This window comes from Amblyraja radiata, chromosome 4, assembly GCF_010909765.2.
Source record: "Amblyraja radiata isolate CabotCenter1 chromosome 4, sAmbRad1.1.pri, whole genome shotgun sequence".
Lineage (NCBI taxonomy): Eukaryota > Metazoa > Chordata > Chondrichthyes > Rajiformes > Rajidae > Amblyraja > Amblyraja radiata.
Window position 1 is genome coordinate 109,033,683 of NC_045959.1, and position 72,089 is coordinate 109,105,771.

Below are 72,089 nucleotides of genomic sequence, written 5' to 3' on the forward strand. Positions count from 1 at the left end.
GGATTTGGAGCGTCGCGCAGCCAGGGGTAGAGTTGCCGGGGTCGGAGCTCCAACCGGCGCCGCCCGCGGCCGGACGCCCGCAGCCCCCAGCTCCGCGATGTTTGGAGTCGGCGACCACAGCGCTCCGGAGCTTACTGCTCGGCGACCCGGTAAGGCATTGCCCGCTACCCGCCTCTCCGACCAGGTAGGGGACTAATAATTAAAGTTTCCTCCTTCACCCTCCCCCCACCACATAAGAACCCTCCAAACTAACTGACTAACATTTAAGCAATGATTTACAATGATTCTCCGGGGAGGAGGCAGCCGCTCCAGACTTTTCAAGCCGCCCGCGCTACCTACCTAATCTACGCTAAAAATCTTCCATTCGGAAATCCGAAAAATTCCGAAATCCGAGAAGTGTCTGGTCCCAAGGCTTTCGGATAAAAGGTTGTGCACCTGTACAATGTTAATGGAGACATTTAGCAAGCGCTTAACAGTGACACCCCCACTGTCCCGCGGAAAGCGAGGACTTTAATAGATTTTTTTCACCGAATTTCAAAATCTGGATTACAAAACATGGGGGGGATAGTCCACCACCTCTGAAAACATAGGAGGGACATGTCCCCCATGTACCCCCCCCCCCCCCTCCCCGGGATTTCAGTCCTTAATAAGAGAGAACAGTCATATTGGTTCGTGACCGCCGAGGATGATGATTGTCTGTAGGAATGAGCTTCTCAAACAAATGTAAACTGACAGGAAGTCCTGGCGAATTTGTTTGTACAAACACAACCTTATCTTCTGGGACCCAGCTGTATGACCTTGTCACACAAATTTGCAAATCATTGCATAGACAGCAAAGTGATTGTGTTGTGGCTGGCTCTGTCCTCAATGGGGATTTGAATGTGTAAACATGTGCTTGAGAAGAATAATTAACAAACTATTGGAATGTAGACAATCTCAAACCTTAGAGAAAGGTCAAGGGCAGCACAAGGAACTGTAGATGCTGTTTTACCAAATAAAAAAGACACAAAGTGCTGGAGTCACTCAATGGTTCAGGCAGTATCTCTGGTGCGCATGGCCAGGTAACGTTTTGGATCAGGACCCTTCTTTAGAGGCACCTTTGTTATGCTAATGGTTAGACATCAAGCATAGCCATATAAAACAATTCATGGTCTTCTTGAAATTCAGTTTAGTTTTAATTTAGATATTCAGTTGGGATACAGGCCCTTCGGCCCACCGAGTCCAAACTGACCAACAATCACCCGTACACTTCTTCTATATTGGAGCAGTTTTGCATCCTGCACACAAGGGCAATTTACAGAAGCTAATTAATCGACAAACGTGCACATGTTTGGAACGTGGGAGAAAACCGGAGCACCCGGAGAAACCCCAGGTGGTCATAGGGAGAATGTAAAAACTCCGCCCTAGTTACAGATGATAAAAAAAACAATATGGTACTATCAACATGGAAGGTTAAGGCAATCGATTTGATATGGTTATGATTTCTTGGATTGTAAAATAAGGAAACCTCAGGGCGGCGCGACTCTTGTCAGCAGCGGCCTCTGCAGTTCGTCTGTCTTTTTATTGTTTTCTGTCTTGTTCTATGTAGTTTTTATTGTTTTTTTTGTCGGGGCATGTGTGTGGGGGTGGGATGGGGTGGGGTGGGGGAACTTTAAGGTCTTTCCCCTGCACGGGAGACCCGACCTTTTCTTTGTCGGGTCTCCGTTGTCGTGGGGCTGCAACGTGGAGCGGCCTCCAACAGGAATGACCTGGGGCTCCAGTCGCGGAGCTGCGGATCTACTCACCATCACGGAGCTGGCCGAGTCCGGAGCGGGTGTAGCTGTGGTGGCGAGCTGCTGTGACCCGACACCCGAAGTTTCGGAAGCTCCTACCGCAGGTCTGTGGACAGTAATACCGGGAGCCCGCGGGTCCATGGTGGGAGACCGCTTTTCGGGGCTTCCGCAACGGCGACTTCTCCCGCCCGAGTTGCGGGGTTGAAGAGGGGCCTACATCACCTGGAGCGGGGCCTACATCACCGCCCCGCACGGCTTGGAATGGCCGCGGGACTTTGTGAGCACCCGCCGGGGCTCCAACACCAAGAGCCCGCCGGGGCTCCAACACCAAGATTCGGTGCGTGGCCTTGCATCACCCGGCGTGGCTTTAATGGCTGCGGGACATTTAACATCGCCCGCCGGGGGCTTTGACTCTGTCTTTGACTCTGACATGGGGGGGAGAGGGGAGTGCAGGGGAGAGATATGTTTAAGTTTTGCCTTCCATCACAGTGAGGAGGACTCACTGTGATGGATGTTTATGTGAATTGAATTGTGTTGGTGTGTGTCTTGGTTCTTTTTTTTGTATGGCTGCAGAAACCAAATTTCGTTTGAACCTCATGTGAGGTTCAAATGACAATAAAAGGTATTGTATTGTATTGTAAAACTTTGATAACTTAAAAAGAGCAACCGGCAGAACAATTTACACATCCTGTGCACACTCATCTAGAGTTAAGCAGAAAATTAAAAAGTAGTTTACAAAGGAAGTGCAGAGTGATTTGACCACCCATGGGGACAGTACAAATTATATGAAAAATTGCTGAGCGGCACGGTGGAGCAGTGGTAATGTTGCTGCCTGACAGCACCTGAGACCCAGGTTAGATACTGACTATGGGTGCTGTCTATATGAAGTTTGTACATTCTCCCTGTGACCTCTGTGGGTTTTCTCCGGGTGCTCCAGTTTCCTTCCACACTCCAACGACGTAATTGGCTTGAGAAAATTATAAATTGGCCCTATTCCGGGGAGGATAGTGTTAATGTGCGTGGATTGCTGGTCGGCAGGGACTCGGTGGGCCGAAGGGCCTGTTTGCACGCTGTATCTCTAAACCCCAAACTGGACTCTAAACTCTAAACTCAGCGGGTCAGACAGCATTCCTGGAGAACATGGACTGACAGGTGATGTATCGGGTCGGGACCCTTCTTCAAACTGATTGTACTGGTGGAGAGCAAGAAAGCATCCAGAGTTTCTGCCTGACACGCTGGGATACTCCAACACTTTGAGTCTTTTTGGTTGCTGCTTTATAAGACTTTGGTTTGACCGCATTTGGAGTATTGTAGATAGACACAAAGTGCTGGAGTAACTCAACGGGTCAGGCAGCAACTGTGGAGAAAAAAGGATGGGTGATGTTTCGGGTCTGACTCTTCTTCGATTCCGGACCACTCATTACAGGAAGGATGCAGAAGCTTTGGAGAGGGTGCAGCAGAGGTTTACCAGACGCTGCTGCTTTAATTGGGGGGGTATTAGCTACATGACTAATTTGGACTGTTGGATTGTTTTCTCTAGTTCAAGTTCACATTTATTGCCACATGCACCAGTTAAGGTACAGTGGAATTTGATTTACCGTGCAGCCATACAAACAAAAGAGCACAATACATAATAAAATATAACATGAATGTAAATTGGAAAGTGGTGAAATCATTGGACAAAGTCAGCATGGATTTACAAAAGGTAAATCATGTCTGACGAATCTTATAGAATTTTTCGAGGATGTAACTAGTAGCGTGGATAGGGGAGAACCAGTGGATGTGGTGTATCTGGACTTCCAGAAGGCTTTCGACAAGGTCCCACATAAGAGATTAGTATACAAACTTAAAGCACACGGCATTGGGGGTTCAGTATTGATGTGGAGAGAGAACTGGCTGGCAAACAGGAAGCAAAGAGTAGGAGTAAACGGGTCCTTTTCACAATGGCAGGCAGTGACTAGTGGGGTACCGCAAGGCTCAGTGCTGGGACCCCAGCTATTTACAATATATATTAATGATCTGGATGAGGGAATTGAAGGCAATATCTCCAAGTTTGCGGATGACACTAAGCTGGGGGGCAGTGTTAGCTGTGAGGAGGATGCTAGGAGACTGCAAGGTGACTTGGATAGGCTGGGTGAGTGGGCAAATGTTTGGCAGATGCAGTATAATGTGGATAAATGTGAGGTTATCCATTTTGGTGGCAAAAACAGGAAAGCAGACTATTATCTAAATGGTGGCCGACTAGGAAAAGGGGAGATGCAGCGAGACCTGGGTGTCATGGTACACCAGTCATTGAAAGTAGGCATGCGGGTGCAGCAGGCAGTGAAGAAAGCGAATGGTATGTTAGCTTTCATAGCAAAAGGATTTGAGTAGAGGAGCAGGGAGGTTCTACTGCAGTTGTACAAGGTCTTGGTGAGACCACACCTGGAGTATTGCGTACAGTTTTGGTCTCCAAATCTGAGGAAGGACATTATTGCCATAGAGGGAGTGCAGAGAAGGTTCACCAGACTGATTCCTGGGATGTCAGGACTGTCTTATGAAGAAAGACTGGATAGACTTGGTTTATACTCTCTAGAATTTAGGAGATTGAGAGGGGATCTTATAGAAACTTATAAAATTCTTAAGGGGTTGGACAGGCTAGATGCAGGAAGATTGCTCCCGATGTTGGGGAAGTCCAGGACAAGGGGTCACAGCTTAAGGATAAGGGGGAAATCCTTTAAAACCGAGATGAGAATAACTTTTTTCACACAGAGAGTGGTGAATCTCTGGAACTCTCTGCCACAGAGGGTAGTTGAGGCCAGTTCATTGGCTATATTTAAGAGGGAGTTAGATGTGGCCCTTGTGGCTAAGGGGATCAGAGGGTATGGAGAGAAGGCAGGTACGGGATACTGAGTTGGATGATCAGCCATGATCATATTGAATGGCGGTGCAGGCTCGAAGGGCCGAATGGCCTACTCCTGCACCTAATTTCTATGTTTCTATGTTTCTATGAACATCCGCCACAGTGGAATCAACTATGGTGGAAGACAATAACGTTCAGTCAGTCCTCCTCCTTTGTTCATCCATAGTCGGGGCCATGACCCCTCCGCAGTTGCCGCTACGGACGGCCCGATATACAGGCCCTCTCGTCGGGATGCTCGCAACTCGCGACTTTGAGGTCCAGAATCTGCCGCTTCCTACCGGAGACTGCGGCTTCAGGATGTTATAGGCCACAGGCTGGCGGTCGGAGCTCTTCTCCGGCGATCCCCGGCAAGGGATCCCAGGCTCCGCGATGGAAAGTTCACGCCGCGCCCGCGGCTAGAGGCTCTGCAGACTCTCTTGCTTCAGGATGTTGTAGTCTGCCGGCCAGCGATCGGAGCACTTCTTCTGGCGACCCCCTGGCAAGGGATCGCCCGGCTCAGCGATGGAAAGTCCGCGCTGCGCCCGCTGATGAAGCTCCAGGCCCGACTCTGGGAGAGGTCGCAACAACCCAAGCTGTTAGGCTGCGAGGGAGGGGAAAAAATGCGACTAGGAGTAAAGTCGCATTCCACCGAGGCAAGTGACTAAAAAACAGTTTCCCCCAATTCCCGCCCCCACCCCACCCCCACACTAAAACACACTAAAACACACTTTTACACATACTAAAAACAAAAAAAATGGAAAGGACGAACAGCTGCTGGTGAGGTTGCTGTCTCGCGGCACCATGAGGTCCCGTGGCTCTCTAAACTAAACTAAAAAGATGAGTAGTTTTTGGTGTGGTTGTTTTACACTACACAGGTTGTTGCTTTCCATGATCTAGCACCACTGACGCGGGGGCACAGCGGTAGAGTTGCTGCCTTACATTGCCAGAGGCCCGAGTTCACTCCTGACTCTAGGTGTTGTCAGTACGAGTGCGCTGGTTTCCTCCCACATGCCAAAGACATTTGTAGGTTAATTGGTTTCGATAACATTGTAAATTGTCCCCAGAGTGTTGGATTGGGATAGTGGCGGGGATCGCTGGTTGGTGCGGATTCGGTGGGAAGAAGGGCCTGTTTCCGCACTGCATCGTTAAACTAAACTACCATAAAGCACATTTCATTTTTGAAATATTTCACAGTGATACTTAGCTGTAAATCATAATTAGTTTCCCAGTGTTGTGATTTTAGAGATACAGCACATGCTGCTTTTCTTCCTCAGGCGAAATCTTTACAGGGTGTGGTTGCATTAGTGTTGGCAGCTTGCCAAAACCTCCCTGGACCTAATCAGCATTTCCTGCAATGCCATGCGACAATAAATGCATTAGAACCACTTTCCTAATCATTTATTAGTTTGCATTGCGGGGAACGTAAGTTGACAATTAGACCACATCCTGTTCACATTTGTTTAAGAAGGAACTGCAGGGAACTATTAACGTTACTATTAACCTTACCACAGGATATTAATAAAAGGTTTGCTCAATTTTATCAAAACTTATATACATCTAAAACTAAAATAGAAGACAATAAAATTATGGATTTTTTTGATAATTGTAATCTGCCAAATTTGGATATCTTAAAACAAGAGGGATTAGGAGCCCAGATCAGAAGTGAAGAAATGTGAAACAATAAAAGTACTGAAAAATGGGAAAACGCCAGGACCAGATGGTTTTAATAATGAATTTTATAAAGGCTTTCAGGAGTTAATGGTCCCACGGTTACTTAAATTATATACGTATGCCTTTACCGAAAATAAATTACCAGAAACACTAGCAGAATCTACAATTACGCTAATACCTCAAAAAGATAAAGATTTAGAAGAGCCGGGCTCATATAGAGCCATATCTTAGAAACATAGAAAATAGAAAATAGGTGCAGGAGTAGGCCATTCGGCCCTTCAAGCCTGCACCACCATTCAATATGATCATGCCTGATCATCCAACTCAGTATCCTGTACCTGCCTAAATACAGTATCCTGTACCTGCCTAAATACAGTATCCTGTACCTGCCTAAATCACTCCTAAATACAGATCAGAAAATTTTAGCAAAGACTTTAGCAAGAAGATTGAGTAAATATATTAATAAATTTATAAATCCGGACCAAACGGGGTTTATACCTAAAAGACAATCTTCTAACAATCTGAGACGCCTTTTTAATATAATGTATTCATACAAAACGGAAAAGGAAGATTTATCAGTTATATCTTTGGATGCAGAGAAAGCATTTGATCAGGTAGAATGGCAGTACAAAGTACTCCAAAAATTTAATATGGGAGATAATTTTATTAGATGGGTAAAATTACTATATGATAAACCAATGACAAGAATATTAACTAATAAGATGTTATCTCCAAAATTTCAATTATCAAGGGGCAATAGGCAGGGTTGTGTTTTATCACCCTTGCTATTTGCCCTTATGATAGAGCCGCTTACTGAAAAGATAAGAAAGCATCCGAATATTCAGGGATATAATACTAATGACTCCAGTAATAAAATTTCACTATATGCGAATGATATACTTTTATATATTACAAATTCACAAACGAGTATCCCAAATTTATTAAATTTAATAAAGGAATTTGGCTCTTTTTCTGGTTATAGAATAAACTGGAATAAAAGTGAAATTATGTCACTAAAACCCCAGAAAGCGAATCATCTATTAAAATTTCCATTTAAAATTGCAACGGAAAAATTTAAGTATTTGGGTATTCAAGTTACTAGAAGATATAAATCATTATTTAATGCTAATTTTATACCATTATTAAATAAATTGAATGCTCTGATTATATTTTGGAGAACGCTCCCACTATCATTAATTGGCAGAATGCTATAAAAATGATAGTTTTACCACAAATAATATATCTATTCCAATCTATACCAATATATATACCAAAACATTTTATTTTAAAATTACTCGAATATTACCAATTTTATTTGGGATTATAAAGCACACAGAATTAAAATAAACCACTTGTGTAAACCCAAAGAGGTAGGGGGACTTGCACTGCCTAATTTTTTATATTATTATTGGGTAGTGCACATTAAGAATATAATTTATTGGTTGGATAGGTCTGCTCAACAGTTGGAATGGATAAGAATTGGAGAAAGAGGTTGCTATCCTTATGATTTAGGAGCGATCCTCTTCCCCCCAATAAAATTGAACAATATATTATATGAGAAGAATCCAATTATACATAATATAATACGAATTTGGAAACAAATAAAATTAACTTTAAAATTAAGAAACCTATCAGTGCTAACACCAATAGTGAATAACCCAGTATTTAAAACATGGTATGGATAAAACATATAGACAATGGGAAAGAGTGGGAATTAAAAAGATAGGTGACTTGTATGAAATGGGAAATTTATTATCATTTCAACAACTAAAATCAAAATTTAATTTGAATAACAACCAATATTTTAAATATTTACAGGTATGTGATTTTATGAAGAAATATATACCAAGATTTCAAAGTATAATTTTAGATCCATTGGAAGAAGCAATGAACATCAAGGTGGAGTCACAAAAATTAATATCATACCTATATAACAGTATTTTAAACAGAGAATTACCATCAACAGAGGCAATTAGAGAAGACTGGGAAAAATAATTAATGACAAAAATCTCAAAAGAAACATGGGAAAGTATTTGATATATATACATAAATGTTCGATTAATGCTAGACACAATTTAATTCAATTTAAAATATTACATAGATTATATTATTCAAAAACTAGGTTGAATAAATTTTATCCAAATATCTCTCCCATCTGTGATAAATGCCTTTCTCAAAATGCCAATATTATGTTCACTATCCCCACTATTATATTGTTCACTATCCCCACTATTATTTGCTCTTGCAATCGAACCCTTAGCAGAAAGCGTTAGAACCCATACAGGAATATACGGATATAACACTAGAGACACAAGGAATAAAATTTCCTTATATGCAGATGATGTACTAATATATTACAAAGTTAGAAACTAGTATTCCAAATCTATTACATTTAATAACTCAATTTGGTCAGTTTTCAGGATATAGAATTAATTGGAATAAAAGTGAAATCATGCCAATAACAAAACTCAATCTACATACATTACAACAATCCCCTTTTAAAATAGTTAAAGATAAATTTAAATACTTAGGAATCTATGTAACTAAGACATATACCTCTTTATTGAAACTACATTTTCCACCCTTACTGAATAAACTACACAAGAATATTCAATACTGGAAAAAACTTCCCATTTCAATGCTTGGTAGAATTAATGCTATAAAAATGATCTTCTTACTGCAACTACTGTACCTATTTCAATTAATCCCGATATATATCCCAAAAACTTTTTTCAAAAAAGTCGACTCCATTGTTAAAAGTTTTATCTGGGATTATAAGAATCATAGAATAAGTAAAAAACATTTATGTAAGTCAAAGATAAATGGAGGTTTGGCTTTGCCAAATTTCTTGTTTTATTTCTGGGCAGTCCATATTAAAAACATGAATTTCTGGCTGGAAGAAATGGATCAACAACCAGATTGGTTAAGGATGGAAAAGGAAGACTGTTTACCTTTTGAAATTGGACCGATCATATTTGCTACCACAAAACTGCACAAAAAAAAACTATAAGGAGAACCCCATAATACATAGTGGAATACGAATTTGGAAACAATTTAAAAAAGTTTTAAAATTGAATAATATACCACTATGCCTTCCCATTGTAAATAATCCTTTATTCAAGCCATCCTTTTTGGATAGAGGTTTCACACAATGGAGAAATTATGGAATTAAAAAGATTGGACATCTTTATGGGAAAGGCACCTTTCTTTCATTTCAGGAGTTACAACAGAATCATGGACTGCACTCAAATAATTTCTTCAGATATCTACAAATTAGAGATTATGTTAAATCTAACACACAAATCTACAGGACTAGGGAACCAGAAATCCTTGATGAATGTTTGAACAAGCATCCTAACATTTGAAAAATTAATAGCTTATATTTATAACACCCTCCTAAACAACGAGGTACCACCGACGGAACCATATAGACACACATGGGAAAATGAATTAGGTCATCCTATAACGAAAGATTTGTGGGACGAAAGTTTACAACATATACATCAATGTTCGTTAAATGCCAGACATGCTTTAATACAATTTAAAGTCTCACATAGATTACACTACTCTAAAATAAAACTAAATAGAATCTTCCCACAAATCTCTCCTATTTGTGATAAATGTCTACATCTAGATGCTAATTTAACACATACGTTTGCAAATTGTATAAAAATTAAAGATTTCTGGACTGATATTTTTGAAATCATTTCAGAAGTTATTAATACAAAACTGGATCCAAACTCAAAATTAATAATACTTGGAATATCAGAGCAAAGTTTAACACTCACAACAAGCCAAAGAAATTTCCTCGACTACAGTATAATAACCGGGAAAAAATTAATATTAAAATTTTGGAAAGGCCCTACGACCCCCACAATTAAAATGTGGATTATGGAAATGTCGGAGACCCTATATCTAGAAAGAATTAGACTTGTCTTAATGGACAAACAAGAACTTTTTGATAAAATATGGGCTCCATTCATTAATTATCTGACGGGATAGATTGGCCCAGCACGAAAACCCAACTGAAACTTGAGCTCAGGATTAGATGAAAAGTCATACTTTATAATCTACGAACCTATCTCCAATGACGTATTATAAGTAATCCATTCCACCTTTTTTGTTTTTTTGATATTTGTAACTCTTTATTCTCTCTTTCTCTCTTTATCTATATAAAAAAAACACTAGAAGCAGAAGTAATCGACAATTGAAAATTTTAATAATGTATGACTGATGTATATGAAAAGTTTTTTTACTATAATATGTAACTATACTTTATAATATGTCTACATCTAATAAAAATATTATTAAAAAAAAAAAAAATGCTAATATTACACACTCTTTTGTTTCTTGTACAAAACTTCATAAATTTTAGTGTAATATATTTGATATATTCACAAATCTATTTAAGATAAAAATGGAACCTAATACTGAAATGATTATATTTGGATTAAGAGGAGACGGGAACAAATTAAATAAACACCAAAACTCATTCTTTAATTATGGGTTAATAATAGCAAAAAAACTCATACTTAAATTTTGGAAAAATGCTAATACACCAACATTTAAAATGTGGATCAGTAATATGCTGGACACAGCACATTTGGAAGAAATGAGACTCCTCCTAATAGACAAACAAGACCAATTCTTAATGAGTTCAAGAAGGAACTGCAGATGCTGGAAAATCGAAGGTCTGAAGAAGGGTTTCGGCCCGAAACGTTGCCTATTTCCTTCGCTCCATAGCTGCTGCTGCACTCGCTGAGTTTCTCCAGCTTTTTTGTGTACCTCCAATTCTTAATGAGTTGGTCCCCATTTATAGATTTCTTGGAGTCATGCCTGAAACTTTTAATTTTCACGATACTGTAGCAGTATCTGCTACAGTATCGTGAAAATTAAAAGTTTCAGGCATGGGTGAAAGACGACATAGAATATAAAAAATCATCTCCTCGTGGCGATTGAATAAACTCCCTCCTGCTTTCCCTCCTCACTTATTTCATTTCCTCACTATTTCCTTTTTCTGCCTTTCACTCACGCACACTAGTCTATCCTTCACTATTTACTACCTCTTTTTCCTTTTTCTCTTCCTACTTTTCTCTTTAAAAAAAAAAGGAAGCTATACAGAGAATGTAATATGTTAACATAATTTTGGGAACCTGTAAAAAGGTACCACTCTATTGTACTTACTTCTCATAAATAAAATAAAAAATATAAAAATAAAAAAAAAGAAGGAACTGCAGATGCTGGAAAATTGAAGGCACACAAAAATGCTGGAGAAACTCAGCGGGTGCAGCAGTGTCTGAAGAAGGGTTTCGGCCTGAAACGTTGCCTATTTCCTTCGCTCCATAGATGCTGCTGCACCCGCTGAGTTTCTCCAACATTTTTGTGTACCTCCTGTTCACATTTACCTGATCGCCTATTGTACTACTTGATAAATTATTAATTCTATGCACCCAAACTAATACGTAAACTTCCCCTCCCATTCCCACACTGACCTTTCTTTCCTGGGCCCCCTCCATTGTCTGAGTGAAGCCAAATGCAAATTGGAGGAACAGCATCTCATATTTCGCTTGAGCAGCTTACAACCCTGCAAATTAATTTTTAATATCTCTAACTTCAACCCCTCGTTCCCCACCCCTCCCCCACACTAGTCATCGTACTAGTTTAACTGTGGTCCAGTTGAGTTCCTATGTTTACTCATTATCACCTATCCCACAGCCAACAATGGCCTGTTGTATACCCCACATTCCCTTGATTATTGTTGCTTTTTGCATTTCTTCCATTCATTTCTCCTAAGTGCCGTCTATATCTCTCTTCCCCTTTTCCCCTGACTCTCAGTCTGAAGAAGGGTCTCAACCTGAAACATCGTCCATTCCTTTTCTCCAGAGATGCTGCCTGGCCCGCCAAGTTACTCCATCGTTTTGTGTCTATCTTAGGATGTTCGCTGAGTTGGACTTGCTCTCTCTTCACCTAATTTTATTCCTTATTGAGGCCAAAGAGAAACAAAATTGGATTAAATACAAAATACAATCTGGTCAGATTCTCACTGGGTGGATCAGATTCAAATTGCCCATCTAATTAGGACCACCAGTGCAGTGGGTGAGAACATCCCATCATTGATGAGGACAAGTAAAATAATCTAGGCTAGTAGCATTTCTGCAGCATGTCAGGCAGCATCTGTGGAGAGAATGGACAGGCGACATTTCAGTTCGGAGACTTCTTCAGACCGATCAGTGCAAACAAAGAACTGCAGGTGCTGGTTTCCACCAAAAATAAACACAAAGTGCTGGAATCTCAGCTGGTCAGTTGCATCTCTGGAGTCAAAGGATAGGTGGCATTTCAGGTTGGGACCCTTCTTCAGAATCTTGTAAAATTCTTCCCTCTGTGTAGGGTAGTTTTAGCGTAGTCGGCGCAGACTAAGTGGGTTGAAGGACCCGTTTCCGCAATGTATCTCTAAAGTCTAAAGTAACCACCATAATAAACAAGAAAAAAGAAGTTATATATAGCCCCAAAGTCAATATAGTTCGGAGCTTATTTGGAGGTGTGATTAGCAGCCTGATGGTTGCAGAGAAGAAGCTATTCCTAAACCTGGACATTACAGTTTTCAGGCTCCTCCTGCACCTTCTTCCCGATGGCAGGAATTAAATACAAATGTGGGCAGGGTGGTGTGGGTCTCTGATGCCACATGTACTGAGGTACAGTGAAATGCACGCTGTCCATCAACATACCATACATGATCATATCATACATGATACAGATTGCCATTGAAGGCAGCCATAGAATCCCACCAGGTAATCCCATGATCAATATAAGGCTCTGATCTTCATGGAAAGAGGGTGGTTTTGCTGACTGTACTGAGTTACCAGAAGTGGCCGCCTCTTGTACCTTGTACCTTGTACCTTATACCTTCCGAAGAGTCCACCAGGAAGACTATACTGGAAGTTGGTCATTTTTTACATTTACCAAGCCAATTAACCTATAAACCTGTACGTCTTTGGTGTGTGGGAGGAAATCGAAGATCTCGGAGAAAACCCACGCAGATCACGGGGAGAACGTACAAACTACATACAGACAGCACCCGTAGTCGGGATCGAACCCTGGTCTCTGGCGCTGCATTTTGCTGTAAGGCTGCAACTCTACTGCTGTGCCTCTACTGCCTCTCATTATCCTTTGAAACCATGAGATGCCCACACCCTTCACTGACCCATCACCTTGGATTCAGGCTTTACAATTGATGCCCACTATTTGAAGTAGTGGCTCCCATTAAGAAGCAACGACTTATGATCAAAAATAGGGCAGCACAGGGGCGCAGCTGGCGCACAGCATCAGACACCCGAATGCAATGCTGACCTCGGGTGCAGTCCATGTGGAGTTTGCATGATCTCCCTGTGACCGCTTGGGTTTCCTCCAGTTCTCCGCACATGCCAAAGACCTGCGGGTTGGTAATAATAATAATAATGGATGGGATTTATATAGCGCCTTTCTAATACTCAAGGCGCTTTACATCGCATTATTCATTCACTCCTCAGCCACACTCGGTGGTGGTAAGCTACTTCTGTAGCCACAGCTACCCTGGGGCAGACTGACGGAAGCGTGGCTGCCAATCTGCGCCTACGGCCCCTCCGACCACCACCAATCACTCACACACATTCACACACAGGCAAAGGTGGGTGAAGTGTCTTGCCCAAGGACACAACGACAGTATGCACTCCAAGCGGGATTTGAACCGGCTACCTTCCGGTTGCCAGCCGAACACATAGCCCATTGTGCCATCTGTCGTCCCGTTAGGTTAGGTTAGTTGGTTAGGTTAGTTGGCCTTGGGGAATTGTCCCTTGTGTGTCGGTGAACCGTACGATCTGGAAGGAACTGGAAGTTATATAGAAAGAATAAAGTTGGAGTAGAGTAGTGCAGGATAAGTGTAAATGAGTGAATGATGGACCTGCTGGATTCAGTGGGCAAAAGGGCCCATTTCCATGCTTGTATTTCACTGACTTCAATGCTCAGAAATCATACATAAGGTTAGACTGGAGACCCTTTTCAAACTGGAAAGGGTACAGAGAAGATTTACGAGGATATTGCCAGGACTAGAGGGTGTGAGTTATAGGGAGAGGTTGAGTAGGATGGGGCTCTATTCCTTGGAGCGCAGTAGGATGAGGGGTTATCTTCTGGAGGTGTATAAAATCATGAGAGGAAAAGATCAGGTGGATGTACAGAGTCTCTTACCCAGATTAGGTGAATTGAGGAACAGAGGACATAGGTTTAAGGTGAAGGGGAAAAGATTTAATAGGAATCTGAGGGCTAACCTTTTCACACAAAGGGCGGTGGCTGTATGGAACAAGCTGGCAGATGAGGTAGTTGAGGCTGGGACTATTCCAACTTTTATGAAACAGTTAGAAGAAGGTACATGGATAGGACAGGTTTGGAGGTACGCAGGCAAGTGGGACTTGTGTAGCTGGGACATGTTGGGCGGTGTGAGCAAGTTGGGCTGTAGGGCTTGTTTCCATGCGGTATCACTCTACGACTATGACTTTTAAATCGCTGTGCTAAAGTTTTAGGAATTCCATGGGTGCAGTTCCTTCAGTGTTTTGAGTACAAGAGAAACTTGTGTTGCCTGAAGACAACTTTTATTGCATAATTCTACTTTGAACCATTGACATCTATTGCCATTTTAAGGTTTTTTAATTGGTCTTTAAAACCTTGCACTACAGAATAATTTTACAAGCAATTTTACATAGTCTATTGTCTATTGTCAAAATTTGTGTTACTGATGTAATGTTTTAAAGTACTTCATAAGTCTCAATGGATTATTTGCTATCACGTGTACCAAGGTACAGTGAGATTCTTTTTTTGTACACAGATCAGTGAGATTATTGAGATATATAAGCACAATACTCAGATTAGCACATAATGCAATAATAATAATAATAATGGATGGGATTTATATAACGCCTTTCTAATACTCAAGGCGCTTTACATCGCATTATTCATTCACTCCTCAGTCACACTCGGTGGTGGTAAGCTACTTCTGTAGCCACAGCTGCCCTGGGGCAGACTGACGGAAGCGTGGCTGCCAATCTGCGCCTTCGGCCCCTCCGACCACCACCAATCACTCACACACATTCACACACATTCACACACAGGCAAAGGTGGGTGAAGTGCCTTGCCCAAGGACACAACAACAGTATGCACTCCAAGCGGGATTCGAACCGGCTACCTTCCGGTCGCCAGCCGAACACTTAGCCCATTGCGCCAATAGTCACCAGATTTTGGCACCATCTTCACAAACCCGGGCCTTCAAGGCCTGTTGCAGCCGTCGCCTCCACCTGGTCGTTCCACAAACCGTCGTCCTTCTCCACGCCCGCCCCCCTCTTCAAACTTCATGACCCCGGGGCGCCTCCTGCAGCCGACCTTGATGGTAGCGTAAAATAAAACAACTCCCTTGTCCAGAGTCCGCCGCTGCCGACGACTGCCTCCACCTCCTCTCTTCATCCTGGTCTTCGGGGGCGAGAAGGGGCTGGGCTCGGAGGCATTACTTCCCTCCCTGGGTGAGCCATGCCTGTTGTCAGCGTAAACTGCGGCTCGCCGGGACCCACAACCATGCTGCCAACTATCAACATTTGGGGTGGCACAGTGGTGTAGCGGTAGAACTACTGCCTTACAGCGCCAGAGACCCAGGTTTGATCCTGATGTGCTTGTCTGTATGGAGTCTGTAAGTTCTCCACGTGACCTGTGTGGTTTTCTCCAATATCTTCGGATTCAATGGACAATAGACAATAGACATTATGGTGCAGGAGTAGGCCATTCGGCCCTTCGAGCCAGCACCGCCATTCAATGTGATCATGGCTGATCATCCCCAATCAGTACCCCGTTCCTGCCTTCTCCCCATATCCCCTGACTCCGCTATCTTTAAGAGCCCTCTCTCTTGAAAGCATCCAGAGAACCTGCCTCCACCGCCCTCTGAGGCAGAAAATTCCACAGACTCACAACTCTCTGTGAGAAAAACCGTTTCCTCGTCTCCGTTCTAAATGGCTTACCCCTTATTCTTAAACTGTGGCCCCTGGTTCTGTACTCCCCCAACATCGGGACCATGTTTCCTGCCTCTAGCGTGTCCAAGCCCTTAACAAGCCCTTAGGTTCCCCCCACACTACAAAGACGTACAGGTTTGTAGGTTAATTGGCTTGGTAAAAATTGTCCCTAGTGTATGTAGGGTAGTGTTAACATGAGGGGTTCACTGGTTGGTGTGGACTCGATGGGCCGAAGGGAGTGTTTAAGCGCTGTATCTCTAAAACTAAAACAAAACATTTCTTGCCAATTTAAAATTCTTATTATAGGTCTTTAAAACTATGCACTACAAAATAATTTGTTCACATTTCACTTAGGCAGCATACAACTCAGTGGTATGATGATTGATTCATCTAATTTCAAGTAACTCCTGCATTCCCTCCCCTCTTCTCTCTCTTCGCCACCCCCCTCTCCCCACACCTAATCATTCTCCCAGTTCCACTGTTTGCATTCTTGTATCCCTCTCGTTAGCACATCTTCCCCAGCCAACAATGGGCCATTATGGAGTCCATCCTTCCTGAGGTCATCTGTTGCCGGCCCTGATTTGTTCTGGCCTTTGCTCACCTCTAGTTTCCACCCCTCTCCCCCAACCTCTATCTTTCAGTCTGAAGAAGGGTTCTGACCCGAAAGGTCATCTATTCCTTTTCTCCAGAGACGCTGCCAGAGATACTCCAGCATTTTGTGTCCATCTTCAGTATAAACCAGCATCTGCAGTTCCTTCCTACACAGGTTAATTTATTTGGGAATGTCTTTAGCATTCCTTGTGTTGTGTGAACTCAGAGTACCTTGTAATCTGTTGGCGAGTCTGCGCCAAGTACTCACATCAGACAGTTCCTTAAGACAGAACAAATAAGTAACAATCAGAAAAGGACACAAGGTGCTTGAATAACTCAGCAGATTCGGCAGCATCTCCGGAGAACGTGGATAAATGATGTTTTGGGTTGGGACCCTACTGTTGGACACAGTGTATGCATATGTAATACACATAATAAATAAAGGAGAACGAATGGAGATAGTATTAATGGAGTATCAAAAGACATTTGATAAGGTACCACAAAAGTAGTTTTATATAGAACGTAAGGATGCTCTTCATAGACTATAGCTCTGCATTCAATACGGTCATCCCCACCAAGCTCGCCACCAAACTCCACCAGCTAGGCCTCAGCTCGCCGATACGCGACTGGATCCTGAATATTCAGACGGAGCGACCGCAGGCAGTGAGACTGGGCCCGCACCTGTCCTCCACTATCACCCTGAGCTCCGGCACACCACAGGGTTGTGTACTAAGCCCCATGCTCTACTCCCTCTTCACCCACGACTGTGTTCCTGCATTCGACACCAACACCATCGTGAAGTTTGCAGACGACACAACAGTGATTGGGCTGATCACCAACGGTGATGAAACAAAATGCAGAGCGGAGGTGCAGAACCTGGCAGACTGATGCTCACATAACAACTTGTCACTAAACACCTCCAAGACCAAGGAGCTGATTATTGACTTCAGGAGGTCCCATAATGGAGAATACGCCCAATTTCCATCTACGGTGAAAGTGTGGAGAGAGTGTCCAGCTTTAAGTTTCTGGGCACTCACATTTCAGAGGACCTCACATGGTCCACCAACACCGCTGCGCTGGTCAAGAAGGCACAGCAACGACTGTTCTTCCTGACATTAAAAAGGACTGGTCTTCCCCAACAGCTGCTGACAACGTTCTACCGCTGCACCACAGAGAGCATACTATCGTATGGCATCTCTGTGTGGTATCTCAGCTGCACGGAGGCGGAGAGGAGAGCTCTTCAGCGTGTCGTCCACAGAGCGCAGAGGATTATTGGGACACAGCTACCAGCCTTGGAGGGCATCTACCACACACGGTGCCTCAGGAAGGCCGTCAGCACCCATAAAGACTCCTCGCACCCTTGTAATGGACTGTTCGAACTACTTCCCTCCGGCAGACGTTACAAGGCCTTCTACGCCCGAACCTCCAGACTCAGAAACAGCTTCATTCCCAGAGCTATAGCGGCTCTGAACTGGCCCTGCTGAGTGCCCCCCACCCCCCTGGACTGTCTCCCTCAGATGGTCACGTCGCACAGTTTATTTATTTATTTATTTTTTGACATCGGTTAGAAGCTGCATACCAAATCCCGTTGCACTGATGTGCAATGACAATAAAAGATATTATTATTAATAAGGACTCGTGATGTTTGTGATAGCAAAGGTAGTAGCTTAGTTAAATCTCAGCAAGCAGAAATATGAATGTCTGGTTGTGTCTGGTTAGGCAGGTTATTAGCACCCTTGGCAAGGCCACTAGCTTAATCAAGGACACTCCTCACACCAGTTACTCCCTTATCTCTCCTCTCCCATCAGGTAAGAGGTACAGAAGTGTGAAAATGCACACCTCCAGATTCAGGGACACTTACTTCCCAGCTGTTATCAGGCAACTGAACCATCCTATCACCAAGTAGAGAATGGTCCTGACCTCTATCCACCTTATCGGAGACCCTCGCACTATCTTTGATCAGACTTTACTGAACTCTGTCTGTGAATGGCTTGATTGTAATCATGTATTGTTTTTCTGTTGACTGGTAAGCACGCAACAAAAGCTTTTCACTGTACCTCGGTACACGTGACAATAAATGAATCTAAACTAAACTATATTACGCAAATGTTATTTCCTTTACCCTGTACCTGTACACTGTGGATGGCTTGATTGTAATCATGTATTGTCTTTCCAAAGACAGGATAGCATGCAACAAAAAAGCTTTTCACTGTACCTCGGTACACGTGACAATAATAAACTAAACTAAACCAAGTTCTGTGGTTATTTGTTTCTACAGTTAAAAATCAGACCTTTTTCTCACAGATTTTGTTTGTTTAATGAAGATCTGTGCCAGCCAGAAAAACACAACAAAACTAAACTAAACAGATGGTAAAGGTTCACCAGTTATTTTGTACTGTTAGTTGATCAGACACAGACAGGAGTTGCATGCTGCAATTAAATTTAATAGCTGGGGTAGAAAATGATCCTTGATCATCATTCTGAATCAGTCTCCAGTAACCACCACTGGACAGGTCCACGTTGATGCCTCGTAATAGACACAAGGTGCTGGAGAAACTCAGCGGGTCAGGCAGCATCGCTGGAGAACATGGATGGGTGACGTTTCGGGTCGGGACCTTTCTTCAGACATCCCCCAGTCTGAACAAGGGTCCCGACCTGATACGTCTCCTATCCATGTTCTCCGGAGATGCTGCCTGACCCGTTGACGTAACTCCAGTGTTTTGTGTCTATCTTTGGTATAAAGCAGTATCTGGAGTTGTTTTTTTTGACATTGATGCCACATGACCTCAACATTTGGCATTGGAATGAGACGCTTGGGATTAAGTATACCACTGACACTCAATGTCAACTCGTGCAGGAATAATAACCTTTGGCAAGGTATTGTGTAGCACTTGGTGTCCAGTGATTTTTAGTTAAATAATGCAACAATTCCAAGAGAGAAAGTTGGGAGGAAATGATCAAGGATTAAGGAATGGCATAATATGGCCAGAATAAAGAAGCTCAGAAATTACAGCTGACACTGAGGGTAGGGACATAGAAACATAGAAACATAGAAAATAGGTGCAGGAGTAGGCCATTCGGCCCTTCGAGCCTGCACTGCCATTCAATATGATCATGGCTGATCGTCCAACTCAATATCCTGTACCTGCCTTCTCTCCATACCCCCTGATCCCTTTAGCCACAAGGGCCACATCTAACTCCCTCATAAATATAGCCAATGAACTGGCCTCAACTACCTTCTGTGGCAGAGAATTCCACAGATTCACCACTGTGTAAAAAATGTTTTTCTCATCTCGGTCCTAAAAGACTTCCCCCTTATCCTTAAACTGCGACCGCTTGTTCTGGACTTCCCCAACATCGGGAACAATCTTCCTGCATCTAGCCTGTCCAACCCCTTAAGAATTTTGTAAGTTTCTATAAGGTCCCCCTTCAATCTTCTAAATTCTAGCGAATTCTTATTGTCGTTACTCCCCTTTCGTACAATAACTCTTATTCAGAACTAGATTGTATTCTCTCCAGCACACCTTATTTGTTAAGCCAGGAGCCAGTACAAGCCGAGTCTATCCAGTCTTTCTTCATATGAAAGTCCTGCCATCCCAGGAATCAGTCTGGTGAACCTTCTCTGTACTCCCTCTATGGCAAGAATGTCCTTCCTCAGATTAGGAGACCAAAACTGTACGCAATACTCCAGGTGTGGTCTCACCAAGACCCTGTACAACTGCAGTAGAACCTCCCTGCTCTTATACTCAAATCCTTTTGCTATGAATGCTAACATGCCATTCGCATTCTTCACTGCCTGCTGCACCTGCATGCCTACTTTCAATGACTGGTGTACCATGACACCCAGGTCTCATTGCATCTACCCTTTTCCTAATCGGCCACCATTCAGATAATAGTCTACTTTCCTGTTTTTGCCACCAAAGTGGATAACCTCACATTTATCCACATTATGCTGCATCTGCCATGCATTTGCCCACTCACTCAACCTATCCAGGTCACCTTGCAGCCTCCTAGCATCCTCCTCACAGCTAACACTGCCCCCAGCTTCGTGTCATCCGCAAACTTGGCGATGTTGCATCCAATTCCCTCATCCAGATCATTAATATATATTGTAAATAGCTGGGGTCCCAGCACTGAGCCTTGCGGTACCCCACTAGTCACTGCCTGCCATTCTGAAAAGGACCCGTTTACTCCTACTCTTTGCTTCCTGTCTGCCAGCCAGTTCTCTATCCACATCAATACTGAACCCCCAATACCGTGTGCTTTAAGATTGCATACTAATCTCTTATATGGGACCTTGTCGAAAGCCTTCTGAAAGTCCAGATATAACCCATGCACGGGTTCTCCCTTATCCACTCTACTAGTTACATCCTCGAAAAATTCTATAAGATTCGTCAGACATGATTTACCTTTCGTAAATCCATGCTGACTTTGTCCAATGATTTCACCACTTTCCAAATGTGCTGCTATCCCATCTTTAATAACTGACTAGCAGTTTCCCCACTACCGACGTTAGACTAACTGGTCTGTAATTCCCTGTTTTCACTCTCCCTCCCTTTTTAAAAAGTGGGGTTACATTAGCTACCCTCCAATCCTCAGGAACTACTCCAGAATCTAAAGAGTTTTGAAAAATTATCACTAATGCATCCACTATTTCTGGGGCTACTTCCTTAAGTACTCTGGGATGCAACTTATCTGCCCCTGGGGATTTATCGGCCTTTAATCCATTCAATTTACCTAACACCACTTCCCGACTAACCGGGATTTCACTCAGTTCCTCCATCTCATTTGACCCCCGGTCCCCTGCTATTTCCGGCAGTTTATTTATGTCTTTCTTAGTGAAGACAGAACCAAAGTAGTTATTCAATTGGTCTGCCATGTCCTTGTTCCCCATGATCAATTTACCTGTTTCTGACTGCAAGGGACCTACATTTGCTTTAACTAATCTTTTTCTCTTCACATATCTATAAAAACCTTTGGAGTCAGTTTTTATGTTCCCTGCCAGTTTTCTTTCATAATCTATTTTCCCTTTCCTAATTAAGCCCTTTATCCTCCTCTGCTGGACTCTGAATTTCTCCCAGTCCCCTGGTAGGCTGCTTTTTCTGGCTAATTTGTATGCTTCATCTTTTGTTTTGATACTATCCCTGATTTCCATTGTTATCCATGGATGCACTACCTTCCCTGATTTATTATTTTGCCAAACTGGGATGAACAATTGTTGTAGTTCATCCATGCAATCTTTAACTGCCTTCCATTGCATCTTCACTGTCAACTTTTTAAGAATCAATTACCAGTCTATCTTGGCCAATTCATGTCTCATACCCTCAAAGTTACCTTTCTTTAAGTTCAGGACCCTTGTTTCTGAATTAACAATGTCACTCTCCATCCTAATGAAGAACTCAACCATATTATGGTCACTCTTGCCCAAGGGGCCACGCACAACAAGACTGCTAACTAACCCTTCCTCATTACTCAATACCCAGTCTAGAATAGCCTGCTCTCTCGTTGGTTCCTCTACATGTTGGTTTAGAAAACTATCCCGCATACATTCCAAGAAATCCTCTTCCTCAGCACCCCTGCCAATTTGATTCACCCAATCTATATGTAGATTGAAGTCACCCATTATAATTGTTTTACCTTTGTTGCACGCATTTCTAATTTCCTGTTTGTTGCCATCCCCAACTTCACTACTACTGTTAGGTGGCCTGTACACAACTCCCACTAGCGTTTTCTACCCCTTAGTGTTTCGCAGCTCTATCCATATCGAATCCACATCCTCCAAGCTAATGTCCTTCCTTTCTATTGCGTTAATCTCCTCTCTAACCAGCAACGCTACCCCACCTCCTTTTCCTTTCTGTCTATCCCTCCTGAATATTGAATATCCCTGGATGTTCAGCTCCCAGCCTTGGTCACCCTGGAGCCATGTCTCCGTGATCCCAACTATATCATATTCATTAATAACCATCTGCACATTCAACTCATCCACCTTATTACGAATGCTCCTTGAATTGAGACACAAAGCCTTCAGGCTTGTTTTTACAACACTCTTACCCCTTATACAATTATGTTGAAAGGTGGCCCTTTTTAATTTTTGCCCTGGATTTGTCTGCCTGCCACTTTTACTTTTCACCTTGCTACCTATTGCTTCTACCCTAATTTTACACCCCTCTGTCTCTCTGCTCATGCACCCATCCCCCTGCCACGTTAGTTTAAATCCTCCCCGACAGCACTAGCAAACACTCCCCCAAGGACATTGGTTCCATTCCTGCCCAGGTGCAGACCATCCTGTTTGTACTGGTCCCACCTCCCCCAGAACTGGTTCCAATGCCCTAGAAATTTGAATCCCTCCCCCTTGCACCATTTTTCAAGCCACGTATTCATCTGCAATATCCTCCTATTTCTACTCTGACTAGCACGTGGCACTGGTAGTAATCCAGAGATTATTACCTTTGAGGTCCTACTTTTAAGTTTATCTCCTAGCTCCCTAAATTCACCTTGTAGGACCTCATCCCGTTTTTTACCTATATCGTTGGTGCCAATGTGCACCACGACAACTGGCTGTTCACCCTCCCCCTCTAGAATGTTCTGCAGCCGTTCAGTGACATCCCTGACCCTTGCACCAGGGAGGCAACATACCATCCTGGAGTCTCGTTTGCGGCCGCAGAAACGCCTATCTATTCCCCTTACAATTGAATCCCTATTACTGTAGCCCACCCACTCTTTTTCCTCCCCTCCTGTGCCGCAGAGCCACCCACGGTGCCATGGACTTGGCTGCTGCTGCATTCCCCTGATGAGCCATCTCCCCCAACAGTATCCAAAATGGTATATCTGTTTAGGAGGGAGATGACTACAGGGGACTCCTGCACTACCTGCCTACTGCTACGCTGGCCAATGGCCACCCGTTCCTTTTCTGTCCTCTTTCCTTTTACCTGCGGTATGACCAACTCGCTGTACGTGCTATTCACGACTTTCTCAGCATCGTGGATGCTCCAGTATAAATCCAATCGCAGCTCCAATCATTCAATGCTGTCTGCCAGGAGCTGCAGCTGGACACACTTCCTGCACACGTAGTCACCAGGGACACCGACAATATTCCTGATCTCCCACATGTTGCAGGATGAGCAAAGCATGGGGCTGATCTCAACTGACATGGCTTACCCCCAAATTAAATCAACTCACTCCCACTATAAAAATCTTAATCCTTTAAACTGTACCTTTACTAAAAAGCACTGAACCCTTAACTAACTGTACATCTTAACTCACTGAACCCTTAACTCACTGAACCCTTAACTCACTGAACCCTTAACTCACTGAACCCTTAACTCACTGAACCCTTAACTCACTGAACCCTTAACTCACTGAACCCTTAACTCACTGAACCCTTAACTCACTGAACCCTTAACTCACTGAACCCTTAACTCACTGAACCCTTAACTCACTGAACCCTTAACTCACTGAACCCTTAACTCACTGAACCCTTAACTCACTGTACCCTTAACTCACTGAAGCCTTAACTCCCTGAACCCTTAACTCACTGAAGCCTTAACTCCCTGAACCCTTAACTCACTGAACCCTTAACTCACTGAACCCTTAACTCACTGAACCCTTAACTCACTGAACCCTTAACTCACTGAACCCTTAACTCACTGAACCCTTAACTCACTGAACCCTTAACTCACTGAACCCTTAACTCACTGAACCCTTAACTCACTGAACCCTTAACTCACTGAACCCTTAACTCACTGAACCCTTAACTCACTGAACCCTTAACTCACTGAACCCTTAACTCACTGAACCCTTAACTCACTGTACCCTTAACTCACTGAAGCCTTAACTCCCTGAACCCTTAACTCACTGAACCCTTAACTCACTGAACCCTTAACTCACTGAAGCCTTAACTCCCTGAACCCTTAACCAGAAATTAACCAGGATATCCATGACATGGAGTCTCTAAAGGAGACTAGTGAGCAGCGATGTATGCTGGGCACATTCAGATAGCCTGAGGGGAAAGAGGTTTTGAATTTTAGTCCTAATAACTACAGTGTTAAATCATCCAAAATCAAAACTTACCTAATTACGGGCGCTGTCTGTACGGAGTTTGTACGTTCTGCCCGTTACTTGCATGGGTTTATTCCGGGATCTCTGGTTTCCTCCCACACTCCAAAGACATGCAGGTTTGCAGGTTAATTGGCTCGTTAAAATGTAATTTGCCCCTAGTGTGTGTAGGATAGTGATAGTGTGTCGGGATCGCTGGTCATAGAGACAAACTATACGGAAGCAGGTCCTTCTGCCCAACTCGCCCTCGCTGACCAAGATGCCCCATCTAAGCTAGACCCATTTGCCTGCATTTGACCCATATCCCTCTATATACCTGTCCAAGTGTCTATTAAATGGTGCTGGAGTACCTGCCTCAAGTATATTTTCTGGCAACTCGTTCCATACACCCACCTCCCCCTGAGTAAAAGAATTATCCCTCGGGTCCCTGTGACATTTTTCCCCTCTCACCTGGGTTAACATATGATGAGCGTTTGATGGGACAGGGTGGTGAATCTGTGGAATTCTTTGCCTCAGATAGCAGTGGGGGCCGTCAATGGATATTTTTAAGGCAGAGATAGATAGATTCTTGGTTAGTACGGGTGTCAGAGGTTATGGGGAGAAGGCGGAAGAATGAGGTTAGGTGAGAGAGATAGATCAACCATGATTGAATGGCGGAGTAGACTTGATGGGCCGAATGGCCTAATTCTACTCCCATCACTTATGACCCTATGACCTTGAATCTGTCTTATCCACGTACCTGTCTTAAATGTTGTGATAGTACCTGCTTCAACTACTTCCTCCATCAGCTCTTTTAATACACCTACCACCCATTGCATGAATATGTTACCCATCATGTTCCTATTAAATCTTTCCCCCCTCACATTAAACCTATGTCCTCTTGTCCATGATTCCCCTACTCTGGGCAAGAGCCTCTGTGAGTGTAGCTGATCTATTCCTCATGATTTTGTACACCTGTATAAGATCACCCCTCATCCTCCTGCACTCCAAGGAATAGAGTCCCAGCATGCTCAACCTCTCCCAAAAGCTCATGCCCTCGGTTCCTGGCAAGATCCTCGTAAATCTTCTCTGCACCCTTTTCCCGCTTGACAACACGTTGTCAGAGCTGGCACTGACCGAGATTACACCTTGATTTAAATGTTGTGTCTGAAGCATAGGCGTGTCGCATGAGTCACCAAGGCTGGTCATTGGGGAACGCCTTAACACACCCAAGATGTCGTGGTACTGAGTGTGACAAGATCGTGCTGTGAATTAGTGTGCAACGCTGATTTGGTGCACCCCAATTTGCCTGCTTTGCAGCCCCACACTCCAACTAATTGCTTCATCGCAACCATGGATGGAAATCCGGGCGGGGTTCCGAGGAACACATCTCCTCCATGTTTTGAGAGGTGGGGGACAATCCCCCCCATGTTTTGTGATCCGGATTTTGAAATTCGGTGAAAATATGCTATTAAAAATCTCCTCTTACCGCGAGACGGTGGGGGTGGACATGATGATTGGAGGAGGGAGGTGTCGGTCAGAGGTGGAAGTAGGGAGGTGGGACTGAGGACAGAGCGCGGTGATTGGAGGAGGGAGACGTCCTGGTGGAGCACAGATCATAGAGCAGAGCTTGAATCGGCCCGTTCGCGGGGCCTTTCATCGCCCGGCCCAGCGCGGCTTAAAATCAGCCGCGGGATCTTCCACAGTCCCGCGGTCAAATTGCTGCGTCGAGGCGATTGAGGCTCCCGATGTTGAAGCCCCCGCCGGGCGATGGAAGATCCCGCGGCCGGCTTTAAGCCGCACCGGGCGATGAAAGGCCCCGCGAATGGGCTGATTCAAGCCCCACGATTCGGGGCGAACATTCTGCTGTTGCTAGAGTTCAGAGTCGGTCACCAACCAGGGCAGTTCCCGATGTTACCGTCCACATAGCCGAAGCCTCCGAAGCCTCACATGTGTGCGCATGCACGTGGGACCAGCAAGAAATTGTGACCCCCCCATGTTTGATAGTGATTTCCACCCCTGATTGCAATGGTGCATAACTGAAGACACATTCAGCAACAGGATGCTGCTGCCAGCTTGTACAATTTAAAGGAAACATAATACACATGATAGACACAAAATGCTGGAGTGACTCAGCGGGTCGTGCAGCATCTCTGGAGAAAAGGGCGACACGGTGGCGTAACGGTAGAGTTGCTGCCTTACAGCGCCAGAGACCCGGGTTCGATTCTGTCTATGGGTGTTGTCTGTACGGAGCTTGTACCTTCTCCCCATGACCTGCATGGGCTTTCTCTGGGTGCTCCGGTTTCCTCCCACAATCCAAGATGTACAGGATTGTAGGTTAATTGGCGTTGGTAAAATGTAAATTGTCCCGAGCGTTTGTAGGATAGTGTTAGTGTGCGGGGTTCGCTGCTCGGCGCGGACTCGGTGGGCCGTAGGACCTGTTTCCGCACTGTATCTCTAAACTAAACTAAAAAAGATGACATTTTGGGTCGAGACCATTCTTCAGTCTTGTCCCAGAAACGTCACCTATCCATGTTCTCCCGGAATGCTGCTTGACCCGTTGAGTTACTCCAGCATTTTGTGTCTATCTTCAGTGTAAACCAGGATGTGCAGTTTTTGAATTGAATTGAATTGAATTGAATTCCTTTATTGTCATTCAGACCTTACGGTCTGAACTAAATTTCGTGCCTGCAGTCATACATACAATCATACAATAATAAACAACACTAAACACAAATTAACATCCACCACAGTGTATCCTCCAAGCACCTCCTCACTGTGGTGGAGGCAAAAATCTTAGGGCTGCAGTCTCTTCCCTCCTCTTCTCCCTCTGCGCTGAGGCGATTCCCCACCGGGCGATGGCACAAACAGTCCCGCGGCTCACCGAACACCGCAAACGGGCCGGCTCAAACACCGGGGTGGTCGAAGCTGCCGCCCTCCAGTCCAGCGGACGCAGCCGCCGGCCCGCGGCTGAACCCCGGACTCAGGTCATAGCCGCCAGAACGCCGTCCCAGCCACTGGAGCACCGTTCCAGCCCCGAGCCGGATCGCCCTCACGTGAGTACCGTTCCTCCCTCGAGCTGGGCCGCTCCGACGGGAGCGCCATTCCACCCTCGAGCTGGGCCGCTCCGACGGGAGCGCCACAGCCCCTCACGGGAGAGTCTCAGCCCCTCGCCAGGCCGCCCTCACGGGAGCGTCACAGCCCCTCACGGGAGCGCCGTTCCAGCCTGGGCTGGGCCGCCCTCACGGGAGCGAGCCCAGGGTGAGTCCTGACTGGCTGCCTCCGGAGTCTCGAGGTCGCCAGCTCCGCCATTAGGCCTCAGCGCAGACGGAGGCAGAGAAGGGGGATACGACAAAAAAGTCGCATTCCCCCGAAGGGAGAGACAGCAAGCCCCGTTTCAACCCCCCACCCCCCCCCCCCACATAAACACAACCTAAAAACCAAAAACTGACTAGACAAAACGAAAAAAAAACAACACAAAAAAGTAAAAACAAACGGACTGCAGGCGAGCCGCAGCCGTTCATCAGCGCCACCACTTCCTTTCCAGCACTTCCTTTCCAGTTCTTTCCAGCACATCATATACATACAGATTGGCTGCTGATTGATTTCTTTCATCTATTGTCTCAGTACAACGACCCAGGGTGTGGTATAAAATATGCTAAAGCACAGAATCCATGCTTCATGGCCACCTGGATTTGTGAGTTTGCCAAACACCAAGAAGGCATGTTTAGCAAGTTTGCAGATGACACAAAAGTGGGTGGTATTGTAGATGATTAAGATAGGTGTCTGAAAATTGCAGAAGGATCTTGATCGGTTAGACAGGTGGGCTGAGTAATGGTTAATGGAATTTAATGCAGAGAAATATGAAGTGTTGCAATTTGGGAAGTTTAATTTGGGCAGGACCTACCCAGTGAATGTTACGGCTATGGGGAGTCTCGATCCGAACCGTCACGCGACCCTTCTGTCCTGAGATAGATGTAATTGCCATATAAGTTGGGAAGTCATGTTGCAGTTATATAATACATTGGTGAGGCCTATTTAGAGTATTCTTTTTCCTTTTTGGGGCACCATGTTATAGGAATGATGTTGTCAAGCAACAACAGGTGCAGAGAATATTTACGAGGATGTTGCCAGGACTAGAGGGTCTAAGCTACAGGGAGAGGGGTGATCTTATAGAGGCGCACAAAATCATGAGAGGAATAGATCGGGTAAACGCCGAGTCCCTTGCTCAGATTTGGGGAATCAACAGCCAGAGAACATAGGTTTAAGGTGAGGGGAGAAAGATTTAATAGGAACCTGAGGGGTAACTTTTTTCCACAAAGGGTGGTGAGTGTTTGGAACGAGCTGCTGGAGGAGGTTGTTGAGGCTGGGACTATCATAACGATTAAGACAAATAGGTTTAGAGGGATATGGGCCAAATGCAGGCAGGTGGGACTAGTGTAGATGGGACATGTTGGTGGGTGTGGGCAAGTTAGTATATCTTTATTGTCATTTTCCTGAGTACTCACATACCCAGAGGAAACAAAAAAATGTTGCTCAACCAGTGTCCATTCAGTGTGCAGTAAAAAATAAATATAAATAAAAATACATATATCATCATGAACAAATTAAACATTCTACTCTCTACTAAACATCAACAGGCGTTCCGATCGGCAGCGGCACGACAGTGGCTCTGCTGCAGTGTGTCCAGGTTGGTGGTTGGTGCGCGATACTTTGGCAGGGGGCAAAGTCCGTTTATCAGTCTTATAGCCTGCGGGAAGAAGCTGAGGAGCATCCTGCTGGTTTTGCAGCTAATGCTCCTGTACCTCTTCCCAGATGGCAGGATGGAGAATATGTGATGCGATGGGTGGTAGGGGTCTTTGATGATGGAGATGGCTCTGCTGATACATCTCTTCCTGTATATGTCCAGCAGGAAAGGGAGTGGAGCACCAATAATCCTGCTGGCGGTCTTCACAATCCTGTCTAGTTGGTGCCGTTCGTACGCCTTGCAGCTCCCGAACCAGGAAGTGATGCCGTACGTTAATGTGCTCTCGATTGTCCCCCTATAAAAAGTTGGGCTAAAGGGCCTGTTTCCACACTCTATGACTATGACTCTACAAAGAGAGATTAACCAAATTGCTTCTACACTTTCTAGATTTTAGGAATCTTATGCTAGCACCACCATGCCAGTATGACTCATCAGTCTACAGAAATGCTGGTCTAACATGTTGTGTTAAATATATATGGTGCAAATTCCTTTTAGCTATGCCACGCTGAGCCCTGTAATATTGGAACACAAAATTAATCTATTAAAGGATGGGGACTGAATAGATTTTGAGGTCCTGGTGAGTCATATACGGCAGAAGGTCCCAGTGAGCCGTGGCCATAGCCGGACAGAGGGCCTGTCTCGCCCGCCGCGGAGTGTAACCGGAAGATGGAAGCCGTTAAGCCCGGCCCCCATTCGTCCCCGAATACCGGGAACCGGAGAGGAGGGTGGAGGGAGTCGGTGACGGCGGCAGATGGCACAAACAGTCCCGCGGCTCACCGAACCCCGCAAACGGGCCGGCTCAAACACCGCGGCCCGGGGTGGTCGAAGCTGCCACCCTCCAGTCCAGCGGACGCAGCCGCTGGCCCGCGGCTGAACCCCGGTTCTCAGGTCATAGCCGCCAGAACGCCGTCCCAGCCACCGGAGCACCGTTCCAGCCCCGAGCCGGATCGCCCTCACGTGAGTGCCGTTCCTCCCTCGAGCTGGGCCGCTCCGACGGGAGTGCTGTTCCTCCCTCGAGCTGGGCCGCTCCGACGGGAGCGCCATTCCACCCTCGAGCTGGGCCGCCCCGACGGGAGCGCCACAGCCCCTCACAGGAGAGTCTCAGCCCCTCGCCAGGCCGCCCTCACGGGAGCGTCACAGCCCCTCACGGGAGTGCCGTTCCAGCCCCGAGCCGGGCCGCCCTCACGGGAGCGAGCCCAGGGCGAGTCCTGACTGGCTGCCTCCGGAGTCTCGAGGTCGCCAGCTCCGCCATTAGGCCTCAGCACAGACGGAGGCAGAGAAGGGGGATACGACAAAAAAGTCGCATTCCCCCGAAGGGAGAGTCAGCAAACCCCGTTTCAACCCCCCACCCCCCCCCCACATAAACACAACCTAAAAACCAAAAACTTAACTAGACAAAATGAAAAAAAACAACACAAAAAAGTAAAGACAAATGGACTGCAGGCGAGCCGCAGCCGTTCATCAGCGCCACCACTTCCTTTCCAGCACTTCCTTTCCAGTTCTTTCCAGCACATCATATACATACAGATTGGCTGCTGATTGATTTCTTTCATCTATTGTCTCAGTACAACGACCCAGGGTGTGGTATGAAATATGCTAAAGCACAGAATCCATGCTTCATGGCCACCTGGATTTGTGAGTTTGCCAAACACCAAGAAGGCATGTTTAGCAAGTTTGCAGATGACACAAAAGTGGGTGGTATTGTAGATGATTAAGATAGGTGTCTGAAAATTGCAGAAGGATCTTGATCGGTTAGACAGGTGGGCTGAGTAATGGTTAATGGAATTTAATGCAGAGAAATATGAAGTGTTGCAATTTGGGAAGTTTTTAATTTGGGCAGGACCTACCCAGTGAATGTTACGGCTATGGGGAGTCTCGATCCGAACCGTCACGCGACCCTTCTGTCCAGAGATAGATGTAATTGCCATATAAGTTGGGAAGTCATGTTGCAGTTATATAATACATTGGTGAGGCCTATTTAGAGTATTCTTTTTCCTTTTCGGGGCACCATGTTATAGGAATGATGTTGTCAAGCAACAACGAGTGCAGAGAATATTTACGAGGATGTTGCCAGGACTAGAGGGTCTAAGCTACAGGGAGAGGTTGAGTAGGTTAGGAAATCTATTCCTGAGAGCGCGCGAGGATGAGGGGTGATCTTATAGAGGTGCACAAAATCATGAGAGGAATAGATCGGGTAAACGCCGAGTCCCTTGCTCAGATTTGGGGAATCAACAGCCAGAGAACATAGGTTTAAGGTGAGGGGAGAAAGATTTAATAGGAACCTGAAGGGTAACTTTTTTCCACAAAGGGTGGTGAGTGTATGGAACGAGCTGCTGGAGGAGGTTGTTGAGGCTGGGACTATCATAACGATTAAGACAAATAGGTTTAGAGGGATATGGGCCAAATGCAGGCAGGTGGGACTAGAGTAGATGGGACATGTTGGTGGGTGTGGGCAAGTTAGTATATCTTTATTGTCATTTTCCTGAGCACTCACATACCCAGAGGAAACAAAAAAACGTTGCTCAACCAGTGTCCATTCAGTGTGCAGTAAAAAATAAATAGAAATAAAAATACATATATCATGAACAAATTAAACACTCTACTCTCTACTAAACATCAACAGGCGTTCCGATCGGCAGCGGCACGACAGTGGCTCTGCTGCAGTGTGTCCAGGTTGGTGGTTGGTGCGCGATCCTTTGGCAGGGGGCAAAGTCCGTTTATCAGTCTTATAGCCTGCGGGAAGAAGCTGAGGAGCATCCTGCTGGTTTTGCAGCTAATGCTCCTGTACCTCTTCCCAGATGGCAGGATGGAGAATATGTGATGCGATGGGTGGTAGGGGTCTTTGATGATGGAGATGGCTCTGCTGATACATCTCTTCCTGTATATGTCCAGCAGGAAAGGGAGTGGAGCACCAATAATCCTGCTGGCGGTCTTCACAATCCTGTCTAGTTGGTGCCGTTCATACGCCTTGCAGCTCCCGAACCAGGAAGTGATGCCGTAGGTTAATGTGCTCTCGATTGTCCCCCTATAAAAAGTTGGGCTAAAGGGCCTGTTTCCACACTCTATGACTATGACTCTACAAAGAGAGATTAACCAAATTGCTTCTACACTTTCTAGATTTTAGGAATCTTATGCCAGCACCACCATGCCAGTATGACTCATCAGTCTACAGAAATGCTGGTCTAATATGTTGTGTTAAATATATATGGTGCAAATTCCTTTTAGCTATGCCACGCTGAGCCCTGTAATATTGGAACACAAAATTAATCTATTAAAGGATGGGGACTGAATAGATTTCGAGGTCCTGGTGAGTCATATATGGCAGAAGGTCCCAATGAGCCGTGGCCATAGCCGGACAGAGGGTCTGTCTCGCCCGCCGCGGAGTGTAACCGGAAGATGGAAGCCGTTAAGCCCGGCCCCCATTCGTCCCCGAATACCGGGAACCGGAGAGGAGGGTGGAGGGAGTCGGTGACGGCGGCAGGCACTGGACAAAGGGCCGGTAAGATGACCAGGGGTCTTTCCTTCCACGCCATCAATGTCGGCTGCAGGAGGCTGAGAGAATGGAGCGGCTGGGCTTGTACACCCCGGTATTTAGAAGTATGAGAGGGGATCTTATTGAAACATTAAAGATTATTAAGGGTTTGGACACGCTAGAGGCAGGAATCATGTTCCCGATGTTGGGGGAGACCAGAACCAATGGCCACAGTTTAAGAATAAGGGGTAGGTAAGCCATTTAGAACGGAGATGAAGAAACACTTTTTCACACAGAGAGTTGTAAGTCTGTGGAATTCTCTGTCTCAGAGGGCGGTGGAGGCCGGTTCTCTGGATACTTTCAAGAGAGAGCTAGAGAGGGCTCTTGAAGATAGCGGAGTCAAGGGAAATGGGGAGAAGGCAAGAACGGGGTACTGATTGTGGATGATCAGCCATGATCACATTGAATGGCAGTGCTGGCCTGAAGGGCCGAATGGCCTACTCCTGCACCTATTGTCTATTGTTTATTGAGGCGCCTCGGGGGCACGAAGGCTGAAGGTGGCCGGGTGAGGAGAGGGACGACGGTTCGCTGGACGATCCGAACGGAGGTGGCAGTTGGAGGCCCTGCTGAAGCCTGGGGCTTGCCTAGATCGGGACCCGGTCCAGGAGACCGAGCACTGGACTGGAGACTGGACTTTGAAAATGGTGCTAAAACCTGGTGACTTCTGTATACGGTCTCAGTGGACTACTTCTATGCACTTTGTACGAATCAGGGGTTGCGTTTAGGCACGGCAATACTTTACTAAACTTTAGCAAAACAAGAATTTCACTGTAGGTCTGTACATGTGACAATAAAGAACTATTGATTGGTTGCTGATTGATTTCTATTGTCCATTGTCTTAATTCCACATAGTAAGGTGTGGCGTGAAAGATGCTAAAGCACTCAATCCATGCTTAAAGCCACCTGGAATGGTGGGATTGTCAAATAACAAGACATTAAGCAAGTTGGTTCTACACTGTTGAGAGTTTAGTTTAACCGGAGAGAAGGAATGGGTGACGGTTCGGAGGTCTCCACCCAAAACGTCACCCATTCCTTCTCTCCAGAGATGCTGCCTGTCCCGCTGAGTTACTCCAGCATTTTGTGTCTATCTTCGGTGTATACTAGCATCTGCAGTTCTTTGCTACACAAGAGTTTAGTTTAGTTTGGTTTATTAGCATTTGTACCAAGATACAGTGAAAAGCACTTTTTTTTAATGTTATCTGGTCAGCGGAAAGACTATATTTGATTGCAATCAAGCCGTCCACAGTGTACGGGTACAGGATCAAGTGAATAATATTTAGTGGAAGATAAGGTCCAGTAAAGTCCAATTAAAGATAGTCCGAGAGACTCCAATGAGGTAGATACTACCTCAGGACCACTCTCTAGTTTGTTGATAGGATGGTTCAGTTGCCTGATAACAGCTGGGAAGAAACTGTCCCTGAATGTGGATGTGTGCGTTTTCATATATCTGTACCTATAAGGTATCTTGGGCCAGTACAACCATGACTGCAGAAGATCTCGCCTGACATGTTGTGTTGAATATATATGGTGCTTCTTCTTTTTAGCTGTGCCACGCTGAGCCCTGTAGTAGAGGAACACAAAATTAATCTTTTAAAACATGAGGACTGAATAGATTTCCCACAGTCTGATTCACTGACATTTCCTTCTTTCTAATGAAGTGAATTCTGCTTTTGCATAGTTTTTTTCTTGTTTTGCAACTCAGTCAGTTTTCAGTCGCAATTACTTCTCATTCTGACACAGCAACTGACCTAGAAATAGTATGTCTTCCAGCTTACTGTGTTGCCATTCAAATGCTATGTTACGTAGCTCTGGGGCATGTGCAAAGGGGATTTAGCAGGGCCAAGAGACCACCAATGTGTCAGTAAGCATGTTAACAATATGTGCGTGTCTACGCTGGTGATTCATTGGGTATGATACGGTCGCTCCACAACCTCCACCCCAAATGCAATCATATTTAAATTCCCACACATGGCTCCTACGTTTCAATCACCTGTGGCCACCTCACCCACCACACCTCCCATAGAACCTTACCATATTTGTGTTGTATTCATCATGGAACAGCTTTAGTTTAGTTTAGAGATACTGAGCGGAAACAGGCTCTTCGGCCCACCAAGTCTGTGCTGACCAGCACTATCCTACACACACTGGGGACATTTTAACGTAGACAATTAACCTACAAACCTGTACGTCTTTGGAGCGTGGGAGGCAACCGGGGCACCTGGGGAAAACCTACACAGGTCACGAGGAGAACATACAAACTAAGTACAGACAGCACCCCTAGTCAGGATCGAACCAGGTCTCTGAAGCTGTAAGGCAGCAACTCTACCTCTGTGCTACCATGCCACCTGGCTGAATGACAATAGACAATAGACAATAGGTGCAGGTGTAGATCATTCGGCCCTTTGAGCCAGCACCGCCATTCAATGTGATCATGGCTGATCATCCCCAATCAGTACCCCGCTCCTGCCTTCTCCCCATATCCCCTGACTCCGCTATCTTTAAGAGCCCTATCTAGTTCTCTCTTGAAAGCATCCAGAGAATGTTTGCCTCCACCACAGTGAGGAGGTGCTTGGAGGATACACTGTGGTGGATGTTAATTTGTGTTTATTGTTGTTTATTATTGTATGATTGTATGTATGACTGCAGGCATGAAATTTCGTTCAGACCGTAAGGTCTGAATGACAATAAAGGTATTCAATTCAATTCAATTCAATTCAAACCTGCCTCCTCCGCCCTCTGAGGCAGAGAATTCCACAGACATGACAAAAATTCCACAGAATTCCACACAATGACTAAAACACTGGTAGATTACAAGATTATGAAAGCAAGAAAAGGGAACATGCAGTTAATTTACAGCTCAGTTCTATTTTGTTCCTTAAATGTTATAGAGTCATAGGGCATGTAAACAGGCCCTTTGGCACAAATTGCCCACGCCAACCAACATCTACACTAGTCCCACCTGCCTGCGTTTGGCTCATATCCCACCAAACCTGCCCTGTCTATATGTTTCTTAAACGTTGCAATAGCATCTGCCTCAACTAGTTCCTTCTGCTGCTCGTTCCATACACCCACCACCGTTTGTGTAAAAATGTTACCCTTCGGGTTCCTGTTAAATCTGTCCATACACAAAGACCAAAGACCAAATCTTTCCATGCACAAATTCCAAAGACAAATAGATGTCTTATGTAGGAATCTTTGGTGAATCGCCAGCCAGAATCACGCCCTTCTACCACGCCCTTTGTCTTATTTGTGTCACCCAGTTCTGAATCGAAACTACCAAGTCACCTTGGATCGTAAACATCTTAATGTTCTGGATCAACTAATGATGAGGGACCTTATCAAATGCCTTTTTAAATGAAAAGGAACTGCAGATGCTGGTTTATACCTTCAGATTTGAAAATGGTAGGAAATGTAACATCTGGAAAATTTCAAAAGAAGTCGGGTTTCGGAAGTAAGAGCTTGTAAGTTTCAACCAATGGCAATTTTTTTCAGAGTTTCAAGACAGCATAGAAACAGGCCCTTCAGCCCACTGAGTCCCTGCTGACACATTCACACCAGTTCGTAAGATCATAAATGATAGGAGTAGGATTAGGCCATTAGGCAGTAAGGCAGTAAGGCAGAATTAGGCAGTAAGTCTACTCCACCATTCAATCATGGCTGATCTATCTCTCCTTCCTAACCCCTTTCTCCTGCCTTCTCCCCATAACCTCTGACACCTGTACTAATCAAGAATCTATCTATCTCGACCTTAAATATATCCACTGACTTGGCCTCCACACACTTCTGTGGCAAAGAATTCCACAGATTCACCACCTTCTGACTAAAGAAACTCCTCCTCATCTCCTTCTGAAAAGAACGCCCTTTAATTCTGAGACTATGACCTCTAATCCCAGACTCTCCCACCCATGGAAACCTGTTCTCCACATCTACTCTATCGAAGCCTTTCACTACTCTGTACATTTCAATGAGGTCTCCCTCATTCTTCTAAACTTCAGCGAATATAGCCCCAGTACTGTCAAATGCTCATCATATGTTAACCTATTCGATCCTGGGATCATTCTTGTAAACCTCCTCTGGCCACTCTCCAGAGCCAGCACATCCTTCCTCAGATATGGTGTTCAAAATTGCTCACCAGTGCTCTGTTATCCCACTTTCACATCCACTCCATTCACACGGGGGGGAAACTTATAGTGGCCAATTGATCTACAAACCCGCACGTCTTAGGATGTGGGAGGAAAGCGGAGCACCCGAAAGAAACCCGCGCATTCACAGGAAGAAACGTGCAAACGCCACACAGACAGCATTCACGGTCGGGATCGAACCTGGGATTCTGGAGCTGTGCATCATAGTTTCCTCATCAATTTTCATGTAGAAACTAGATTAGGTTTGGTGAAATGGGATGACATCTTTATGATGAGATGTAAGATTTGGCAAACAGGCACTGAAATGTTTACAATTGCCTGAATATAATTACATTGCCGCTTGGTATATTTAGATACACACTTGAATAGTGTTGCATATTATTTTGTCATCAAAGCTGTAGGCAATTTAGCTACAAGCCTGGGGGATCTGAGATTTTCTCCATGCCCGACTTTGATTAAGGTGCCTTGAGCTCAGCTGAGAGTAACAGTTGATTTAGTTTTAGTTTAGTTTAGTTTAGTTTAATTTAGAGATACAGCGTGGAAACAGGCCCTTCGGCCCAACGAGCCCGTGCCGGCTACCGATCCCCTTACACTAGCACTGTCCCACACACAGCAGACAATTTACAATTTTTATTGAAGCCAAATTAACCTGTACGTCTTTGGAGAGTGGGAGGAATCCGGGGCACCCGGAGAAAACCCAAGCGGTCACCGAGAGAATGTACAGACTGCAAACAGGCACCCGTAGTCAAGATCAAACCCGGGTCTCTGTCGCTGCAAGGCAGCAACTCTACCACTGCGCCACTGTGCTGCAAGCTTATACCCTCTGTGCTGCCACCATATCACCACTGTGCCAATGTTCTGCCCCAGGGCCTGATGGTCTGCATCCCAGGGTACTTAAGGAATTGGCTCGAGAAATCGTGGACACATTGGTGATCATTTTCCAATGTTCTATAGATTCAGGATCAGTTCCTGTGGATTGGAGGGTAGCTAATGTTATCCCACTTTTTAAGAAAGGCATGAAAGAGAAAACGGAATTATTAGCCTAACGTCGGTGGTGGGAGAGATGCTGGTGTCAATCATAAAAGTTGAAATAGCGACACATTTGGATAGCAGTAACAGGATCGGTCCAAGTCAGCATGGATTTACGAAGGGGGAATCATGCTTGACTGATCTTCTGGGAATTTTTGAGGATGTAACTAGCAAAATGGACAAGGGAGAGCCAGTGGATGTAGTGTACCTGGACTTTCAGAAAGCATTTGATAAAGTCCCACATTGGAGATTAGTGGGAAAAATTAGGGCACATGGTATTGGGGGTAGAGTGCTGACATGGATAGAGAAGTGGTTGGCAGACAGGAAACAAAGAGGAAGGATTAACGGTTCCCTTTCAGAATGGCAGGCAGTGACTAGTGGGGTACCACAAGGCTCGGTGCTGGGACCGCAGCTATTTACAAAATACATCAATGATTTGGATGAAGGGATTCAAAGTAACATTAGCAAATTTGCAGATGGCACAAAATTGGGTGCAATGTGAACTGTGAGGAGGATGCTATAAGGATGCATGGACAGGTTGGGAGAGTGGGCAGATACATGTCAGATGCAATTTAATGTGGATAAATGTGAAGTTATCCACTTTGGTAGCAAAAACAGGAAGGCAGAATATTATCTAAACGGTGTCAAGTTGGGAAAAGGGAAGTACAACGGGATCTGGGGGTCCTTGTTCATCAGTCAATAATAATAATAATAATAATAATAATAATAATAATAATAATAATAATAATAATAATAATAATAATAATAATAAATTGAATTTATATAGCGCTTTTCAATGACTCAAAGTCGCTTTACAAGGCAAGGCAAACAAAAATCAAAAAACAAAAACAAAAACAAAAACAAAAACAAAAACAAAAACAAAAACAAAAACAAAAACAAAAACAAAAACAAAAACAAAAACAAAAACAAAAACAAAAACAAAACAAAAACAGAACACAAACAAGAACACAAGAGGCAATAGCAGACGGAGAAGCGGGGAACAAACAGCGCCAGCGTCCTCTCCGTGCAGCGTCCTTTCAGCTAAAACATAACAATAATAAAGATCAATGAAAGTAAGCATGCAGGTACAGCAGGCAATGAAGAGGCATAGCAAGAGGAGTTGAGTATAGGAGCAAAGAGGTCCTTCTGCAGTTGTATAGGGCCCTAGTGAGACCACATCTGGAGTATTGTGTACAGCTTTGGTCCCCTAACATAGAAACATAGAAAATAGGTGCAGGAGTAGGCCATTAGGCCCTTCGAACCTGCACCGCCAATCAATATGATTATGGCTGATCATCCAACTCAGTATCCCGTACTTGCCTTCTCTCCATACCCCCTGATCCCCTTAGCCACAAGGGCCACATCTAACTCCTCTTAAATATAGCCAATGAACTGGCCTCAACTACCTTCTGTGGCAGAGAATTCCATAGATTCACCACTCTCTGTGTGAAAAATGTTTTTCTTATCTCGGTCCTAAAAGGCTTCCCCCTTGTCCTTAAACTGTGACCCCTTGTTCTGGACTTCCCCAACATCGGGAACAATCTTCCTGCATCTAGCCTGTCCAACCCCTTAAAAATGTTGTAAGTTTCTATAAAATCCCCCCTCAATCTTCTAAATTCTAGCGAGTACAAGCCGAGTCTATCCAGTCTTTCTTCATATGAAAGTCCTGACATCCCAGGAATCAGTCTGGTGAACCTTCTCTGTGCTCCCTCTATGGCAAGAATGTCTTTCCACAGATTAGGAGACCAAAACTGTACGCAATACTCCAGGTGTGGTCTCACCAAGACCCTGTACAACTGCAGTAGAACTTCCCTGCTCCTATACTCAAATCCTTTTGTTATGAATGCTAACATACCATTCGCTTTCTTCACTGCCTGCTGCACCTGCATGCCTACTTTCAATGACTGGTGTACCATGGCACCCAGGTCTCGTTGCATCTCCCCTTTTCCTAATCGGCCACCATTCAGATAATTTGAAGAAGGACATTATTGCTATTGAGGGAGTGCAGCATAGGTTTACAAGGTTAATTCCCCGGGATGGCGGGATTGTCATATGCTGAGAGAAAGGAGAGGTGGAGTTTAGAAGGATGAGAGGTTCTCGTATTGAAACATATAAGATTATTAAGGGTTTGGACGCGCTAGAGGCAGGAAACATGTTCCCGATGTTGGGAGAGTCCACAGTTTAAGAATAAGGGGTAAGCCATTTAGAACTGAGATGAGGAAACACTTTTTCACACAGAGAGTTGTGAGTCTGTGAAATTCTCTGCCTCAGAGGGCGGTGGAGGCCGGTTCTCTGGATACCTTCAGGAAAGCTAGATAGGTCTCTTAAAGATAGCGGAGTCAGGAGATATGGGGAGAAGGCAGGTACTGATTGGGGATGACTACTCACCTCACCGTCGCGGAGCTGGCCGAGTCCAGAGCGGGTGGAGCTGTGGTGGACGCTGCTGCGACCCGACCCCCGGAGATTCGGTGGCTGCAACTGCGGGTTTGGCGGACGGTAACACCGGGAGCCCGCGGGTCCCTGGAGGGAGACCGCTTTTCGGGGCTTCCGCAGCGGCGACTTCTCCCGCCCGAGTTGCGGGGTTGAAGAGCACCTGGAGCGGGGCCTTACAGCACCGCCCCGCGCGGCTTGGAATGGCTGCGGGTCTCTGCGAGCGCGCGCCGGGGGCTCTAACATCAAGACCCGGTGTGCGACCTTGCATCACCCGGCGTGGCTTTAATGGCCACGGGACAATCGCCATCGCCCGCCGGGGGCTTTGACTTTGACTTTGACTCTGACATCGGGGGGGAGAGTGCAGTGGAGAGAGAAGTTTTTTTGGCCTTCCATCACAGCAATGTGATGGATGTTTATGTAAATTATGTTGTGTCTCGGGTCTATTTGTTTGTAATGTATGGCTGCAGAAACGGCATTTCGTTTGGACCTCAAGGGGTCCAAATGACAATAAATTGAATTGTATTGTATTGTATTGTATTGATTGGGGATGATCAACCATGATCACATTGAATGGCGGTGCTGGCTCAAAGGGCTGAATGGCCTACTCCTGCATCTATTGTCTATTATCTATTGTCTATAATGAAACTATGAAGTATTTTTCAAAACCACAGTTAACCCACCAAATAAAAGTTAAATTCCATCTATTATGAAGCTGTACTTATTCAACAGCAATGACATTTTGTGATATCTGAGAGGGAGAAAGTTTAATATGTTAGCTGAGTAATACTGTGCACTTGGGCACTGAAAGTGAGGCACTTATCAATCTCACAAGAGAGGACTGATAAGGAAGGAAAATGAAAAAATTATCTGCAAATTACGGCAACTAGATAGAACTCTGATTTGCAAATGTCTTCATAATTCAGAAGCTCGATCTACGAATGCCGGCGACAGCAGTATTTGACAAACTTTGTACACAGACATGTGTCGGAAGGAACTGCAGATGCTGGTTTACACCAAAGATAGACACAAAAATGCTGGAGTAGCTCAGCGGGACAGTCAGCATCTTTGGGTAGAAGGAATGGGTGACGTTCAGATCGAGACCCATCTTCAGTCGGTTTGAAGAAGGGTCTCGACTCCGAAATGTCATCCGTTCCTTCTGTCCAGAGATATTGCCTTTTCTGCATTTGAGTTACTCCAGCATTTTGTGTATATCTTTGAACACTGAAAATCCCACCAAGTTTGGCATTCTTGTCACCAATTTTGGCATCAATAGATATCCTTACACTGTGTCTTTATCTTTATTGATTCATTCCTTTCATGTCATAACAATTTCAGATTATGATCTGCCCTTTATTATTTGGTCTAAAACATTTTTCACTGGAGACCTAAAACTAAATGCCAAGGAAGTATTAATCTTACAGGCTAACAATTATGTTGATTGAAGAATCCGAATTGCGTCACAAACGACAATTCAGTCTGCAAGTTAATTCTTACCATGCTGTTGTTAAAACATCACAAGGATCTAAAAGAGCTGGATCCCTGCAAAATAAATTGAAGTCCTTTGTGAGGAAATTAAGCTAGATTCAAAAATCTGAGGTGCAAAGGGACTTGGGAATGCTGGTGCAGGATTGCCAAAAGTTAATTTGTGAGTTGGTAAGGAAGGCAAATGCCACGTTAGCATTTATTTGAAAAGGACTAGAACTTAAAAACAGGGATGCAATGCCGAGGCTTTATAAGGCACTGATCAGACTGCACTTGGAGTATTGTGGGGAGTTTTGTGCCCCATATTTGAGAAAGGATGTGCTGGCGTTTGAGAGGGTCCAGAGGAGGTTTACGAAGATAATCCCGGGGATAATTGGTTTTGATTGCACTGGGCCTGTACTCGCTGGAGTTTACAAGGGTGAGGGGGGACCTCATTGAATCTTACTGAATAGTGAAAGGCCCGGATAGAGGATGTTTCCGCTAGTTGGAAAGACAAGAAGACATAGCCTCTGAATAAAAGAACGTGCCTTTAGAAAGGAGATGTGGAGTAATTTCTTTAGTCAGAGGGTAATCTATGAAATCGATTCTGTGGAGACAGACAGATGTGGAGGACAAGTCAATGGATATATTTAAGGTGGATATTGACAGATTCTTGATTAGTAATGGTGTCAGGGGATATGGGGAAGAAGGCAGGAGACTGGGGTTTAGAGGGAAAGATGGATCAGCCATGATTGAATGGCAGAGTAGACGATGGCCGAATGGCCTCATTCTGCTCGTATCACTTATGAATTTACGAACTTATAAATCTCACCCGGATCATTTTAAGGTGGGTGGTGATCACGGATGCTGATTCGAGCCTGTTGAGTGATTTTCTTAACTTCCAGATAAGATGGTAAATGAGAAATCAGAAGCATTGTCTTCTGAGAATGTAAACAAACAGGACCGAGCAAGTATTTATATGGTAGCAATATGTAGAACAGCAGCTACTTTCTCAGATTAATCAGCCATGCTGAATTTAACTTTGCTGTTATATATTCATTTTTAATTTGCTCCCTTGGTTTTGATGGACCAAATATGTTTGCCATTCACTTCAGAACCATTAAATTCATAGTCATAGGGTCATACAGTGCAGAAACAGGCCCTTCAGCCCAACTTGCCCACACCGACCGACATGTCCCATCTATACTAGTCACACCTGCCTGCGTTCGGCTCATCTCCCCCTAAACCTATTCTATCCATGAACCTGTCTAAATGTTTCTTAGATGTTGCGATAGTACCTGCTTCAACTACACCCTCTGACAGCTCATTCCAGACTCCCACTGCCCTTTGTGTAAAAAAGTTTTAAAAGTTTACCCTAAATTATGTTGAAACATGTTGCTGGTCTTTCATCATTTCTGGGCCTAAATCTTGGAGCACCCTAGTCAACGACACAGTGGGAGTACTCTCTCTATTCACAAGGGAAGCACGGTGGCGCAGTGGTTGAGTTGCTGCCTCAAAGACCCGGGTTCGATCCTGACTACGTGTCCTTGTCTGTGTGTAGTTTCTACGTTCTCCCCGTGACCACGTGGGTTTTCTCCGGGTGCACCGGTTTCCTCCCACTCTCCAAAGACGTACAGGTTTGTAGGTTAATTGGCCTCGGTAAAAATTGTAAATTGTTCCTAATGTGTGTAGAATAGTGCTAGTGTGCGGGGATCGCTGGCCGACGCCTGACTTGGTGGGCCGAAGGGCCTGTTTCCACGCTGTATCTCTAAACTAATCTAAACTAAAGGCAGGTTATAGTCACCTTCTCAGGGGCATTAACCAGGTGGAGTTTGGGTTTCCTTCCACATCCTTGATGAAGATGCAATGATTTTAGTCAAGGCTCCCTTCGTAATCTCTTCTCTTGCCTCTCTCCATACCCTGGAATAGAACTCATCAGGTCCTGGGGATTTATCCAACTTGATGCTCTACAAGAGCCTCAACACCTCCTCCTGCTTAACCTCAAATTGTCCTTGCATATCAGTATTCTTCAAATGATCTCACTGTCCTCCATGTCCTTCTCCTTGGTGTAAACAGAAGCAAAGTACTCATTTAGTACCTCGCCTACAACTCCGGAGTCTAACCCTCTTTTATCCACCCTCTTTTACCTTATATTATGTCTCCACACAGAGAGTGGTGAGTCTCTGGAACTCTCTGCCACAGAAGGTAGTTGAGGCCAGTTCATTGGCTATATTTAAGAGGGAGTTAGATGTGGCCCTTGTGGCTAAAGGGATCAGGGAGTATGGAGAGAAAGCAGGTACAGGATACCGAGTTGGATGATCAGCCATGATCATATTGAATGGCGGTGCAGGCTCGAAGGGCCGAATGGCCTACTCCTGCACCTATTTTCTATGTTTCTATGTTTCTATCCACCAACCTCAAAGATGTGTGGGTTTCTAGTTGCATTGGCCTCTGTAAATTGACCTTAGTTGATGAGAAAGTGCGATGTACATGTAAGAAATGTGAATGTGTGATCAATGGTCGGCGTGGACTCGGTGTGCTGAAGGACCTGTTTCCACGCTGTGTGACTAAACTAAACGGCACTCCTCTGTGACTCTGTACTAACAAGGATGTAATGCTGAGGCTCTATAAGGCACTGATCAGACTGTATTTGGAGTATTGTGGGCCCTATATCTGAGGAAGGATGTGCTGGCATTGTCCAGATGACTTTTACAAGAATAATCCCAGCGATAGTTGGGTTAACAAATGATAAACTGGACCTGTAGTCGCTGCAATCCAGAAGGATGAGGGGAGGACCTCATGAAACTTACCGAACAGTGAAAGACCTGGATAGAGTGGATGTGCAGAGGATGTTATTACTAGTGGGAGAGTCTAGGACCAGAGACCATAGCCTCAGAATAAAAGGACGTACCTTTAGAAAGATGAGGAGAAATTTCTTTAGACAGAGGGTGGTGAATCTGAGGAATTCATTGATGTAGATGTGGAGGCCGAGTAATTAGGTATTTTTAAGGCGGAGATTGACAGATTCTTGATTAGTATAGGTGTCAGGGGTTATGGAGAGAAGGCAGGGGATTGGGGTTGAGAGGGAAAGGCAGATCAGCCATGATTGAATGGTGGAGTAGACTTGATGGGCCGAATGGCCTAATTCTGCTCCTCGAACCTATGAACTTATGAAGCAAAACTTTCTTATCGTATCTTTGCAAGAGTTGAAAAAGATATTTCAGAAATGTGGTAATTCCGTGACAAATGGTTTGACTGCAGATTGAACTTCGCCAAATTATGCTCAATTTTAAACCACAGACAAGGACTCCAGTGAATTTCAACTAATCATTTTGTAAGTTATGCTTCACTGGAACAGAAGATTGAGAGATTCTGATAATTTGCTCTGATAAAAAAAAAGAAAAGGCTACAAACACTCAGCCATTCAGGCAGAATTAGCAGAAGTGGAAACAGAGTTAATGTTTCAGCTCAGTTCAAGTTCAAAGTTCAAGTTCAAATTTATTTGTCACATGCACCATGAAATGTAATTTGCCATGCAGCGTTACAATTAAAAAAGGACATAATACACTACATAATTCAACACAGCCATCCACCACAGCATTCTTCACTGTGGTAGAAGGCCACAGTTCAGACAGTCCTCCTCCTCCTCCTCCCTTGTTCACTCGTGGTTGCAGCTATGGATGGCCCATTGTTCAAGCCCTCTCGTCGGGATGGTCGGAACGCCGATGTCAGGACAGGTCGAGCACACCGCGTGGCCTGTGGCTCCCAATTGGCCATAGGACACCTCTCACGACCATACAGGCAACCCCTGGTGACATGTCACGGGTGACCTCTCGCGGACATAGGAGGTCTCCAAAGAGTCGTAGCGTCTTTCTGGTCGCCGCTGAATTTTCAACATGTTGAAAATTTCGGCGTACTGTCACGGGTACCGGCAGTCGCTTGTAAAGGTTGTGTAAGTGGGACAGGCCCTGAACACAGCTCATCCTGGACAGGCCCTTAACACAGCTCATCCTGGACAGGCCCTTAACACAGCTCATCCTGGACACGCCCTTAACACAGCTCATCCTGGACAGGCCCTTAACACAGCTCATCCTGGACACGCCCTTAACACAGCTCATCCTGGACAGGCCCTTAACACAGCTCATCCTGGACAGGCCCTTAACACAGCTCATCCTGGGCAGGCCCTTAACACAGCTCATCCTGGACAGGCCCTTAACACAGCTCATCCTGGACAGGCCCTTAACACAGCTCATCCTGGACAGGCCCTTAACACAGCTCATCCTGGACAGGCCCTTAACACACAGTCCTGTGTTCGGACCACATGTGACTGAGGTTCTGTGGGACTTCATCTGTTCATTCAACCTTCTTCAGAGACTTGAGCACCAAAACAAAATGCAGTATTGAAGGCACAATATTAATGCCTTTAGTTTAGTTTAGTTTTGAAATTCGGCGCGGAAATAATCCATTTGGCCCACTGAGTCCACGCCGACCAGCGATCCCCGCACATTCACACTATCCTCCATGCACTAGGGTCACGGGAACATAGAAGCACAGAAAATAAGTGTAGGAGTAGGCCATTTGGACCTTCGAGCCAGCACCGCCATTCAATATGATCATGGCTGATCATGCAAAATTAGTGATCTTTTCCCCCCATAACCCTTAGCCCTAAGAGCTATATCTAACTCTCTCTTGAAAACATCAAGAGGTCAAGTAAAAATGTTAATGTATACCAAGCCAATTAACCTAAAAACATGCATGTTTATGGTGTGTGAGAGGAAATCGAAGGTCTCAGAGAAAACCCACATAGGTCACGGGGAGAACATACAAACTCCGTAAGACAGCTCCCGTAGTCAGGATCGAACCCGGGTCTCTGGCGCAGTAAGGCAGCAACACTACCTCTGCACCACCGTGCCTGCCCTTGTTGATAAATACTATGCTATATTTAATATTTGATATTTACGTCCTGTGATAAAGGTTCTACCTTATCTGTGCCTCCATAATTATATTCTTCTGTTTGGTCTATGAGAATGATGTTGAAGATGACTGTGCTAATGTATAATGAGCGTTTGACGACTGAGTTTGTTCTCTAAGGAGTTTAGAAGGATGAAACATATAGACATAGAAAATAGGTGCAGGAGGAGACCATTCGGCCCTTCGAGCCAGCACCGCCATTCATTGTGATCATGGCTGATCGTCCCCTATCAATAACCCATGCCTGCCTTCTCCCCATATCCCTTGACTCCACTAGAACCCCAGAGCTCTATCTAACTCTCTCTTAAATCCATCCAGTGACTTGGCCTCCACTGTCCTCTGTGGCACGGAATTCTACAAATTTTCTCACCTCAGTCTTAAATGGCCTCTACTTTATTCTAAGACTGTGGCCCCTGGTTCTGGACTCGCCAAACATTGGAAAAAACTTTCCTGCATCTAGCTTGTCCAGTCCTTTTATAATTTTCTATGTTTCTATAAGATCTCCCCCTCATCCTTCTAAACTCCAGTGAATACAAGCCTAGTCTTTTCAATCTTTCCTCATATGACAGTCCTCCCATCCCAGGGATCAATCTCGTGAACCTACGCTGCACTGCCTCAATCACAAGGATGAGGGGTAAATCTCATTGAAATTTACTGAATAGTGAAAGGCCTGGATTGAGTGAATGTGGAAAGGATGTTTCCACTAGTGGGAGAGTCTAAGACCAGAGGCCACAGCTTCAAAATAAAATGATGTACCTTCAGAAAGGAGATGAGGAGGAATTTATTTAGCCAGAGGGTGGTGAATCTGTGGAATTCATTGCTACAGAGCTGTGGAAACCAAGTCATTGGGTAATTTTTAAAGCAGAGATGGACATGTCTGCTCTTCTTAACTCCACTGATAAAGCTAACAAGAAGAGAAAAAAACCCCAGCCATGATCTTGAACTTCTTCTGAGCTTGACACTTTGCTGGACTCTCCAATATGCAAACCCCAGTCACTTTTACATTCAGCCTCACAGTTAAAACAGCAGTTGGTCCGCAATGTCGTTTGAAGCCTGACCCAGATATCTAGAGGAAAACACTATTGGTTTACATCAATCTCTTTGTTGCCTCTCTATCTTGGTTAAAATTGCAGAAGGCATTATCAGGATATCATCATTGTTAACTGTTTGTGTATTTGGTTTTCAACACACTGCAAGGTTAGCATCATTTCTAATTTTCCAGAGGAGGTAGATGAGGCAGGTGCAAGAACAGCATTTAAAAGACATTTGCACAGGTACATGGATAGGAAAAGTAGAGGAATACTGGATTAAGTGCAGACCCGTTGGGTCTGCTCCCCCACAGCAATATTCCACCACTCACCCGTTCCCCCAACGCAACCCGTCCCCCCAACGCAACATTCCACCACTCACGCATAGCCCCCAACGCAACCCGTCCCCCCAACGCAATATTCCACCACTCACGCATAGCCCCTAACTGCGCATTTCCCCACATCCCCAGCACTCTCTCTCCCTCCTCTTCACCTCCCTCTTCTTTCCCCTCTCCTCCTCCGAACCCCAATCCCTCTCTCACCTCTTCCTCCCCCTCCTCTTCACCTAACCTCAGTCGCTCCCTCCATAACTCCTCTCCCATTGTATGTGTCTGTGTGTGAGTTACTCCGCGCAAACTGCTCGGCCACCCTGCAACCCGACTCTCCCTCCCTCTGCCTACTCTGGCTCAGCCGCTGTTCGGCCCATCCCCGCCCTGCCCGCCCGCTGTTGCCGCTTGGCCCGTCCCTGCCCTGCCCACCTGCCTACCTGCCAGTTGCCGCCGGGCCAGGCCGGGCCGGGCACCATGAGTTTCGACGAGCTGGTGGAGAAGATCTCCTCTGAGAGGGCCGTGAGGGTGCGTTACCACAGCGGTTGCGGCAGCGCAGGAGACGGACGGCTGCAGCTATTCTCCCGGGGGGGCGGGTAGACAGGACCGCCATTGCCGCAAAGGGCGGGCTGGGAGAGGGGTGAGTGAGGGAGAGAGAGACGGGACCAGGGCCGCCACTGAACCCCCCCTCCCCCCCCCCCCCCCGCCGCCGGTAGACGGTAGATATGTTATTGTGGGGAGGGAAGAGAGGAGTTTGTGATTGAGGCGGGAGAGGCTGTGATGCAGGAAGGGGCAGCTCCATCCCGGCCATGGCTTTGATTACAGGAGAGGAGACCAATCTGCATGGCGCTGACTGACACAAGAAGAGACCAATCTGTGCATGCACTGGTTTTAAGGTTTTTAAACCTTAATAACTTTTAAAATATACCATCGATCAGAACAAAATAGTTGCACTTGCAGCACAGGAGATTGCTGAGAAAGGTGGCGAAAAATCGTAGCGCTATCATGTACCGTTTTTGCGCAAATAGAAAAACCACGCAAACCGGAAGAGCACAAGATCAGAGTTTTAGTTACCTATAGATAGATAGATATATAGAAGATAGATGGGCCAAAGTTGGGTCAATATGAATATCCTAGATAGGGCATTTGGTCAGCATGGATGAGTTAGGCTCAAGGGCCTTGGTTAATGCTGTATGACTTTATGACTCTCAATAACAGAAAGCTTTGGGATGTGGACTGAAGTTATAAAACCTTGAAAGCGAGTTGACTTAAAACGTGCTATATAAATAAAACTTACTTACTTACTTACTTGAAAGCTGATATTATGTGGGAGTGGTACATGTTCAAGATTGGATTCAAGGTGGATAGTTAATGGTAATCTAATCAGCATCTAAGAAAGCCTCTGAAAATGCACTTAGTCCTCAGTGTCTCACCAGCCTTATCTTGACTGAGATGAAGACAGTGTTAGTCAATGCATCCCATTTCTAGAAATATATTACATGGAGAAATATTGTTTCTACATGTTTAATTGTTCGCTTAGGTGCTTCAAATCCTGAATACCTGAATTTTTATAAAAAATGACTGAAGCAATGTTATTCACAGAAAAATTTGGTTTAGTTGAGTTTAAATTTGAGGCACAGCACGAAAGGCCATCGCTTCGGCCCACCGAGTCCGTGCCGACCAACAATCACCCGCACACTAGTTCAATGTTATCCCAGCTTCACATCCTACACACGAGGGGCAATTTACAGAAGCCAAATAACCTACGAACCTACATGTCTTTGGAGTGCAGGAGGAAACCGGAACATCCAGCGGTCACAGGGAGAACATACAAATTCCGTACAGGCAGCACCTGTAATCAGGATTGACCCCAGGTCTCTTGCGCTGTGAGCTGGCAATTCAACTGCTGTGCCACGTTTAGTTTAGTTTAGTTTAGTTTAGTTCAGTTCAGTTCAGTTTAGTTTAGTGACAGCCGTGACACTAGAGAAAGCAGTTTGTCTATATTCCTACATGTTTAAGTATATTTTGCTGCAGCAAAGAAGACTGCCTTAGGTGCAATACAAGGTTACCAGGTAAATGGAGGAAACAATTCAAGGTGACTTGGACTGGTTGGGTGAGTGGGCAGATGCATGGCAGATGCAGTTTAATGTGAATAAATGTGAGGTTATCCAAAACAAGTAGCAAAAACAGGAAGGCAGATTATTATCTAAATGGTGTCAAGTTGGGAAAAGGGGAAGTACAACGGGATCTGGGGGTCCTTGTTCATCAGTCAATGAAAGTAAGCATGCAGGTACAGCAGGCAGTGAAGAAAACGAATGGCATGTTGGCCTTCATAACAAGACATGACCAGAATTAAGGGACAGAAGTTTAGGGGTAACATGAGGGGGAACTTCTTTACTCAGAGAGTGGTAGCGGTGTGGAATGAGCTTCCAGTGGAAGTGGTGGCGGCAGGTTCGTTGGTATAATTTAAGAATAAATTGGATAGGCATATGGATGAGAAGGGAAAGGAGGGTTATGGTATGAGTGCAGGCAGGTGGGACTAAGGGAAAAAAATTGTTCGGCGCGGACTTGTAGGGCCGAGATGGCCTGTTTCCGTGCTGTAATTGTTATATGGTTATATGGTTATAAGAGGAGTTGAGTATAGGAGCAAAGAGGTCCTTCTGCAGTTGTACAAAACCCTAGTGAGGCCACACCTGGAGTATTGTGTGCAGTTTTGTTCCCCTAATTTGAGGAAGGGCATTCTTGCTATTGAGGGAGTGCAGCGTAGGTTTACAAGGTTAATTCCCGGTATGGCGGAGTCTGTGGAATTCTCTGCCTCAGAGGGCAGTGGAGGCCGGTTATCTGGATACTTTCAAGAGAGAGCTAGATGGGACTCTTAAAGATAGTGGAGTCAGGGGATATGGTGAGAAGGCAGGAACGGGGTACTGATTGGGGATGATCATCCATGATCACATTGAATGGCGGTGCTCGCTCGAAGGGCCGAATGGCCTACTCCTGCACCTATTGTCTATTGTCTATTGAAACAATTCAAGGACATTCTCAGATGTTGAAGAAGCTGGTGGAATTGCTGCATCATAGTGCCAGAGACCCAGGTTCGATCCTGACCTCTGTCTGTGTGGAGTCAGGATCGAACCTGTCTTCGATGCTGTGAAGCAGGCGCTCTACCACTGCGCTACTGTAACACGGGGCGGCACAGTGGCACAGCGGTAGAGTTGCTGCCTTACAGCGTTTGCAGCGCCCGAGACCCCAAGTTCGATCCCGACTACAGGTGCTTGTCTGTACGGAGTTTGTACGTTCTCCCCTTGTCCTGCGTGGATTTTCTCCTCGGTCTTCAGTTTCCTCCCATGGGCCAAAGATGTACAGGTTTATAGGTTAATTGGCTTGGTATAATTGTAAATTGTCCCTAGTGTGTGTAGGATAGTGTTAGTGTCTGGGGATTGCTGGTCGGTACGGGCTCAGTGGGTCGAGGGGCCTGTTTCCATGCTATATCTCTAAACTAGACTAAACCAATTACTTTTTGGTAACCAAGCATGTGTGCTGTTCGTGGCCATGTTGCCGTGCCATCGTGAATGCCTACATGAATGTGGACACCATGCACAAATTCCGCTTAAACTGCACTTAGTTTTTTAACCTGTGGTGATAACCAATATGAAATCAAGTGTATGCTTATTATTATGTTTGTCTCTTTCCATTGTCAATTGCGTGTTGGGGAAAAAAGTGTAAAAGCCTTCATAAGCTGCAATGTGTTAGTTTCTCAATATCATCAATATAGTTTTCCTCAATGTAATTCCAACCCAGGCCAATTTAATCCTAGCCTCCTGTCACTTCCTGCACCTTTTAATATCCCACCATGCAGGCAGCACAGTGGCGTAGCAATGGAGTTGCCGCCTTAAAGTGCCAGAGACCCGGGTTCAATCTTGACCATGGGTGCTGTCTGTACAGAGTTTGTACGTTCTCCGCCATTGTACGTTCTCCCCCATCTCCCCTGAGTGGGTTTTCTCCGGGACGTCCGGTTTCCTTCCACACTCCAGAGATGTACAGGTTTGTAGGCTAATTGGCTTGGCATAATTGTAAATTGCCTCTAGTACGTGTAGGGTAGTGTTAGTATGCAGAGATCGCTTTATCATCGTGGACTTGGTGGGCTGTTTCCGCGCTGTACCTCTAACAAAACCCACTCTGATGAACATAGACATAGCGAGGTCTCGAACCATTCTTTTTCTCTAGACATACAGCCTGACCTGCTGAGTTACTCCAGCAATTTGTGCCTATCTCAGACACAGTGGAGTATTGGGTACAAGCCAAATTGCTTGTTACTAAGCGAAATAGCCTACAAACCTGCACATCTTACAAACCTACACGAGTGTGGGAGGAAATCGGAACTCCCGGGAAAAAACCCACGCAGATCACGGGGAGAGCATACAAACTCCATAAAGACAGCACTTGTAGTCGGGATCGAACCCGGATCTCTGGCACTGTAAGGCAGCAACTCTACCGCAGCACCACCGTGCCGCTCTAATGACCGTCTTGATGTCTTCAATCATTGCCTGTTCCTCAATTATATGACTCATAGCCGTTTTCACACCCTCTGATTTAATTACTTAGGTCCCATATGCAGGTAGAGGCTTACTGTACATAATAGTCAGCATTCCTGTTGTAGCTGATGCAATGGACTGCGCATGTTCCTTGAATCTAATATATAATCACAGGTATGTTGAAAGCCTGACTCAGAACATACACTTCCTCCATTGGAGCCGGTTGCCCTGACTCCAATCCCCATGAAGTGCTTCGAAAGGCTGGTCCTCTCCCATATTAAATCCAGCATCCCTGCCTCACTGGACTCCCATCAATTTGCATACAGGGCAAATAGATCGACAGAGGATGCCATCTCTCTGGCCCTTCACACTGTCCTGACTCACCTGGACAGACAGGGCACGTATGTGAGGATGCTCTTCATTGACTATAGCTCTGCATTCAATACGGTCATCCCCACCAAGCTCACCACCAAACTCCACCAGCTAGGCCTCAGCTCACCGATATGCGCTTGGATCCTGAACTTTCTCACGGAGCGACCGCAGGCAGTGAGACTGGGCCCGCACCTGTCCTCCACCATCACCCTGAGCACCGGCACACCACAGGGTTGTGTACTAAGCCTCATGCTCTACTCCCTCTTCACTCACGACTGTGTCCCTGCATTCGACACCAACACCATCGTGAAGTTTGCAGACGACACAACAGTGATTGGGCTGATCACCAACGGTGATGAAACAAACTACAGAGCGGAGGTGCAGAACCTGGCGGACTGGTGCGCCAATAACAACTTGGCACTAAACACCTCCAAGACCAAGGAGCTGATTATTGACTTCAGGAGGTCCCATTCTGGAGAATACGCCCCAATCTCCATTTATGGGGAAAGTGTGGAGAGAGTGTCCAGCTTTAAGTTTCTGGGCACTCACATTTCAGAAGACCTCACGTGGTCCACAAACACCGCCGCGCTGGTCAAGAAGGCACAGCAACGACTGTTCTTCCTGAGGACATTAAAAAAGGCTGGTCTGCCCCAACAGCTGCTGACAACGTTCTACCGCTGCACCACAGAGAGCATACTAACGTATGGCATCTCTGTGTGGTATCTCAGCTGCACGGATGCGGAGAGGAGAGCTCTTCAGCGCGTCGTCAATAGAGCGCAGCGGATCATCGGGACAGAGCTACCAGCCTTGGAGGGCATCTACCACACGCGGTGCCTCAGGAAGGCCCTCAGCATCCATAAGGACTCATCACACCCCTGCCACGGTCTGTTTCAACTACTTCCCTCCGGCAGACGTTACAAGGCCTTCTACGCCCGAACCTCCAGACTCAGGAACAGTTTTATCCCAAGAGCTATAGCGGCTCTGAACCGGCCCTAATGAGTGCCCCCCCACCCACCCCCTTTGGACAGTCTCCCTCAGATGGTCACGTCAATCAATTCAGCTTGTTTATATTATGTATTGTATTTATTTACCTTTCTTGTACATCAGTGGAGCTGCACACTAAATCTCGTTGCACTGACGTGCAATGACAATAAAAGATATATTATTATTATTATTATTATTATATTATTATTCTAAAACTCGTATGTCATATTAAACTCATCAAGCTTCCAGTTTGTTTGCTAAGCTCTGTGAGCAGTTACCACAGGAGATCTTGTGACATGTATTAGATGGTCCTGTGATAATAGAACTTTTAGCTTTTGCTTTGGTTTGATAGATTATCCATACGTCACGTTCAACTTTACCAGAGGGAGAAAGTACGCCAGGTGATTTTACGAACATGTCAATGCAATGTACCGACTTGTACAAGGTACAGGCATAATTAGTCTCACATTTCTTGGTAAATTGACATTGCAGCAATGATGTATTTGCCAAAGCCAAATACTTTACGGTGGCGCAGCGGTAGAGTTGCTGCCTTACAGCGGATGCAGCGCCAGAAACCCGGGTTCGATCCCAACTACGGCTGCTGTCTGCGTGGGTTTTCTCCGAGATCTTCTGTTTGCTCCCACACTCGAAAAAAGACGTGCAGGTATGCAGGTTAATTGGCTTGGTAAATGTTAAAAAAAAATTATCCCTGGTTGGTGTAGGATACTCAGTGATGGAAATTGGGGGTACATAGGGGGACGGCGTTCCCCGAGTTATCAGTTTACAGTTTACATCCTGTGCGTGAATCCGCAGCTTTATCCTGGGCTACTTAATCCAAGGGCGAGTGAACGAGCGGAGAGACAGACGAAAGCAATGATCGTAGAGCGGAATAGATGACATTTCGGGTTGAGACCCTTCTTCAGACTGAGTCAGGGGAAAGAGGAACAAGAGATATAGACGGTACTAAGGACAAATGAATGGAAGATATGCCTATATCTCCAATTTCCCTTTCCCTTGACTGTCAGTCCGCAGAAGGGTCTTGACCCGAAATGTCATCTATTCCGTTCTATGATCGTTGCTTTCGTCCGTCTGTCCGGTGGAGAAGGGTGGAGAGAGAGTAGAGGGGTGGAGGGGGAAGACAGGGATAGACGGGGAGGGGGGTGTGAGGGGGAATGGAGAAGGGGGAGGTGGGTCATTCCTACACGGTCCAGGGGCAGCGCTCCCGCCCCTCCAGTCGCCGTGCTTCACGCACACAGCCCTGGCTCCACCCCTCTCTCTCCCCGGGGAGACGCGGTGAACAATACAGGGAGGGCCGGGCCGTGGGGTTAGAGCAACGTTTACAAACCTCGGCCTCAGCTCACACCCGTCCGCCCGGACCCCGGCATCCGCTTCCGCCGCCGGCCCTCTCACTCCCTTCTCTCCTTCCCTTCCCCCCTCCCTTCCCTTCTTCCCCCCATCCTTCTCTCCTCCCCTCCCTCCTTCCTCTCTTTTCCCTTCTCTCCTTCCCTCTCTCCCTTCTTTCTCTCCTTCCTCTCTCTCTTTTCCCTTCTCTCCTTCCTCCCTTCTTTCTCTCATTCCCTCTCTTCTTTCTCTCCTTCCCTCCCTCCCTTCTTTCTCTACTTCCCTCACTCCCTTCTCTCCTTCCTCCCTTCACTCTCTCCCTCCCTTCTCTCCTTCCCTCCCACACACACGCACAGACAACTACACACACAAACACAACTAAGTTAGGATGGGGTAGAAGCCCAAAGGGTAGGATGGGGCTGATGCCCAAAATTTAATGCCTGGACTGGTTTTTCCCCATTAGTTGTTGGTTTTCCAAGATCTACTTGATTAATTTGTTTTTTCTTTTCACAGTCACTAAAACAAGTGGTCTTGTAACTATGTATTTTTCAGAGGTGATCTACACATTTTGTTTGCTACTTGTAGGCTTACATGTATGCAATTTTATCTATATGGCTAAATGTAAGATCTTGACCACTTCCTGTTTTTCTGTTTCATGATTTTAGAAAAAACGCTGCTGCTTTTTTGCACTGCAAATGGTTGGGTGGAGGTTTTGGGTCAAAGTAAAAGCACTGCAAATGGTTGGGTGGTCTAAACTTGACAACTTCCTGTTTGTACTGTATATTGATTTTAGATAAAACGCTACCACTTATGGCTGTCGTTTGAAGCCTGACCTAGATATCTAGAGGAAAACACTATTGGTTTACATCAATCTCTTTGTTGCCTCTCTATCTTGGTTAAAATTGCAGAAGGCATTATCAGGATATCATCATTGTTAACTGTTTGTGTATTTGGTTTTCAACACACTGCAAGGTTAGCATCATTTCTAATTTTCCAGAGGAGGTAGATGAGGCAGGTGCAAGAACAGCATTCAAAAGACATTTGCACAGGCAACAAAGAGATTGTTTGCACCTGTTGCACAGAATTACAGCACGGAAACAGGCCATCTCGGCCCTACAAGTCCGTGCCGAACAACTTTTTACCCTTAGTCCCACCTGCCTGCACTCATACCATAACCCTCCATTCCCTTCTCATCCATATGCCTATCCAATTTATTTTTAAATGATACCAACGAACCTGCCTCCACCACTTCCACTGGAAGCTCATTCCACACCGCTACCACTCTCTGAGTAAAGAAGTTCCCCCTCATGTTACCCCTAAACTTCTGTCCCTTAATTCTGAAGTCATGTCCTCTTGTTTGAATCTTCCCTATTCTCAAAGGGAAAAGCTGGTCCACATCAACTCTGTCTATCCCTCTCATCATTTTAAAGACCTCTATCAAGTCCCCCCTTAACCTTCGCGCTCCAGAGAATAAAGACCTAACTTATTCAACCTTTCTCTGTAACTTAGTTGTTGAAACCCAGGCAACATTCTAGTAAATCTCCTCTGTACTCTCTCTATTTTGTTGACATCCTTCCTATAATTGGTCGACCAAAATTGTACACCATACTCCAGATTTGGTCTCACCAAAGCCTTGTACAATTTTAACATTACATCCCAGCTTCTATACTCAATGCTCTGATTTATAAAGGCTAGCATACCAAACGCTTTCTTTACCACCCTATCTACATGAGATTCCACCTTCAAGGAACTATGCACGGTTATTCCCAGATCCCTCTGTTCAACTGTATTCTTCAATTCCCTACCATTTACCATGTACGTTCTATTTTGATTTGTCCTGCCAAGGTGTAGCACCTCACATTTATCAGCATTAAACTCCATCTTTCAGCCCATTCTTCCAAATGGCCTAAATCACTCTGTAGACTTTGGAAATCCTCTTCATTATCCACAACACCCCCTATCTTGGTATCATCTGCATACTTACTAATCCAATTTACCACACCTTCATCCAGATCATTGATGTACATGACAAACAACAAAGGACCCAACACCGATCCCTGAGGCACCCCACTAGTCACCTGCCTCCAACCCGACAAACAACCACCCACCATTACCCTCTGGCTTCTCCCATTCAGCCACTATTGAATCCATCTTGCTACTCCTGCATTTATACCCAACAGTTGAACCTTCTTAACCAACCTTCCATGAGGAACCTTGTCAAAGGCCTTACTAAAGTCCATATAGACAACATCCACTGCTTTACCCTCGTCAATTTCCCTAGTAACCTCTTCAAAAAATTCAAGAAGATTAGTCAAACATGACCTTCCAGGCACAAATCCATGCTGACTGTTCCTAATCAGACCCTGTTTATCCAGATGCTTATATATATTATCTCTAAGTATCTTTTCCATTAATTTGCCCACCACTGAAGTCAAACTAACAGGCCTATAATTGCTAGGTTTACTCTTAGAACTCTTTTTAAACAATGGAACAACATGCGCAGTACGCCAATCCTCGGGGACTATTCCCGTTTCTAATGACATTTGAAATATTTCTGTCATAGCCCCGGCTATTTCTACACTAACTTCCCTCAATGTCCTAGGGAATATCCTGTCAGGACCTGGAGACTTATCCACTTTTATATTTTTCAAAAGTGTCAGTACTTCTTTTACTTTGATACTCATAGTATCCATAGCTACTCTACTAGTTTCCCTTACCTCACATAATTCAATATCCTTCTCCTTGGTGAATACCGAAGAAAATAAATTGTTCAATATCTCCCCCATCTCTTTTGGCTCTGCAGATAACTGTCCACTCTGTCTCTCCAATGGACCAATTTTATCCCTCGTTATCCTTTTGCTATTAATATAGCTGTAGAAACCCTTTGGATTTACTTTCACCTTACTTGCCAAAGCAATCTCATGTCTTCTTTTAGCTTTTCTAATTTCTTTCTTAAGATTCATTTTACATTCCTTATACTCCTCAAGCACCTCATTTACTCCATGCTGCCTATAATTATTGTAGATCTCCCTCTTTTTCCGAACAAGATGAAACTTGAAAACCAGGGCTCTTTCCAATTTTTACTGTTTCCTTTCAACCGAACAGGAACATAAAGATTCTGTACTCTTAAAATTTCCCCTTTAAATGTCCTCCATTTCTCTTCTACATCCTTCCCATAAAACAAAATGTCCCAGTTCACTCCTTTTAAATCATTTCGCATCTCATCAAAGTTAGCCTTTCTCCAATCAAAAATCTCAACCCTAGGTCCAGTTCTGACCCTCTCCATAATTATATTGAAACTAATGGTATTGTGATCACTGGACCCGAAGTGCTCCCCAACGCATACCTCCGCCACCTGTCCCGTCTCATTTCCTAACAGGAGGTCCAACACTGCCCCTCCTCTAGTAGGTACCTCTATGTATTGCTGCAAAAAACTATCCTGCACACATTTTACAAACTCCAAACCATCCAGCCCATTTACCGAATGTGTTTCCCAGTCAATGTGTGGAAAGTTGAAATCTCCCACAATCACTACTTTGTGCTTACTACTAATATCTGCTATCTCCTTACATATTTGCTCTTCCAATTCTCGATCCCCATTTGGCAGTCTATAATACACCCCTATAATGTTGCTACACCTTTCCCGCTTCTCAGTTCCACCCAAATAGCCTCCCTAGATGAGCCCTCCAATCTCTCCTGCCAAAGCACTGCTGTAATATCTTCCCTGACTAGCAAAGCAACACCTCCACCTCTTGCCCCTCCAATTCTATCACACCTGAAGCAACGAAATCCTGGAATATTTAGTTTCCAATCACAGCCCTCCTGCAACCATGTTTCACTGATCGCCACAACATCATACTTCCAAGTATCTATCCAGAATCTAAGCTCATCCACCTTTCTTACAATGCTCCTAGCATTAAAATATGCACATTTAAGAAACCCCCCGCCTCTTATTCTCTGTTTATTTCCTTTTTTTCTTTCTCCTCTTGTGTCCGAGTGCTTCCCTTTTCTGCTTCCTGCCTCCCATTATGTTTGTCTCTTTCCATTGTCAATTGCGTGTTGGGGAAAAAAGTGTAAAAGCCTTCATAAGCTGCAATGTGTTAGTTTCTCAATATCATCAATATAGTTTTCCCCAATGTAATTCCAACCCTGGCCAATTTAATCCTAGCCTCCTGTCACTTCCTGCACCTTTTAATATCCCACCATGCAGGCAGCACGGTGGCATAGCGATGGAGTTGCCGCCTCACAATGCCAGAGACCCGGGTTCAATCTTGACCATGGGTGCTGTCTGTACAGAGTTTGTACGTTCTCCGCCATTGTACGTTCTCCCCCATCTCCCCTGAGTGGGTTTTCTCCGGGATGTCCGGTTTCCTTCCACACTCCAAAGATGTACAGGTTTGTAGGCTAATTGGCTTGGCATAATTGTAAATTGCCTCTAGTACGTGTAGGGTAGTGTTAGTATGCAGAGATCGCTTTATCATCGTGGACTTGGTGGGCTGTTTCCGCGCTGTACCTCTAACAAAACCCACTCTGATGAACATAGACATAGCGGGGTCTCGAACCATTCTTTTCCTCTAGACATACAGCCTGACCTGCTGAGTTACTCCAGCAATTTGTGCCTATCTCAGACACAGTGGAGTGTTGGGTACAAGCCAAATTGCTTGTTACCAAGCGAAATAGCCTACAAACCTGCACATCTTACAAACCTACATGAGTGTGGGAGGAAATCGGAACTCCCGGAAAAAATCCCACTCAGATCACGGGGAGAGCATACAAACTCCATAAAGACAGCACTTGTAGTCGGGATCGAACCCGGATCTCTGGCACTGTAAGGCAACAACTCTACCGCAGCACCACCGTGCCGCTCTAATGACCGTCTTGATGTCTTGAATCATTGCCTGTTCCTCAATTATATGACTCATAGCCGTTTTCACACCCTCTGATTTAATTACTTAGGTCCCATATGCAGGTAGAGGCTTACTGTACATAATAGTCAGCATTCCTGTTGTAGTTGATGCAATGGACTGCGCATGTTCCTGGAATCTAATATATAATCACAGGTATGTTGAAAGCCTGACTCAGAACATACACTTCCTCCATTCTAAAACTCGTATGTCATATTAAACTCATCAAGCTTCCAGTTTGTTTGCTAAGCTCTGTGAGCAGTTACCACGGGAGATCTTGTGACATGTATTAGATGGTCCTGTCATAATAGAACGTTTAGCTTTTGCTTTGGTTTGATAGATTATCCATACGTCACGTTCAACTTTACCAGAGGGAGAAAGTACGCCAGGTGATATTACGAACATGTCAATGCAATGTACCGACTTGTACAAGGTACAGGCATAATTAGCCTCACATTTCTTGGTAAATTGACATTGCAGCAATGATGTATTTGCCAAAGCCAAATACTTTACGGTGGCGCAGCGGTAGAGTTGCTGCCTTACAGCGAATGCAGCGCCAGAAACCCGGGTTCGATCCCAACTACGGCTGCTGTCTGCCTGGGTTTTCTCCGAGATCTTCGGTTTGCTCCCACACTCGAAAAAAGACGTGCAGGTATGCAGGTTAATTGGCTTGGTAAATGTTAAAAAAAATTTATCCCTGGTTGGTGTAGGATGCTCAGTGATGGAAATGGGGGGTACATAGGGGGGCGGCGTTCCCCGAGTTTTCAGTTTCCAGTTTCCATCCTGTGTGTGAATTCGCAGCTTTATCCTGCGCTACTTAATCCAAGGGCGAGCGAACGAGCGGAGAGACAGACGAAAGCAATGATCGTAGAGCGGAATAGATGACATTTCGGGTTGAGACCCTTCTTCAGACTGAATCAGGGGAAAGAGGAACAAGAGATATAGACGGTACTAAGGACAAATGAATGGAAGATATGCCTATATCTCCCATTTCTCTTTCCCTTGACTGTCAGTCTCAAGGAAGGTCTCGACCCGAAATGTCATCTATTCCACTCTATGATCGTTGCTTTCGTACGTCTGTCCGCGCGTTCGCTCTCTCTTGGTGCCGGCGCTTCTCCCCTCAGACTCCGCCAAACAAACACACACACACACACACACTGACACTGACACTGACACTGACACTGACACTGACACTGACACACACACACACACACACACACACACACACACAGCATGTCCGGCAGGTCGGTGCGGGCCGAGACCAGGAGCAGGGCGAAGGATGACATCAAACGGGTCATGGCAGATATCGAAAAAGTACGGAAATGGTAAGGGGGAAATAAGAAAACACCCAAAGGAAATAGATGTTTAACAAAAAAAGGGGTCCAGCGATCGCTCTGTGTCCGTGTCGGAGGAAGGGGGGTGGGGTGTGGGGTGTGGCAGGGCCGGCATTAAGCCCAAGGTGACCCCCCGCCAGAGTAATCTACTCTTGGCTCAGGTAGTTCTACCCCGGGTGGAGGGGGAGAACGGTGGGGGGGGGGGGGGGGGGGGTGAGAGGGGTGGAGAGAGAGTAGAGGGGTGGAGGGGGAAGTAAGGAATAGACGTGGTGGGCGATGTGAGGGGGTATGGAGAAGAGGTCCCGGGGCAGCGCTCCCGCTCCTCCAGTCGCCATGCTTCACTCACACAGCCCCGACTCCACCCCTCTCTCTCCCCGGGGAGACGCGGTGAACAATACAGGGAGGGCCGGGCCTGGGGTTAGAGTTACGTTTACAAACCTCGGCCTCAGCTCACACCCGTCCGCCCGGACCCCGGCATCCGCTTCCGCCGCCGGCCCTCTCATTCCCTTCTCTCCTTCCCTTCCCCCCTCCCTTCCCTTCCCTTCTTCCCCCCCAACCTTCTCTCCTTCCCTCCCTCCTTCCTTTCTTTTCCCTTCTCTCCTTCCCTCTCTCCCTTCTTTCTCTCCTTCCTCTATTATCCCTTCTCTCCTTACTCCCTTCTTTCTCTCCTTCCCTCTCTTCTTTCTCTCATTCCCTCCCTCCCTTCTTTCTCTACTTCCCTCACTCCCTTCTCTCCTTCCTCCCTTCACTCTCTCCCTCCCTTCTCTCCTTCCCTCCCACACACACGCACAGACAACTACACACACACACACACACACACACACACACAAACACAAATAAGTTAGGATGGGGTAGAAGCCCAAAGGGTAGGATGCGGCTGAAGCCCAAAATTTAATGCCTGGACTGGTTTTTCCCCAATAGTTGTTGGTTTCCCAGGATGTAGTTGATTCTTTTTTTTTCATTTCACAGTCACTAAAACAAGTGGTATTGTAACTATGTATTTTTCAGAGGTGATCTACACATTTTGTTTGCTACTTGTAGGCTTACATGTATGCAATTTTATCTATAGTGCTAAATGTAAGATCTTGACCACTTCCTGTTTTTCTGTTTCATGATTTTAGAAAAACGCTGCCACTTTTTTGCACTGCAAATGGTTGGGTGGAGGTTCGGGTCGAAGTAAAAGCACTGCAAATGGTTGGGTGGTCTAAACCTGACAACTTCCTGTTTGCACTGTATATTGATTTTAGATAAAACGCTACCACTTACGGCTGTGATATTTGGCCATCTTACTCAGTCCCCCTCTGCTCATCAGATGCAGAGGATTCTTCCCATCAATGAAAAATAAAAGTGTTATTTGTGTTTAAAAAATGTTGATAATCTCTCTCCTGTCAATCACGCCATGAAGGCCACACCTTTTCCAGTGGGAGGGGGGAGGGACTATAAAACCCGGAAATGTGGGTGTGGCTCGGTCTCTGCATGATGGGGGAGGGAGAGGTCACGAATCTGTCTGAGCCGTGAATCAACTGAACACACTGAATGTCTCATGAACTGTGAGTGTGGTGTTTTGTGTGGTTTATATGGTGGTTTCACCCTGCTTGAAATGGTATGAAACTGCATTTGAATGTGGTGGCCTTGCACCCTGCATGAAATGGTATGAAACTGCATTTGAATTTGGTGGCCTTGCACCCTGCTTGAAGTGGCAGGAAACTGCATCTGAATTTGATGGCCTTGCATCCTGCTTGAAGTGGTATGAAACTGCACCTGAATTTGGTGGCCTTGCACCCTGCTTGATGTGGTAAGAAACTGCACTTGAATTTGGTGGCCTTGCACCCTGCTTGAAGGTAGGAAAATGGATTTAAATTTGGTGGCCTTGCACTCTGCTTGAAATGGAATTTCAAGGAATAGCCATGAGTCAACTGCCAGCCCACCAGCCGTGAGTGAGCTGCCAGCACATCAGGCTTGAGGGACTGAGCTGCCACCTCAAGAATCCATTTGGCCCACAATGTCCATACTAGCCCTCCGGAGACCAGTCCCTTCAACCCACAACATCCATACCAGCGCTCCAGAAAGCCCCCCCCCCCCCCCCACTGGCCACCAATATTGGAATTGGTGGAGAGGTGGAATTTTGCGTTGGGGGACCAGCCCTCCCGTGTGAACATGGGACCCAATGGGTTCCACTTAGTCTAGTATTAAAATGTAGCTTAGATCTGTTTGGTCCATTAACTCGCAGGCATTTTTTAAGCGCACATTTTGATTACTTTCCATTCTACCATAGATATAAAGTCTATAATAGACTTTATTTGTATTTCTATGATTCTACAGACCTTGGGGCTCAACAAAATTGTTCCCAATTGGGTCCCGCAACTCCTGTGGCCTGCCCTGGGTGGGTGGGGGGGGGGGTGGAGGATGGCTTGAGTGGGTGCAGGATTTTCTGGAGCTCCTTCCAAATGGCAATATTTTGTATGATCAAAGTTAATAAGGAGGACTATGCAGGAATATCAAAATGATCACCTGCAGCTGAGAAAAAAAAGATGATTTGTGCATGAAGAAGCCATGACCAAAGCAAACATACTAGAGCGGAGACGGAAGCCGGTTACGGAAATGGCGCTGAAGATTACCCATGACCCTACTACGGCTTTTTCGTCGAGTGGACTATCTTGCTCCGCTATAGGATCTTTGGTTTCCAGTCTCCATGAGATGGAGAGTGTGGAGGAATGTGGCGCTGTAAGGGCAGTCCACGTCGTTCACCAGCTCATTGGAACTTTTCCCAATTCCATAATGACTGTCTTAGAACTTGGCCCTCATCACACCTGGCGTCTCTCCACTGTAAACGAAGTTCACCTCCTGGACGCCAACTCGTAGACCACCCGCTCCTTCCTGAAGCGGATATCAAACAGCTGTAAACCGCTGGCGGGACTGTGGCGGAACGCGAACTCCCAGTCAAAGTAGCGAACGTGGTTGTTTACATCGTGTTATCTTGGTTCACGTGGCTTGAACTGGAGGGGGCTGAAGTTTTGAAACTTCAGGCGATGTCTCAGCGAGGCATAGTTGGGATCCGAATCCGACCTTTGGATCTCTCTCACACTCTCACTCCCTTCTCTCCCACCCTCTCGCCTCAGTTTTCCCGGAATCATTTACCGCTTTGAGGGCAAGGCTGCATCTGCAGTTCCTTCCTGTTGCTGGGGGGAGGGTACCCTGGCCCGTGGCGGCTCCTGGTCCGTTCCCTCTGCGGGTGCCGCCTGGCCCGCTGAGTTCCTCCAGCACTCTGTGTTTTTTGTTTGGCTCTGGAGTTGAAGGTGGACACGGGGGGGGGCTGGGGTGGCTCAGCGGGACGGGCGATGGCTCTAGGGAGTGGGTGGCGATTCAGGTCGAGACCCTCTGAAGAAAATCACAAGTACTCTCACCGACGAGAGTTCAGTTCAGTCTGAAGAAGGCTCTTCTCTCCAGAGTCGCTGCCTGTCCCGCTGAGTTACTCCAGTTTGAAGTCTAACTTCAATTTCAAGAGTTAAATATGAAACACAGAGTGCTGGAGGAACTCAGCGGGCTAGGTGGCATCTGTGGAGTGAATGGATTAGGAGTTACTTCGGGCCAGGGTTCTTCTTCAATAGGAAGGAACTGCAGATCAAAGATGCAGATCAAAATTCCGGTAGGCGGCGCGACTCTCGTCTGCAGCGGCCTCTGCAGTCCGTCTGCGTTTTTATTATTTTATGTCTATGTTTTAATGTAGTTTTTGTTATTTTTGTTGGGGTATGTGTGTGGGGGGGTGGGGGTGGGGGTGGTGTGGGGGGGAGGGGGAAACTTTTAAATCTCTCCCTGCACGGGAGACCCGACCTTTTCTTTGTCGGGTCTCCGTTGTCGTTGGGGCCGCAACGAGGAGCGGCCTCCAACAGGAAGACCGGGGACTCCAGTGCCGACTACTCACCTCACCGTCGCGGAGCTGGCCGAGTCCAGAGCGGGTGGAGCTGTGGTGGACGCTGCTGCGACCCGACCCCCGGAGATTCGGTGGCTGCAACTGCGGGTTTGGCGGATGGTAACACCGGGAGCCCGCGGGTCCCTGGAGGGAGTCCGCTTTTCGGGGCTTCCGCAACGGCGACTTCTCCCGCCCGAGTTGCGGGGTTGAAGAGCTCCTGGAGCGGGGCCTTACAGCACCGCCCCGCGCGGCTTGGAATGGCCGCGGGACTCTGCGAGCGCACTGGGGGCTCTAACATCAAGAACCGGTGCGCGAACTTGCATTACCCGGCGTGGTTTAATGGCCACGGGACAATTCGCCATCGCCCGCCGGGGGCTTTGACTTTGACTCTGACATGGGGGGGGAGAGTGCAGTGGAGAGAGAAGTTTTTTTGGCCTTCCATCACAGCAATGTGATGGATGTTTATGTAAAATATGTTGTGTCTTGGGTCTATTTGTTGTAATGTATGGCTGCAGAAACGGCATTTCGTTTGGACCTCACGGGGTCCAAATGACAATAAAATTGAATTGTATTGTATTGTATTGTATTGTATATTGTATACTAGAGCCGATACTAGTATCTTTGCTGCAGATCAGGCATGATCTGGCGGTATTGGGGGGTTCAGTATTGATGTGGATAGAGAACTGGCTGGCAGACAGGAAGCAAAGAGTAGGAGTAAACGGGTCCTTTTCACAATGGCAGGCAGTGACTAGTGGGGTACCGCAAGGCTCAGTTCTGGGACCCCAGCTATTTACGATATATATTAATGATTTGGACGAGGGAATCGAATGCAACATCTCCAAGTTTGCAGATGACACGAAGCTGGGGGGCAGTGTTAGCTGTGAGGAGGATGCTAGGAGGCTGCAAGGTGACTTGGATAGGCTGGGTGAGTGGGCAAATGCATGGCAGATGCAGTATAATGTGGATAAATGTGAGGTTATCCACTTTGGTGGCAAAAACAGGAAAGTAGATTATTATCTGAATGGTGGCCGATTAGGAAAGGGGGAGATGTAACGAGACCTGGGTGTCATGGTACACCAGTCATTAAAAGTAGGCATGCAGGTGCAGCAGGCAGTGAAGAAGGCGAATGGTATGGTAGCATTCATAGCAAAAGGATTTGAGTATAGGAGCAGGGAGGTTCTACTGCAGTTGTACAGGGTCTTGGTGAGACCACACCTGGAGTATTGCGTACAGTTTTGGTCTCCTAATCTGAGGAAAGACATTCTTGCCATAGAGGGAGTACAGAGAAGGTTCACCAGACTGATTCCTGGGATGTCAGGACTTTCATATGAAGAAAGACTGGATAGACTCGGTTTGTACTCGCTAGAATTTAGAAGATTGAGGGGGGATCTTATAGAAACATTTTTCTGTGTTCTATGTTTCTATGTAACTCAGCGGGTCAGGCAGCATCTGTGGAGGGAAATACACAGACGGCTTTTAAGGTGGGGACCCATAGATCTTTGGAACTCTAACTTGGCTAACTCTAACTGGATAGACTCGGCTTGCAACTGGATAGACTCGGCTTGTACTCGCTAGAATTTAGAAGATTGAGGGGGAACCTTATAGAAACTTACAAAATTCTTAAGGGGTTGGACAGGCTAGATGCAGGAAGATTGTTCCCGATGTTGGGGAAGTCCAGGACAAGGGGTCACAGTTTAAGGATAAAGGGGAAATCCTTTAGGACCGAGATGAGAAAAACATTTTTCACACAGAAAGTGGTGAGTCTCTGGAACTCTCTGCCACAGAAGGTAGTTGAGGCCAGTTCATTGGCTATATTTAAGAGGGAGTTAGATGTGGCCCTTGTGGCTAAAGGGATCAGGGGGTATGGAGAGAAGGCAGGTACAGGATACTGAGTTGGATGATCAGCCATGATCATATTGAATGGTGGTGCAGGCTCGAAGGGCCGAATGGCCTACTACTGCTCCTATTTTCTATGTTTCTATGATATTCTTCCAATTTAAATCGTAATTCCGATTTTATTGTTTTCCTATTTTCAATTTTTTGTGCCCGTTTATTTGGCAGACAATCAACCGTTGTCTCTAAGGGGGTTGCGTCCAATCACCGACCTGATTCCCTTAAAATTCCCATCCAATCAACAAATCGGTCGCCTCCCGTCCAATCAGCCGCCGTCTCCAAGGGCATTGTGTCCAATCACATAATGCGCTGGTCACTCGGCGGCCAATCAGACACAGTCTCCGAGGATCCTTTTGATCAATCACCGACCTGCTTCCCTCACCGAAGCAGACGATGGCTGCAGCCAACACAGAGAGAGAGAGAGAGAGAGTGATGCAAGAAAGCAGCTATGACATATAATACACAATAAACTATATTATAAATACACAATAAACAAGTTATGAATTCTTGTACTCTTACATGGGTATGACCGCACAAAAAAAATCCCCCGCCCCCCTTCCTTCCCAACCTCAGCCTCATGGACCTTAGGGTACCCCTAGTTCCTAAAATCCATTTCCATCACTGTGGTTAGTGTTACTATGCGGGGATCGCTGGTCGGCACGGACCCAGCGGGCCGAAGGGTCTGTTTCTGCGCTGTATCTCTAAACTAAACTAAACAAAAAAATTAGAGAAACCTCCTGAAAGCTATGATCTCAAGTTACAAATGAATCCTCTCGCTGGTGAATAAGATGTCAATGATGTGGGATATTTTATCCTGGACAGATTGAATGATTGAAAGAAACAGCATGGAAACAGGCCCTTCGGCCCACCGTGTTCACACTGACCACCGATCACCCATTCACACTGGTTAGACCAGAATACTCTCAGATAGGAGCAGAAATTCAGCCATTCGGCCCATCATGTTTGCTCGGCCATTCCACCATGGGTGATCTCTCTGTGTTATCCCATTTTCTCATCCACTCCCTACATTAGGGAACAAATGTTGAACTTCTTAATAATGGTCGAGGTTGCACTCTCGAAAGCAAATGAGGTGTTCCTCACATGATTTCATAATTTGTGGCCTATTGATGGTAGGAAGGCCACCAGTTGTCAAGAGTTGAGCCATTGGCCACAAGATACACGGTCTGTAGCCTGCTTTTGTAGCCATTATATTTATGTAGGAAATTCAGTTGATTTTGATTGAACTGATTGGAAGATACATCATTGAAACAGGCCCTTCTGCCCACCAGTCCATGCTGTTCATCGATCTCCCGTTCACACTAGTTCCATGTTATTCCCACTTATGCATTCTCTCCTGGCACACTGTGGCCAATTTACAGAGGGTCGATTAACCTACAAACCCGCACGTCTGTGGGATGTGGGAAAAAAACAGGAACACCCGGAGGAAACCCACGCAGTCACAGGGAAAACGTGCAAACTCCACACAGACAGTACCCGAGGTCAGGATCGAACTCGGGACCCTAGCGCTGTGAGGCTAATAGTGACCCCATAATGTCAGTGGAGGCGGAGATGGGGTGGGGGAGAGTGTTCGTCGGCGGCAGGCCGAGATGGGGTGGACATTTTCATGGAAAAACTAATTGTCTGACATTTTGCAGTGTAGATATGATCAGGCCCGAATGTTCTGTTTAGGTCTGGCTGCATGAGACATGGGTTGCTTCGTTAGCTGAGGAATTGTAAGTAGAAATGAATATTGTGTGATCATCAAAAGACATCCAGATTCCTTGTGATGGGCGGAAGATAATTGCAGCTGAAAATGAATGGGCCAAAGTATTTATTTGGAGGAACCATCGCAGTAATGTGCTGGGCTGAGGTGATTGATGTACATCGATCATCTTTCTCATTGCAAGTTTGTCGCCCTTGACTTCAACATACGATGAACACTGAATTCACCAATTTCAAATAATACGCTCCTCCCACTCCCACTCTCTCTCTCTCATTCCTGGGCGTGCACATGTCTGAAGATCTTTCCAGGTCCCAGAACACTGATGCAATTATTAACAAAGCACATCAGCGCCTCAACTTCCTGAGAAGATTACGGAGAGTCAGTTTTTCAAGGAGGACTCTCTCAAACTTTTACAGGTGCACAGTAGAGAGCATGCTGACAGGTTGCATCGTGGCTTGGTTCGGCAATTTGAGCGCCCTGGAGAGGAAAAGACTACAAAAGGTAGTAAACAATGCCCAGTCCATCATCGGGTCTGACCTCCTTTCCATCAAAGGGATCTATCGCAGTCGCTGCCTCAAAAAGGCTGGCAGTATCATCAAGGACCCACACCATCCTGGCCACATACTCATCTCCCTGCTACCTTCAGGTAGAAGGTACAGGAACCTGAAGACTGCAACCACCAGGTTCAGGAATAGCTACTTCCCCACAGCCATCAGGCTAATAAACTTGGCTCAGACAAAACTCTGTACATTAATAGCCCATTATCTGGTATTTGCACTTTATCAGTTTATTTATTAATGTGTGTACATATTTATATAATGTAGGTATGTTACAAAGCCTACCTGAAGCGTCGCTGAAAATCTGTCGCTGCGGGTGTGCGCGATTTTGACGCCGTTTAGAGGGGGCGGGTTTAAAACGCGATTTTCTCTAGGCTGTTCAAATCGAAGACGTTCAGCCTAGTTAATTATTAACGAAAAATCGCTGAACAGACCCCGTCGCAAAAGCTATTATTAGTTTTAAAGGCCTCGTATAATAGTTATAGTAGTTTAAAAATCAATCTCTAAACCCGCGACCACCAGCAACCGCAGGGTCTCATAAAGCAAATAATAGAAGGTGAGCTGTATATTTTTACATTAAAAAGGGCTTCTAAAGATCCCTTTATACAAAGTTTAATATTGCGAGTAGCTCATTTTGGGCCCATTATATCCCGCAGTATTTTTCTCGGCATTTGGGGCACAAATCTACCGCAATGTGAACGTTCTAAACCAGCGCGTTCCCAGGAACCCACTGGAAAGCTGATTTAAATGGGCATTTATTTACAGCAATTGAACACTAAATTCCTTCCATTTGGTCTATAAATTAATGTAAATGAGATTTAAAAATCATGTTTTATTGTGAATTATTTGTGAATATTATTTGGACATTTAGGCTATTTAAAAATGTTAATCATTTATTAAGAAATGGATAGATGTTTAGATCTAGTAATTGAAGTCTGAAATTAGCTACAATTAGGTAACTAACTAATTATATGCTTTAATTTCAGGTCATCCAAGTAAGATTATTTTATATTTGTTTCAGAATGCTTCAATCTATGATAACTGAAAATTTCATTCAGTTCTCTTAATTTTTAAGAAAGTTATGGGCTTTTGACTGTTCACGATCACAGCTTTTTTGTTATGTCCATAGAAAATCAATAGGGAACAAGATGCTCATTTCCCAGTATGAAAATGGCCATAACTTTTTAAATACTTGAGATATGAAAGTGAATTAGGTGTCAAATTAAACTTATTTTTATGCTTTATCTGATGGGATAAATTGCAGACTTGATTTTTTAAATCTCAAAATTTTGTAACATTGCTATATAATGGTATATGGACACACTGATCTGTTTTGTAGTCATGCCTACTATGTTCTGTTGTGCTGAAGCAAAGCACGTATTTCATTGTCATCAGGGGCACATGACAAATAAACTCTCTTGAATCTCTCTCTTGAACAGATTTCTCCCACTATCTCCCACCACCCTTTAGACTTTAGAGATAGTGGGTGGCGCGTTGGCGCAGCAGTAGAGTAGCTGCCGTTCGATCCTGACTCTGGATGCTGTCCATACAGAGTTTGTACGTTCTTCCCGTGACCACGTGGGTTGGCTCTGTGTGCTTCGGTTTCTTCCCACACTCCACAGACGTACAGGTTTGTAAGTTAATTGGCTTCGGTAAAATTTGTAAAATTATCCCTAGTGTGTAGGATAGTGTAAGTTCATGGGGTGATCGCTGGTCGGCATGCACTCGGTGGGCTGAAGGGTCTGTTTCCATGCTGTATCTTTAAAGTAAAAAGTAAATCTCTCACCAGGTTTATATTTCAGTCCTTGTCAGATCTTTTTGTCTCTGGTTCACATTTAACCTTACATTCCATCCATCTGCCAACACCATCTATATCCACCTATCACTCGCCAGGCTTTG